Source organism: Vidua chalybeata, chromosome 5 (assembly GCF_026979565.1).
Source record: "Vidua chalybeata isolate OUT-0048 chromosome 5, bVidCha1 merged haplotype, whole genome shotgun sequence".
Lineage (NCBI taxonomy): Eukaryota > Metazoa > Chordata > Aves > Passeriformes > Viduidae > Vidua > Vidua chalybeata.
This window is the reverse complement of record NC_071534.1, coordinates 51,230,937-51,303,025: the sequence shown is the minus strand read 5'-3', so window position 1 is coordinate 51,303,025 and position 72,089 is coordinate 51,230,937. Positions and strand designations below refer to the sequence as shown.

General features: G+C 38.8%; 2 protein-coding genes across 4 annotated transcripts; both read right to left on the bottom strand.

Moving 5' to 3' along the window:
* Window positions 1-25,633: 25,633 nt before the first annotated feature.
* LOC128788102 (ADP-ribosylation factor-like protein 8B) lies at window positions 25,634-47,511 on the bottom strand. Of its 2 annotated transcripts, none has more exons than XM_053942891.1 (7): window positions 47,178-47,511; window positions 42,440-42,520; window positions 33,853-33,926; window positions 33,360-33,453; window positions 30,873-30,940; window positions 27,661-27,731; window positions 25,634-26,333 (listed from the first exon to the last, which is right to left on the bottom strand). In XM_053942891.1, exons 1-7 carry the CDS (start codon window positions 47,364-47,366, stop codon window positions 26,284-26,286), a joined length of 627 nt encoding a protein of 208 aa, XP_053798866.1. In that variant the 5' UTR covers window positions 47,367-47,511; the 3' UTR covers window positions 25,634-26,283. The 2 variants fall into 2 exon arrangements, with proteins under 2 accessions (XP_053798866.1, XP_053798867.1); XM_053942892.1 differs by lacking the exon at window positions 47,178-47,511 and adding an exon at window positions 46,862-47,014.
* A 7,981-nt stretch (window positions 47,512-55,492) lies between these two features.
* On the bottom strand, window positions 55,493-61,048 carry SPAM1 (sperm adhesion molecule 1). Of its 2 annotated transcripts, XM_053943205.1 has the most exons (4): window positions 60,953-61,048; window positions 59,861-60,654; window positions 58,270-58,359; window positions 55,493-56,463 (listed from the first exon to the last, which is right to left on the bottom strand). In XM_053943205.1, the coding sequence occupies exons 2-4, from the start codon at window positions 60,617-60,619 to the stop codon at window positions 55,759-55,761; spliced, it is 1,554 nt and encodes a 517-aa protein (XP_053799180.1). In that variant the 5' UTR covers window positions 60,620-60,654; window positions 60,953-61,048; the 3' UTR covers window positions 55,493-55,758. The 2 variants fall into 2 exon arrangements, with proteins under 2 accessions (XP_053799180.1, XP_053799179.1); XM_053943204.1 differs by lacking the exon at window positions 60,953-61,048 and having other exon boundaries at window positions 59,861-60,867.
* Window positions 61,049-72,089: the final 11,041 nt, after the last annotated feature.

Below are 72,089 nucleotides of genomic sequence, written 5' to 3'. Positions count from 1 at the left end.
CCATATTAAACAAATCTACCTTCTTCATTCTTTGCCCACAAATTTTGTTTTCCTCATTTTTATGATGTTTGGCTCTAAAATTTTATCTATGTTGTCCATGTTTGTCTTGACATACAATACCCTCATGGACATGATATTTCCTTAGAGGTGCTATTTACTACTGACTATAAGAAAAGAAATGCTAAATAGGATCTACCCTGCTTCTTATTTATGCATCTTATTAAAATCTTTGATTCTTGTCCTGTCTTGATTTTGTGCCATTGATTATTCCTATGCACAAATAATATTTCCCCTTATGGCAGCCTGGGGTCCCAGGGGTCCGTCCAGCCCCCCAGGCAGCCGCTGCCGTGGGTGTCCCGGATAGAGCTGTGCTGATCAGACTCAGCCTTGCTGGATCCCTCAGGCTAGCTCCCAGCCACAGGCAACTTAGCGAGCAACTCTGGAGTGATTTCAGCTCTGTGAATTCAGCTCATAAGTGATTTTGCGCTGTGCTCACAAGTGCCTCAGCAGAGGCAGGGATGGAGAGAGGAGAAGTCTGTGTGGAGTTCTGCAGCGGTGTCTTTATTGGCAGCTCCTGCGAAGGTTTCTAGTGACAGCTCTTCTGCCGAACTGGGCAGAAATGGGGTTTTATATAGGATTCTGGGGTGTTGGAAATTGTCCAATGGCCAGGGTTGAGGAAAATACGACCTATAGCCTTGCAGAGAGATAACAAGGGTATAAAGCAAAGAGGGGCTGCTTTGGTCCAGTCATTGTGACTCTGCATTTCTTATCTTAGGCGAGTGACCACCAGGGAGGCCTTGCAGGGCCTCTGCCTGCTACATTCCACTTCTTCTTGTTTAGCAGCTACTACTTTTCAAGAACATATTCTGAATTTATTGATATCATGTGGAATTCTAGACCTCTACTCAAAAGTAGAGGACCTTCTCAGCCTGAATTCCTCTGGAGATTTAATAGAAAACTCCAATTCCCACTTCCAGGACTTTAAAATATTGAATGGACTCATGACAAAGCTTCATAGAACTCTACTCTGTGTGAAACTTGCCAGTCTGACAGTTAAGTATTGATAGCTGCTCTCTGATGACCTAAATAATTTTATTTTAGACAAATTATCAGAGTCTGGGCATTGTAGGAAGAATTATTAAGCAAATGCATTGAGGAAGATGCTAGCCCAAAATTTTGAAAGCTATAGGAAGAAAGTTTTAACAAGGAACATGAGATTTTACTTATAATGTTCTGTAATTCTCATTTTACCTCCCTAAGGTATATTATTTGCATTACAGTTAATACATAGCATTTTGAAATACAATGTCCGAAATGCCATTATGTAATCATAAATTTTATGCATTTGTGCATATGATAACTAGATATTTTTTACTATTGGCCTTTTCTTTGGTGGGTGCAAATTTGCTGAGAACAATGGCCAGTGGCTCTCCTGTTAGTGTCCTCTCTGTCACACGTGTCCCCTGCACCCCAGCCTGCAGCTCTGACTGGTCATTTGGAAGGCTGCAATAAGTTATGCAGTAGGAATGTAACATTTTGTAGAGAGTGATTTCTACATAGCCACAATCCTTAGCTGGCTCTCTAACGCATATGGGAATCTCTCTGCCTTGTTACAGTTTGACAAATTGAAGGATGCAAAATGAATGGACCCAAAAATGGTGGACATAAAAAAAGCATGAGTGAAAGTCTTTCAGTGCCAGTTGAGAACATTCAGCCACAGGTTCCAAAGTAGAGTGCTCAGTACCCCTCTCCTCCCCAGTATAACAGCCCACTCAGAGCATCAGAACTTTGAATCTCAAAACTTTATGCTCAGAAAAGGCCCACAGGGAAATGCAACTCAGATAAATGTGGGGTTTTGAGAATGTATTATACTTCCGTGAGGTTTTTGTTCCCCCTAGGAGAGAGTATGGCTGAACAAAGTTGACCAGGATTCAGGTTAATCTATTACAAATCCTATCCAACTGCTCCTTCCTTTCCTTCATATGGCTTCCTTTGCTGCAGCATCTGACAACCAGATATCCTTTTTTAAGTCTATCTGTCTGACACTACTCCTCCCAGACAAGTACTGTTGCTCCCTCTAAGAACTGAGATAGCTATCTGGAAATGGGCTTACGCACTGCAATGCTGAATGTTCCGAAGTTCTTGCAAGGTGCCTGAATCTCAGACAGGAATTTTGCTCCCCAGAAATGCCTGAGCATTGTGTGGGGAAGTCAAGCATCTCCAAACAGGATTGACAATAGTACATTACACTGAACAGTGTATCTTAGGAGCTACCTAAGATAGCTATTAGGAAATGCTAAAAGAAAGGTTTAGATAAACTCCATCTCCAACTTTCTTTCTCCAGGCTCATGGTAAGGACACAAAGTCCCTCCAAAATAAAGTATCTATGTCAGAAAAGCATTTTGCATCTGGAGTTTCAAGAGACAATCTCGTGGATAAGACAAGGGAGACATGGATTTTATATCCTCCTCAACAAAGGGACTTCAGTGTGTTTGGGATGAGTGCCTGCTAGAGGAGCACTGGACTGCAGTAGCTTGGGAAACTTAGCAACTGAAATCTGAACTTCTGAGTGCCTACCTAAAAGTTTTGTGGCTCACACCCTTAGACTAATATTAGTGCTTCTGGATGTATGTGAGTTTCACAATGCTACACAGCACAACCAGAATGGATTGAAGTGGGTGTTGTAAGGCCAGCAATAGTCCACCACGCTGGCTGACATCTGTTATACCAGATAGCTTTTTCTGGGCAGATTGTAAGAGCAGTGGCACATCCAGCACCTGCCATGTCAGCACCGAAACAGGCAGGGGTCCCAGGCTGTGTGGCACCAAGCTGTGCGCCAGAGATGGAGAGAATGAGGAATTTTCACAGGTCTCATTTAATAAGATTGCTCTCTGTTAATGGGGTTGGTTTGTTTCCAGATGCTTTTGAATATAAAACTAATTAACTAAATAACAAAAGGTGCATACATGAAACATAAAGGTGAATAATATCAGTACAGTTCATGCAGCACCAATTAATGTGAAACAGCATCCACAACGCATGGCTTAACACTGGCTGAAGATAGGCACACCTCTGAAAACTCATGTTGGGTGTTCTATCTCCAGGTAATTCCCCTCCTTAATTATCAATATAAAGTACAGTGAGATATATGAAAGTACTTCTCATGTCCAAATAGGTTCTTGGTGGCTAGGTGAAGGTTAAAACTCCTGTTGGCTAATTGCCTCAATTTAATACTGTTAGCAGATGCATTTATAGTTTTAAAACGCCTTTTATGATGTCTAAGTAATTGCATGAATTTGGCAACCATCTACTTAATTTTACACAGCTTTAACAGAATGCCTACAGTTGAAAACAATTCTTGTCAATGCTTACATAAATTGGCTCATTTAAACTGCTTTTTTTTTTTTTTTTTTGTATAAAGGGGCAATTTGAACAATTACTCTGCATGGAAAACAGCTTTTGTCACTGCTAAATTGAGCCACTTGAACTGTTATTTACATGTGTTATAAAATTTTATTTACTGCCAAAGAAATTTTCCTGCAATTGAATTTTCATTGTGATTCTTAGATTTTGTTTAGACTGAAATGGTTAATTTATTGACTTCAATTATGCACTCATAGTTATCAAAAAAGTGATCAAAACCTGATTTATTAAAGTACAATTAGTCTCCATCTAGCATTACTCAGGTTTAAAAAAAAATTTAAAAAAAACACCCTTTATTCACTTCCAGTATTAAAAGGACTTTTATTGAAAGATAAGAGAGTCAATGATTGAGTTTTCATCATCTTCCATGTCAAAGCTCAGCTTCTCTCAGAATTTTGTAGCTGCTTGTACTACACAGCATATCCTTATATGCCAAAATAGCTGTAGATGCAGCAACTAACCCCAGAAAAAGTGCAAAATGTCCACTGCTGATTAGCAGCTAGCTGGTCCATGAGAAAAGAGCCCTGGCACTACTGACATCAGTTGTGTCACTGATATCTCCCAGTTTCATGAATTCAAGCGGTTGTCAGAAGTGCCAGCTTAGGTGAGCTTAGGCTTATTTGACCAGATAAAGATGTGACACAAGCTGTGTTTCCTGCTCTGCCCTTTCAGCCTGCTTTTTGGGTCGGTAGAGAGCTCACCTGAGATGAATGATTTGTCCTCTGACCACTTGCAATGACCTCTGACAGAAGGAATCAGCTCATGTAACTCACAGGGGGGCTGTACACATGGGCTTGTCCACATTAGGAATGGACATTTGTCTGATGAGCAATTATTTTTGCCTGACCTCAGGGCTGCTGATGAATTGATAATTCACAAAGTGAAAGGTCTTAATGAAGAGAGGGACTGCAGTGGCTGTTTGACATTTTAAAATACCAACTAGTCTCCACTACAGCAATGCAAAATGATCATACTTGGTTCAGTGGAGTTGGGATTTCCTGGGAATTTCAGCAACCTCACCCCCACTATAACAAGGATTTTGTTGCTTTTTCTGGATGATGATGGGACAAAAGTTTGGTGTGCTTTGGGCTAGTGAGTGAATTTAGTGGGACATCTCTATTTCCCCTTCAATCTGATGTTCTCTGATGATTTTTCAGATTATATTCTACCTCCATCCTCTGTATCACACCCTGTCTCTTTCAACTTTTCCTCAGTTCTAGGAGTGCATTACCCACTTTGCCCTGGGTGTGCTGAAAGCCCACCCAACACACACGTACTCCACCTCCTCTGCTTCTGGTTGGCAGTTCCTCGGTTTGTTTCTTGCAGACCTGCGGGCTATCTCATTGGTTTTCTGATCACACACCCAATGTTTTCACTCATATTATAGGTGCAGCTGGTTGGGAAGTATTGTCAAGGTCTTTTGTCCTCATCTTCTTGAGGCTGCTGTCTCAGGATTCCACTGCAAATTAACTACAGATCTCTGTTTGTTTTCCTGGTATGAATGATTCTCTTGTGCTAATGGCAGAACTGCCACAGGCCGAAGAATCTTTTGTGGTTACTCAACAGCAGTGGTAGCAAACAGCTATTATTCTGGACAATTTTGCATTTCTTTAATGCCATTATTTCTTTTGCTTCCAGAATCCCAAATGGTTTTTTATTTTGGTACCGAGAACATCTTGACCTTCTTTTGACTTCTTTTTTTGTTGTTGATTTTGCAGCTATGGCATCAGGAAAGTCAGATGCCATCTCTTCCTTTCAGTTTAAATGGCTACACGTTTTTCCCCAGCACATGCCTATGCACACTCACTAGTAGGCATTTAGAGACAGGTGGTTATATATACAACAATCTAATGACTTGCTTGGCACATCTGGGCATTTTCAAATTAATCGGAATTATATAAGTGAGTTGTTTTTTTTTTGTTAAATCTCTGTTTACTAACAGATCAGACCTTGGTCTTTAGCTGTATTGCTCATTAAAAAAAAAATGTTCTCTTTATAGTCATCCTCTACACCAAAGAGGGAAGGAAGCTATTCAAAATGGTAAACCAATGCATTAATTCTGAGTCCTTAAAATGTTTTGCAGTTTTAGACTTCTTCCTAATTTGCTTAAATTCTGATGGATATTTGGGGATCCTTCCTATACATCAAATCTGCTGTCCATCTGCATATATTGTTCAGATTTCCAGTGCAGAATACATACAGATCCTCTAAAAATAGGATCTTGTCCTGTAATTCAAAGACTGAACCATATCCCTGAGCAAGCGAGGGATGTATGGGTACTCTTGACATTAGCCACTTTGGAGTGCTTAGTTTTGTAGCTTAATACTATCAGAGTATTTCTTTTATGTAGATAGTATTTCTTTTATGTAGATAGTATGTCTTTTATGATTAGATCTAATGTAGATAAGACTCTTGAGGTGTTTTTATTATGAGATGCTGTGGTTATTTAAAATCTTTAAATCTTTTGTGGCTTACATATTTGTAGCAGGTGCACCATTTTCAATCTTGGCAACTGAGCATGGAGCCCTTGTCAGAGTCATGAGGCTGCATTTCAAAAACTATAGATAGCTGAGAGATGGGAAATGAAGGACTTTGATTATTGAATGGTTTCTCTGCAAGCATTTAGCTTTGGAGCATCTATATTCAAAAGCCACTTTAGTCAAACAGGTAATCTAAGAATATATTCAAAATTCAGATAGACATTGAAAAGCCCAAAGTACAGGGCAAAAAAAGTTACAGGAATAGAAGTCCTCTCTATGTGCTTTCCATGGTATCCTAAAATGGTAAATGTTTTTACATCTGCATGAATGGATTTTAATTAAATGTATTCATAAATAGAATACTGAGATGACACATTTTGTTGGAAATACAATCTGTCAACAAACAGCATCTGGGAGAGATGGTGCTCTGTCAGCTAAAGCAGATAAAGGACCATGAGCCCACCTCTGTTCTCTGAAGATGATCCTCGTGGACCCTTATTTCTCAGAGTTACAATGCAGGATTGATCTCTGATCATACAGTCACCCTCACTGTTTCCAGTAACAAATTTATGACACTCACCCCATGTTCAAAAACTGCTCCAAGAGACCATCCATCTATAAGCATCCAACAGCAGAGGTAGGAAGCCTATTCTTCCTTCATTGCCCACTAGAAACATCTTCATGGCAAATAAAAGAGTATGCAGATCTATGCCAACAAAAAAACCAATGCAGGCATCTGTTGTGGGCCTACTTGCATTTTAACATCATGGGCACCTGTTAAAGCATAGGATAATTTTGAATAATTTGAACAAATGAAAGAGTGGCACAAAAGAAGGACGGGCTGTGTGCCAGTACCATCACCGACTGCCATACTGTGCACACACAGCCACCTGCCATGTATGATGGGCTTGTTTTAAGCTGTGCCAAAAGCAACTTGTTTTCAGTATTTTTTAAAATATTCTTTCATGCAATAATTTCCTTTTACTGACTGCTTTAAATTATCACCAAAATATAGAGCCAAGGACTGAGGGTCATTAATTCTGAAGCACAAATACTTCAGTGTGATTTTTCCTCAGTTTACATATCTGAGACAAAGTCAGTTCACATATCAGTGGCTGTAGATTCTCACCTTGGTGCCTGGTGTGATCAAAAGTGCACATTATCACAAGTCTTGCAAACTGAGGTCTCTGAAGCCTAGTGCCCTGCAATAATAGCACACCACATATGCATGAGTATGGGAGAAGGGAAGAAAAGCATAAAGATGGATCCAGCTGGAATCTGGCTGGGTTTTGTCACAGATACTAAGAAACTGCTAGCGACATAAGGGTTTCAGAGTTTACTTTGGTAACAAAATAACTGCAGCTTTTGGTAGGTATACTTAATTAGCACAAGGTGACACAAGCAACAGGAGACATCTAGGCACACCAACTGTTATACTACCAACAGTTTCACATTACACTAAATCTGAGACAAAGTTGTCTAGACTCAGTGTTGCACTCCTGCATTAAGAAAAAACAAAGCCCTTTTTGAAATCTGACTACTTTTCAGCAGTTCCTTTCTTCCCAACACAGTGAGTTTGTTGCTCTCTCCTAAACCCTTTCAGATTTTATTCAGCTGCCCAGCTTTTTGGAATTGGTTTCTTAACAAAAAAAAGGAGTAACAAAAATTAATTTTTGCAAACTCAAATACACCATACATCCAGACCTTGAAAAGATTGCCATATGTTTTTGAAAACATACATAGACTAATAAAAGCCAAAGCCAAATACTTAGAGAAGGGATGGGAGATTCCATGTTGTTGTCAGTGTCAGGAGAGATGAAACATAATCCCTAAGATTGTCATGTATTTTAATGAAGAGCAGTTCTTAACACATAATGCTTGACTCCTAGTCCTTTATTAGTCTTTTGTTATCCACCTGGAGTGCTAATTACTTGTAACATTACCTTGTTTCTTAAATAATTCCAGCTTCTCTGTCTCAAAACATATTCTTAAACAAAAAGAAGCAGAAAAAAGCAAAACTGGGGACACTGAGAACACTAGGAACACGGGAGAGTGGCTATGTGTGGTAATGTTGTCTCCATCCTTGAAGTCTGGCACAGTGCAACTTAATGCTAGAGTAAAATGCAAGAGTATGTGTTGTAACTTTGATATGCATCACTGCTTAGGCACTGCATTGCAGAGCTACTGACCACATGAAAATGCTGAACTCAGCTACAAATCCAGTATTTATGAAAACTCAGCTACAGAATGCATTCTTATTCCTAGATATCTAGGCATATCCTTGGGGAAATGGTATTTTTTTATATCCTTTGTTCATCTGGTGAGCTGCCAATTAAGCTTCTGGTTCCTATTAGCAATTGCTAAGTGGCATATGTGATGTTTCTCATGGAAAAGATTGCAGCAAATACAGCCTGAACAGAGTGGTTCCTTCCCTCAAATTTTACATTCTGCTAGAAGCCACAGATTTGCAATCATATATTTCTGTTGTCTTTCATTAAAGGCACAAAAAAGACATCGTGGAACAAAACTTTTTTGGGCATTAACAGAAGGGTACAGCAAAGACAAGCTGAAGGGTTTGAAGGGGTTCAGTCAGTGTTGGCACCAGCATTATCAGAAGCACATCAGTTTCTTAATGCTTACGAAACTACACAACTTCCATGCAGAGGGTTGTCATTTCCATTTCAGAGATGGAGAACACCCACACAGTGAACCTTAGCTGGATTCCACCCCACCCCGAGCGTATGTCCAAACTAAGCTCATCTTAAAGTCAGGCAACTGTCCTTTTATATGTAGTGCAAGCTGTGCAGGAAACATGCCCAACTGCTTTAAATGCACAACAGACAGGACAAGACAGCTCTGAACACCTCCAGAGAGCAATTTAGAGAGCCTAAATTAGGAGTTTGCATCTCTCAACTTCTCAGTGTATGCAGAGACTCAAAGGGCCACTTGTCCCTGCACAGCTGAGCAGGCAGCCAGCTTGAGCCAATCAATAGCCAGCACTTAGCACAGGCTCTCAGCCCGCTCTTGCCATCTGAAACACAGCAGTGCTGCTGCCTGTCTTCCTGCACAGCACTCTACTCTCCAGGGACCCCTGCTAAGCAAGAGCGAGCCCTGAATCTGGGCTGTCCACAGCCTGCAATGGTTGCTGCTCCCAAGCTCCCTGGTCCAGGAAGGGTACCCATGCATCAGAAGAGAAAGAATTCATGTGGGAACACTCCTCCATTTCCCTGCTCAGTCCAGACCACTATAAAGCTGGGGAACATAAGATTTGTACTGGGAGAATGATAGCTGGAGAAAATCAGATTTTTACCTAGACGATTATGCTCTTATTAGAAGATGGCAAAGTCATGCAATATCTTAGGGTTATTTCTACTTTTGTCAGACAGGCATCAGATGCATAAAACGTCCTATGGGTGGGTAGGACTGAGTGGCAAGCAGAAGCATCAAGAACCCTTTCTTGTTCAACCCCTTTGTTGTTTCTGCCTGATAGTTTGATAATATTCCTCAACATGCAACATGACTTATTAGGTGTATATTTGCAGTATCTGGGACTCTGTGTCTAAATAAGTTCTTTGTCTCTGCTGTGGTACAGCAAGACCAATAAGGGCAAACAAATCTGAGGACAATTGAGAAACTTGGCTTTACAATCAACAGTAGATGAGATAAAGGCCCCCTCTTGCAGGACTCTAGATTTTACTATATCCACAGGTATTATAAAAGTAGTGAGTGGAGACATGCTTTTCCTATTCTGAAAATTGTGGTTCTACTACTGATGCGATTATCCCAATAAATGGACACAAAAAGGAAACCAATACTTTTCCCCAGACTTCCACAGCATTGTGTTCTTCCCTTCACTATAGAGTAGAAAGCAATTCAGCTCTTTCAGAGGCCACATTGGCTTTGTTTTCTTTTTTACACTCTGCCACAGAAAAACATCAAGTTTTAGCAGAAGATGCTCTCTGCTTAACTTGTAGCTATAATGTTTCTCTGGAAATATTTCCTGAATGCAATAGAGCATTTGACTTGGCTTTTTAGAAGCTCCACTGAAGATGGAATTGAAAAGAAAGTCACTTTGATTAAGCAAACAGTTTCTTTCTTATGATTACTGCTGTTAAAGAGAAAAAAAAATCCAACTGTGATTATCACAGAGGAGCACAGCCATTGCTTAAAAAGCAAAGATACAAAATAAAATTTTCTGGGCAAATCTTCAGCATCAGGTGAAAAGGAATCTGGTTGCTTTTCACAGGAAAATCAGTGTATTTTAATTTGAGGGGATTATATCTATATCTATTGATCGATCAATAGATAGATAGATAGATATTTAGAAGTCTACAGAATGGCAAAAACCTACCAGAGAACCTGACTAACTTATTTAATGATATAAAAATGCATTTATAACTTTAATAACTACTTTATTATTATAATAAGACTGGAGAACTTAATTTATCCTTGTAGTTCTGTATGGTATTAGTTTACATAATTAATGGAAAACCTGTGAACTTTGGTGTATATGTTTTTGAAATCAGATTTATCCCTTTTTGTAACATTAACTTAGTGTTGCTGACTCCTTAAAGAAGGCAGAAAAGTTACTTACTCACAGGACTTTAAAATATACTATCATGTCTGTTGCATTGCATTAACTGGCATTGCCAGTTAATCTCAGCCAAAATTAACAGTGGTATATACTGTATTTTGTGTATTGGAGCTCAAGTTTTTGGAAACCTGGAAGGCTCAAGTCCTATCTTCTAACCTTAATTGTTCTATAAAATATTAGATTATATGAATTAATTGTAAAGAGCAGCTCAATACCTGCAGACTGATGTACAGATTAAAGAAAAAGGGGTCATGGTGATAGTTCAATAAAAGTCAAAATTCCAGCAGTATTTCTGACAATGACAGACTAGCTGATTTTATATCATAGTCTGAGTACAGGATATACCCACCAGGAGAATTGTTTTTCCTTCTTTGTTAATTAGCTGTAGAAGTCAGGAAACATATTTTTATATACATGGAAGACTAACTGAAGATGTTTCCCAGATGGAAGCTTCTCAAATTCCCTGAAGTCTCTTAGTTACTGGCAACTTGTCAATTTTCCATTTTAGAACAATTTCATGTCTTCCCACTCAGAGCAAAGAACTGATCTCATTTTGACACAGATTATTAAAGACGTTGTGGATGAAATCCTGGCTTTATTGAAGTCAGAAGACATTTTGCCAGTGATTTAAGCAGAGTCAGGATACTACCTGGCTGTCTATAATGCCTGGAGCTTTACAATAAAATGAAAAGTTGTTCATTTCTCCCACTAGAGATACATCTGCTGCCCCACTCAACAGTATAGGCCTTTGAACCATACAGTAGCTGTTGAGATAAAGCCTCCCATGACAGGAGAGAGACCTACATGTTTTTAAGGGCCCTCACACACATACCATAAGTTTGTGGAACTTAACCTTATAAGGCTTTGCTGAACTTAAAGAAATCACTGAAAATTAAAGAGTTAGTTAAAACATAATAATTTCAGTTAGATATGAAAAGGTTGGAAGATTCTAAGTTTTCAGGTTGTGGATTACAAATATTTTCAAGGGTTATTTGATCACAATATAATGCTATGATTATGATATGGTTCCCATTATTATTCCTAAAAATATATTTTTGACTCCTACCCTGATTAAAGCATAAGGAGATAGAAAAGCTCTTGGTCTGTAGGGGAAATCATCAAGTAGGACAATAGAAAATGGTTGACTAAAGCAACAAAAGAAATTACTCCGAAGACAGCTGGGATCTCATCACAGTCTACAACTTCCTCATGAGGGGAAGAGAAGGAGCAGGCACTGATCTCTTCTCTGTGGTGATCAGTGGCAGGACCTGAGGGAATGGCCTGAAGTTCTGTCAGGGAGATAGCTAGGTTGGATATTAGAAAAAGATTCTTCACCCAGAGGGTGTTTGGGCACTGGAACAGCTCCTCAGGACAGTGGTCACAGCACCAGCCTGACAGAGTTCAAAAAGCATTTGGACAATGCTCTCAGGCACAGGGTGTGACTATTTGCAATGGTGCTGTGCAGGACAGGAGTTGGACCGGATGATCCTTGTGGGGCCCTTTCACTCAACATATTCTGTTCTTTTGTGATTCTTCAGTCTCTTAATGAGACTTAATATCTCCAGCAAGATCTCTAAGAAAAAACTTGCTGAGACACTGAGACCAGGCTCCTATGACCAAGTAACTTTCAAGAATGAATATAAGCTATCCCTCTATCTTGTTAATACCTGCGAACCTGGCTCAGGGTGCCTATTATGCTCAACCTCATATAGGCAGATAACAGAGTGCTAACGTCATCTGTCAGTATAAGGATGAAAGCCTGCTTGAAATGGTCACAGGACGCATTTATCAGTACTGGAACGGCTGTTCAGCCCAGCTAGCATCTTACATGTTCCATGGCCATAGTGACTGTGCTGTGTCTCAGAAGCTGCTGCTGCTGCACATGAACAGATAAATCACCCTGTTCACTCCATCTGTGCAGGCAGACAGTTGTTGCTGTGCCATATGTTCAAAGACTCTGGCTGGATTTTACTGTGCATGTCATCTAACCAGCCTGTGCACATATAGTACCTCTCTGGGATGATGGAGACCTCTCCAGAAGTACTGCCCCTATGTCCTCCAAGATCCTGAATTTAGTCTATTCAGAGAATTTGCAGCTTTTTGGGGTAGAAAGCTGAATTTTTAAAAAGCAATGGAATTTAACGAAAAAAGGAATCTTTGCCCAATTTCTTATATAGTTTTACCATGATACAATTAAGCAGAAGGAAGGTTGTAGCTCGAATAAAACAGTGATTGTAGTCTACAAAATAGCAATAAACAAGATACCCAACACTTTTATTTGCATTTACCCAAAATGTGCTAGAGATATCTAAATTACAGCTTTGTCTGAAATGGCATGAGCAGAGACAGTACTGATCCATCCTAAACCTGTGGGGTCTTTCTGTTGCACCTGAAATGCCAGAAGATCTGGTACTTACTCTGTGAAGTCTGTCTCACAATCACTGACATACTACACCGAACTTCTGTGTCTCTGTCACACTGCAAACAAAGTCACTCTGTTGAAAGCTGTTCCCTTTCTTTGGGTAGTGCATGATCCTTGTTCATGTTGCAAGGCATAACTTCATTTTATAAAGGTATTAGCTAAAAGCCACCATTCTAATATTATGTATTAAAAAAAAAATATCTAGTGTTTTCAAGGAACAGTGACAAACTAAGAAAGTCCCTCCTTTCCCTGCATTTATCCAATTCAGTTAAGATAGGAACAGAATTTCCATGGAGTAAACAGGATTCAACTATTTCTCAGTAGCTCCCAAACTATGGAGTGATGGTTGCTGTTCTCAGTGAAGAGGCAGCATTTCAGCAAACTCTGCTATGACCAGTAATGAACATAGCATTCACTCTAACCCACAGCCAAGCAGGTTCCAGGAAAGCCTACAGGAAAAGAAAAAAGAAATAAAGAAAGCAGCCCCAAATCTTATCAGTGATTTATGTTGGTTTAAATAGATTTATCTTGTTGCAATCCCTTGAATTCAGCTCAGGGTCTGTCACACACACAAAGACAATAGAAAATATCACTATTACTCTCAGGGGAGAATGATGAAGGTACATCAGCTGGTGGCAAGCAGGACATGTGAATGATTCTGGATAACCAATATATCTTTCTGTCACTTAACCCTCCTAGCCCGCAAATATATAGCTGTAGTATCCATCCTGAATGCTTACTCCATTATCAAAAGCAGGATGAAGTTTGCTTTGAGCAACTACTTTATTCTGACATCAATATGTATATATCCCAAAATACCTTAGTTTATTTTTCCTCTCCTGAAAAGAGAATGGGGAGCACATTGCATTGCTTATTGTTTTTGGCATAGTGCATTTCTGAGGGAATTTCTTCAAATTAAGTTTTACATTATAATTCTTAAATATTCAGCTTGAAAAAGAGATTAGAAAAGAAAAACAATCAATCAAATTAGCAGTGTGCTTCATTTCTCTGTAACTGCAAAAGAATATACATTGAGTTTTCTTTAATTCACTGTCTCTACAGGTAACCTCAGCTAAAGCAAACTAGTGGTAATAAAATATTTTTGGTACATACATATCCCCCTGTCACCCGAAAGCTATCTATTTCAGCACCATCTAGGCCAGCAGTTTAATAAACACAGCAGGACACAAATGTCTGCAGGTGGCAAAGAAAAGAAATTTCTCCCAGAGACAGAAGGGAGCTCTTGGCTATATCAACTCCAAGTTATATGTATGTTAAAAGGATCATCACTTGTTGCAAAAGAGATTGAATCAAGATTAGCAACCTGTGCAGCTAACATAAAAAACAGACCATCACACTTAAACCCTTCCCAACCAAGAACAATGCTCTAGGGAGTCAAGGAGCTGTTAGGTTTCCCAATGTCCTGTTTCAAAAGAAGACAATGTAAGAAGGAAAGGGATGCCTTGACATCTGAAAGTGACTTTAAAAATAGCTTCATATCATAAGATAAAAATCTTTAAAAATAGCTTTATTTTATAATATGATCTCATATCTTAATATGAAAGCAAAAAAAATGCTTATTTCCTAAACACAAAGCAGAAGACAAATTTGCAAAATATAAAGCCACAAATGTGCAGAAATGGAAGTAAATGAGCATTTATCTGTAATAGTTTTCCCATACTTGAGTAAGGAATTTAGCAAGTTATCTAATGCTGATTGATTTTTGCCAAAACAGCCCTTCACATTGTGCTGTGAAAAGCTCAAACTTCAGACCAAGCTCATTAACACATTCTATCATATATTTAAATAAAAAGTGCATCAGCTATCAGCTATAGGCATGTGTACATGTGTGTGTGTGTGTACTTACACATGTATCTTGTACATATATTCTGCTATTTTTGATTGAGAGCAGATACAACAGTGAACCAGCTACTTTACAACAACATTCAGGGTGATCTATTCCTGGCTTTGAAGAACAAGGAGGCAACCAAGTGGTTCTCCTCAGTTCTCCTCTCTTTCCCTCCATTCTGTTCATATACAGACTCTGCTCAATACCACTATCTTCAGAGAAACCCACCATGCATCTCACTTCATCAAGAAGGCTACCTCTTGCCAACTGCCTCTCTTTCAGGAGGTAGCTGATAGTTCCATTCCCAGAAGGAAGGAAAAAGACCTAGGATTAATTACTCTCCAGCTAAGTGCAGAAACCAGATTTTCCATTACACATTTATCATATCACAACATTCCAAAAAGTCTAACATCTTGCACTTTAAATGGAAAGCCGGGGACTTTGTTCCAAGAAGCCAGAATTTAATTTCAGATGCATCAGAGCAGAGACAGTAGGGAGGGACTGTATGAAGGAAGATGGAAATAGAGAAAGGTAACTGCATTGTTTCTCAGCTGAGTTTAGGTGCAATACAGTAGGACAGAAATGAGAGCTTTACTCATGTTTTGCTCAAGTGGATCTCCTAACTCTTTGTAAAAGTCACAGCAGAATTGAGTCTTGTGGGTAATCTAAAGCCAGTGTACTATTTTAATTGAAATTAGTAGGAATCTTCCTGCTGATCTGCATGGGCTTGGGCTGCTGCCTCAGCAGCCCAGCTCTGCCTCACTGCTTCTGTCAGGTTGAAGCCTGGCAGGCAGAGGTTAACCAAGGAGGTAATAAACCAGCTCACTCCTAGCTCAGCAACTCACAAATTGCTAACTAACACATCACCAAGGCTGTGACCTGCCGCAGCTGCAGTGCAGGGCTGCAGCCCATCCCAGCACCTGCACTGTGAGGAGATCAACTCTGGCAGAGAAGTGGCATGAAGAGATGGGCTAAGGCACTTCCTCAGCTGCAACACCTTGACTGCCATCAAAAACACCTCAGTGGATGAGAGGCCAGGAAGATGCAGACCCATGTACTCCAGTAGTAATAGAGTGGCATGGGAGGAAAGGGAGGCAGCAGTAAGTGAAGCAGACAAATGAGCATCATTAGGGAGCAGCACAAAAAAAGGAAGCCAGATTAAAGGGATGCGGGAAACAGCCACATAAATCTTCACCCCCTTTGTGTATCATATTAATTTGCATGGTTGTTATTTTTGTGAGGAGATTTTTTTTTTTCCTGAGGAGTAATCTGTCAGTTTTCATTAGCCCCTGGACCAGCAAGCCTCAGTCAGCAATGATGACCTCCAACTCTCCTTCCCAAAAGATGCCATTCCCACTCCAGGTTGCACACAGCATGTTTTGCTTTTTGCAGTGTTTGATAGTGCAGATTGGCTGCACTTGATGTAAAATAAGGGACTTGAGCCTCAGTGTATCTGTGACTCCACTGACTTCACTGATTTATACCAGCTCAGCATCAGGCATTAAAGTTTATTGCACTGAAAACTAATGGCAAAAATTTTACAGTGCCCATTAAAATCCTCTGTTTAAGACTTAAAGTACAGCAATTAAATGTCATTAAAAATATCCACAAAAATTATTAATACCTTTTGTTCTGTGCAATGTGAAAATATCCCTTGCTGTTCCCTCATCTTTCATCTCATTTTAAAGACATTGATTTATTAGTTTACAGCTCAAGTAAATTGAGAAATTCTGATGCTCAGATTTCTTACATGTGACTTTGAAGTCTCCTTTCTCAAATGTATCGCACAGTTATTTTGACAGTTATGCCAGATTTAATTAGCAATCAGTTTCCCAACAGTTTGACTACTGCAGCATTATTTTGTTTGTGTTTTACTCTTTTATGCTTAGTTCAACATAGACTGAACTACAACTTTGAACTTTGTTTTGGTAAGGCAGTGTGGCAGCTTGACTTTCTTTTCAATGAAAATCAATTAATACACACGAGTCAGAAAATTAGTAGAAAAACAAAGTTCTTATGAATGATAATCTCTCTCTTCAATAAAACCTGCCTTGTTTCTCAATTCTTTCAATTTGTTGTTTTTTGTTTATAGAAGTCTATAAACCCACTCATAAAATATTTCTGGATGATCATATAAACATAAAGGAAAAAAGGAGCTTCAGGATACTTCAGCTTCAGCTATAGTATACTTACTATAATGTGATTTCAAGGAAATACTCCAAGTAATGAAATTGCAAATTTGCATGGGATTAATTGCTAATCTCTTTAGCAATATCTTTAAAATATAAGTCATAAGTGTATTCCATTCTCTTTCTGCATTCCTACATTTCCAAAGCACAGAATTTTCAAAGAGAATGGTTGATGCTAGCATGGTAGATCTTTCTGAGTAGTCTTTATTAAATATTGCTTTCTTGAAGCGCTAAAGGTATTATTCTACCCCCACTTACAGGCCATTCAGCTCTGAGTTTTGTGTAATTGATGCAAATGAAGCATGTAATAGTGTTTTGTCAAATACATGAAAAACTAGGACTTCCTAGTTATCGGAGAAATGAGAATGAAGAGAATCCAAGAAGTTAAAGAAGATTAAGAACACATTAGATGATTTCATTTTTCCACTGATCAAAATGCCTTCCAATTCAAATTCTGCCTGCAAACTTGAATGGGTCCTGCACCTGGGAAAGAATAAACCGAGGTTACCCATACTGGCTGGGAACAACCTGCTGGAAAGCAACTTTGCAGAGAGGGATCTGGACGTTCTGTTGGACAACAAACTGTCAATGCCACAGCAACATGTCCTTGTGGCCAAGGTGGCCAATGGAACCCCAGGGTGTATTAGAAAGAGCATTGACAGATACCAAGGGAGGCAATCCTGCCTCTTTACTCAGCCCTGGTGAGACCACAGTGTTCAAGCCTGGGTTTCTCAGGACAAGAGAAATGGAGCCCCTGGAGTGGGTCCAGCAGAGAACAACAAAGATAATTAAGGGACTGGGGCATGTCTATTGAGAGGAAGGGCTGAGGGAGCTGGGCCTGTTCAGCCTCTAGAAGAGATAGCTGAGAGGTGACCTCATCAAATGCCTGTAAATATCAGAAGGGAGGGTGCCAAGAGAATGGAGCCAGGCTCTTCTCAGTAATGCTGAGCAACAGGATAAGAGGCAACGGGCAGAAACTGATGCACAGAAAGTTCCATTTGAATATGAGCAAGAACTTTACTGTGTGGATGACCAAACACCAGAACAGGTTGCCCAGAGAGGCTGTGGAGTCTACCTCACTGGAAATATTCAAGTGTCCAAACACCAATCTCATGCAATGTGGTCTGGGATGACCCTGCTTGAGATTGGACTAGATGATCCACTCTGGTCCCTTCCAACATGACCCATGCTGTGTGATATGTTAACTTAACTTTTCACAGATAAAATACCTCTACTTTCAAGACCATGCAGCAAACAGACCAAGGAGATTAGCAGCAATATGAATGGTATGTAGAATAAGTCATGTGTATTTGCTGATGGTCATGGGCAAAACATAAAGCACTTCTGGATGCTAGGCACTTATTAAGTCATCACTATATTAACTAAAATAGTATCTTCAAACAGAGGTATTTTATGTTCTATCCATTTTATGTCACTCAGTGCATTTACAAAAGAGATAGCTGCTAACCCAGAAGGTTGAAACTCACAACTAATAACATTTCAGAAGTTCAATACAGGTTGGGTCATAAACACTGAAAAAAATCTCAGAATGCAGAGAAGACTGTGCAGAGTCAAAGAAATAGGGTCTGAGGTGATAAAAAAGTTAAAAGGCTCACTGCCTGGAATATCTGGCTTCCTCACAAGCAAAACTAACAAAATCAAACTCTCAAGTTAAGAAGACAGCCCTCCTGAGAATTTTATATGAAGAGCATATTCTCTTCCATTTCATTTCATGGGAGACTTGCTTTACAGTGACTGTAATTCATCTTTCTCAAAGATGATGCAATTTTTCAAGACAAATGAAACTTTTGACCAACCCATTTCTCCACACCTCAGGAGGTCCTCAAGAAAAGCAGTGAAGTTTTCTGTATATCACAAGGGGATAAATCATCTGATAAATAGGTGCATGATAAAAATTGTTTCCTTCACTCAGCATGGAAGCTGAGGTTGTAGAAATATGAAAGTTGTCTTAATGTGGCAGTTGTCAGATTAGCAGTCAGACCTAGAGTGCTCAGGGCATTTTCCAGCTGCTGCATACCAAGAAAATGGGCAGAGTGATAGTTTGGGAGCTGAACTCTGGGGTGCTGAGGAATGATCCAAGATGGCAAGTACTGAAGACTGTCAGATGTGGAGTGGTATTACAGGCTTTTAATTCATCTGATCTGAAAGCTGAATTAAGTGGCACAGTGTATAATAAATATCAAAATTAACATGGACTATCTTGATACATTCTTTCTGGAGCACGTAAAGACCTCCATGCACCATAAATACACAAAAAATGCTTACAGATAATACACATTAATTTCTACACAAGAGAGGCCATGTAGGGCTTTTTCTTCCTTGTGACTGATGACCTCTCCTTCCAAATATCTGGTTAATTTTGACCTTAATCAAGTAGGCAGGTAGCCAGCTACCCATCTGCATGTACAACTACACGTAAAGTACATGGATGTACACTTTTATATCCCATGAAAGTTGCTGCATATGTGTTTGGGGTTGCAAATGGATCAAGACCTAGGGTGAGGGTTTAGATTAAAGGTTTAAAAATAAAGCTAAGACCTAAGCCTTCAAAATACAATTTACAGCTTTCTAGGGACTGAAAAGAAGTGACTGTTTTCCTAAAAGTCTAATTTTCACTATTCTTTGAAGAATACACTTACATATTATCCAACAGATGTCAAGAAATCCTTCTTGTCTATGTCTGATATGCATTCAACCACTTCATGCACTAATACATACATACATACATATATATATTTACACATTTCTATACTGTGTTCTGAACTATAGAGGCATCAGATCACCTCTTTCTTAGCCAGAAAGTTGCATTTCTGGATACAGAAGCAGCAGTTTACTCTGTGAGATCTACTCATCCATAGAGTTTCTGTGTCCATATGTCAGCAGAAAGGGGAAGCTGACACACTGTATCTCACCACTAGACTTCACCACACCTGCCAAAAATAAAGAAAAAAATACAGCTATTTGGGTGTTTTAAAACACTCTATTCAAGACCTACTGCTATAAACTTTGGGAAGAAAAAAAAAAAAAAAGATGAAGGAAGGTACAAGATGCTGCATAAATGGTCTTGACTGCTTTAGGATCTACTCCAGTCTCTTTTTCAGACTAGAGGACAACTTCTCCATAGCATATAAGGAGGATAATCTTACTTAGATAATGCTATCAACATTACAAGGAACAGGCTGTTTGAAAATATGGGAGATCCTTTATTCTTGGATCTTTGCAACACAGTTCTTGGTCCAATGTGGCTGTACCATGTTACCTGCAAATCAAGTGACATGCCGCAAACTTGGATTTCTTGTCCTTTAATTGGTAAATAACTTTAAATACCAGCAGTGCACATGCCTGATTTTACATTGAGGGATGGATTAGGGAAATATATTGACTTGCTTTCCACTAGAGTGAAAATACTTTCCCTGAAATCTATAGATAACGATGAGCAAAGAGTCAGACAATGCTGCTTAAGAAATCCACTTACTTCCAAGTGCACTTATCTGTAAATAACTTACCCTGACAAAATATACTGCCTATATAGATGCATAATAGTGCTTCAGTTTTTGAAACTCAAAGGTAGACAAGCTACCCTCCTTGGGGATCATTTTGCAAAATTATATGCACTAGGTGCAATCTGGTCCAACTCAGACAAAAAACAAAAGCATTTTCTAAATGACTACCTTTGAGTCCCAGGAACAAATTGCCTCTATTACCAAGGATTAGGTGTTCAAAGATTACAGAGAAATCACTTGCTTATTTCTTCAACTCAGTGGAGCATTGACTCCATCACAGGATGTGCTGGAAACATGAAAAGCCCATGAAAAGTAGACCCATCTAGTGCAGCAGTTCTCAAACCAAAATATTAAAAGGGTGGACACTTTGTCTACACTATCATGGCCCTGGAGAGATATTGGGAAAATCTATACAGAGATGGCTAACCCTTCTCTATGTTTTATTTCAGTGCAAATCCAAATGCTTCTGCTGGCTGACAGTCATCTCCAGAAGGACCAAGGCCATCAGTACATCCCAGCAGCAGCTGGACAAAGTCTGCTCCATGGGATGTCACAGGACTGCCTGTCCACTATATTAAAATCTGTGCTTCTTCAAAATTTCTCAGACACAATAAATGATCCTGTCCTTCATCAGAATGAGTGCACTCCCAGGTGCAAGAAGGGAGGATTACCTAATCTTGTCACAAAGAGTCTGGCACCCAACAGGTCATGGAGAAACTGTACAGCAGGGCAGTAGTCTTCCTTATCCTGCTCCCTCCTTTTCAAGTAGAGAGCAGAGACTCACAGATGGCTGCCATGAGCTGCACATCTCCTGTCCTTTTCCATTTCCAAGCCATCAGGCCTGCAAGGCTCAGGAAGCATTGAGCCTTGAGGAGGGTGCTGGCCAACCCCCTTAGTTGCCACAGGATAATGGCAGCATCAGCTTTCTGCCCTTCCTCAGGAGTTGGTGAAGACCTGCTCAGCAGTCACACCTGAAAAGGCAAGAGAGGCAATATTGCCAGGGCCAGAAAAATATAACCACACAGGTAGAGAAAAGGTTGGGATAAATGAGGGGCTTGGACACTGTCCAAGCATGCAGCACTCAAGGGCTGCCATTGTCTTCTGCCTGGCTCTGTCCCAGCTCTTTGCAGAACTGGGGCCTGGTGAAAGGACTATCCCTGATGGTAGCACACCATAAACTCACGTTTTCTCACATTGCCCATACAAGTTGGACTGTATTTCCTCTTCAGCTTTTCTTGTTAGTCCAGTTCCAGATTTTCTTTTCTTCTTGGGGTCCTGTATGTGATGCTGCAATGAAGACAGTGTCCTCAAGAAATGGGATATGATGCTTTCTTTCAAGATGATTTTAGCACTGAGAAGACTCTTTGGATTATGACCATTTTACCAGGAAGCAAAGTATAGAGAGACTGGAAATAAACAGCAGCTCCTGAAAAGGGTTAAAGCCAGGATGGACTGCCAGGTCACTTGTCTGAGTTGCAGGAGAAAATGCCTGTTGTGGCAAGGGGCCAACCGAGAAAGGCAGAGCTCACTGCTTTTGAGGGTAACGCCATTGCCAGTATGTTACAAGTAATCTGCAAGGGCTTCTGCTTAAAGCATCCAGTCTGCAATCGATCATGGAGTCCTTGTATCTGCTGAGGGAGCAGAGTATGACTCCTCCCATTTCTTCTGCAGTGGAGGAAAACAAAAGTAGTTTACCCTGCCCCTGAGGCTTTTAGATGACCATTTCTGCTGAGAGCCTGTGTTCTTTTAGTTTACTAGTGATGGGTAGTCCATGATGACATGAATCATTTGATTTGCATAGTGCAACATCATCTCTTGCCAGGGATAAAATTTGATCATATCATATTTGATGTTACCTGATGATTGTTCTTATTCATTGCCCCACAGATCTTAAATCCATCCTTCTCCAGAAGTAAGGAGGGTGTAAGGACCCCTCATACTTACTTGATTTCAATACCTTGTCTTCCACCAACCACTCTGTGCTGTTGACCTCTAGATCTAGACTGGATTCACAAGCACTCCCCATAAAAGAGTATGTCTGTTTCTTAGATCCCAAGCATAAATAGATAATGAAGACACACTAAGGCTCCGGCCAGTCTACCCTGGGATCTTTAAAGGGAAATGTACAAACGTGTCCTGCTCTTTGAAGGCATTTGAGTAAGACAAATCTATAGGAATAAATGCTGCACAGGCGGACTGTATAGATGGATACTAAATGACTCCAAGGCATGAACTGGCTTGGAAACCGCAGTGCAGAAAACAGCCAGAAGCCAGCCCTTCTCCCAAGCCCCACTCCCTTACAGGCTTCCAGGTGATGATATTGTGGTCTGAGTCAGGCAGTTTGCTATGCTGGCCCTTGCAGGATCACAGTGTGCGTGACACTGACCAGGCTGGGGCACAGCCAGAGGCAAAAGAGGCGTGCTGGAGACATGAGCCAAAAGAACAGTCTGTTCTGTTTCACAAACCTTAAAATTTTGGGGTCACTATACACAATTCTTGTATATGTTTAATCACTTGCTTGAAAGTCTTGTGACAGCTGCTACGTACACCCTGTCCTAAAGCACAGAACAAAGGCATTCCATTTAACATGCTGCTCAGGTGACTGAAGAAACAGCATCTTACAAAATAGCTTATTCAGGAACAAATTATGTATGTGTCACTGCTCTCTGCAATAAATGTAGAAGTTTTATAGTGCATTTTTTAAAAACTTGACTTTGAGGTTTTTTTAAATATCATTTAACTAAAATTTTATGTTCATGATTGTCTCCTACAATATACAATGCAAATGGAGAAGAAATATGAGGGGAATTACATTGCTAGCAGGAAAAAACTCATAAATAAAATGTGCTGGAAGTAAAACAGATGGTTGGCACCTGGTGGTCCTTTATAACCCTGGGTGACAGTTAGAACTGTTCCTACACTTGGAGAAGGAACTAAAGGAAGTGAAACTTATCTGTATCACTGTTACACTGGCGCTGCTTTAGGGTTCTTGACATTGTAGGGTGTGGGATTTCTAGCTGTGCCTAAACTGAAGGTCAGTCCTAGCTCCTCAGCTGTCCACAATCCCCAACACTGCTCTTTTCCCAGAGCCTGGAGGGTGTTGTGCATATAGATCAGACTACCAGCACCACACATGCTGGGTGAGCACAGGAGGGTACTCACCACCTCCCAAGCACAGCCAGAGCACAACAGCAGCCTCTGCTGCTCTGTCTTGCAGTCACCTTCTCAGAATGCTGAGAAGCAGAAAGCAGTGGGGTCACTTCTTGTCTCTGCATGCCCTCCCTGCTTCTGAAACACCGAGTGTGGAACCATGCAAGGCACTGCATTATGTATTGCTGCCTGAGCAAGTGGACGCTCCCTGCACAGAGGTTCCCTGGCTGGCATATTTGTGACCTCTCCAAACAATTTTGGTGCAATGATGGCTTTAGTGGTCTACATCTCTGTAACCCTTCCTAGCAATATAGTCTCAGAAATAAAATGTCATAGTCATCAGTCATCAACAATTCATCTTTCCCACAAAGCTATTGGATGTGACAGTAAACAATCACCTTCAGCTAAGTCCATTCTGAAAAATTACTTGAAGGCAAATTGTTGAAAAACAGACAGACTTGCAAACGGGAAGAGTGAAACCAGTGTCTGTGCTAATTTGCCTTAGGTATGGATACAAGGTCACACAGTAGGAGAATAGTAGGAGGAAAAACATCAGCATATGGTGCATAATGGGATAATTTTAATAACAAAATTGCTAATTTTCACCTCTTATTCCCAAAGATTCATTTGGCCTATCTGGAACCCACCTCCTCCCTCCATGGGTTGTTCTTAGGTTGCACTGGTAACTTGATGATACCTCACACAAGAAGGTTTCTTCACTGGTCACCTCCCAAAGAAATACCACACTGAGCAAAGCAAGGGAAGGATAGAAGCCAGCACTGCTCTTCTTACCAACTGCATAAACTTGCAAAAAAGTTGTGCCCACTCCCACAAACCTTCTGCAGCAAGGGGTGAGAGAAGGGGTTCAGATTAAGGAGTGATTCAGTGAGGTGGAGCTCTTATGCCAGAAGCATGACTTTCCATGCCAGGATGATAGTTCTGAAGGATGAGGCTCTACTACCAAAAAAGCATGACAACAGGGAAGATATTGAGACCACTGGTGCAGAAGTAGCTCTTCTCATGTATTGTATGTATAGTGAGTACAATTCCAGTGTATTTTACAATGGCTCTATACAAATTGTCACTAGATGGATTAAATGTCAGGTTTTGGAAGGTTATATGCATCATCCCCTTTCAGAAGCATCCACCACTTATTTATTCACTGAGCACTCAGCACTTTGTCAAATTATTTTCATGTTACCACAGAACAATGAGCCCCTGTAGCCACACTTCTGCAGGTGAGACTGCAAATATTATCAGCAAGTGCTATAACGTTTACCATGTCTGCAGTAGCGTTCCTATAACACTCAAGAAAGATTTTATCAATTCTGTGCCGTATGCTCTTAGCAGCTTATCAGAGCCACTACCCTAAAAGCATTCTCAAATAGAAGTGACAAAAAAGTTCCTATTTTTATAGTTCATGTACTTAAGTGCAAGAACTAGCATACATGACTTATAGCCCTTTCAATACTATAGCAATCAATTTACAGCATCTTTAGAACACCAAGCCTGAACTTCTCCTTCTGAGATCAGCAAGTGTCCTTGAAACACTTGGCCACTGAGTGTCTGTCTACTGTTTCTTGATATGAACTTTCCATATGTAATAGAATTTCCATACTCATAGAAAAATTGCCATCAGAGAGCTTTTTAAGTGAAGCACTTGGAAGAAGGTACCTGTAAGATGTTAGCAAAGCATCAAAATTTAAAAAGTTGCTTCTTTAATCTGTTTCCAAAGGACTAATCCTACTTCAGATCCCAGCTATTTTATGTTGTATACTTGAAAATTCTAAAGGTTCAGGAATGCACAGAGTAGTCCACAAACACCATTTCATTTACAGTAACAATGCTTAGGAAATCCATGAATTTGGGGGTTAATAACATCAGAAAAGATGCACATGATCTCACCTGCTCTCTATTTCACGCTCTGCTTAAGAAAGAAAAATACCCACTGCAATTCCAGACTCTTTCCTTTCCCAATAAAGAAGGACAAGATTGTCTAGAATATTTTATTTTTAAATTGTCTAGAATATTTTATTTTTCAATTCCAAAAGAATATTCATATGAATAATTCACATTAGGGACTGGAAAAACTAACTACAGATACATAACTTCGTAAATAACTTTTCTCCAGAATATGTGAAAGTGTTCTGAATATCAGCATTTTGTTCAAATAAAAAGCTCTTAATTATAGTTTTAATTGATTAATTGATTTAATTGACTGAATGTACTTAACTACATGTGTTCAGAGGGAAGACAATCTGTGTGAATAATTATATGCTACATTCAAAAAAAACAGTCATTTGTTTCCACTGCACAATTTATTCAGTTTCAAATTAGAAAAAAAGTACTATGTATTTGACAATTTGCATGCATAAACTCAAAACACTTCAGCTCAAAAAATTATTGTTTTCTTCCAGTCTTGTGTTAAGGCGTTCAGGAATTTCACCTAGGCAGACAAATATCAGGATTCAAAAAAAAAAAAAAAAAAAGAATCAAAACAGACAGAGACATTACAAGTCAGATTTACTTCTGTTAACAAATATGACCACAGTGAGTCCTGGTAATAGACAGTTGCATTCCTTATCTTTTCAGTGTGTATAGCTGATAGGAGTCAAAGTGATTGGGGAAGAGTTATCTTCAGCAAAAGTTTCTTCAACAGTTTCTTGATTTGGAGTGCTGAATAAGCCATTGTAATGTTATGTCTGCCAGGATAGATAAAGCAAAATGAAAACTCAACAGCCTGTTTGCAGACTGTAGAAGCACAACAGAACACCAGCAAGTTAATACAAATACAAAAACCCCAACCAAACAAAACCCAGAAACCACAGGTTCTTATTCACACATAATTAAAGTTCATTAATGTCAACCTCCAGGTGCCACTTTCCTAGCTATGTTTGTATGTTTATAAATCATGTGCATTTTGTATTTTTGAAGTATAATGACTGACATCAAGTTCTCTAAGCCATAGATAAGGAACTGTTGAAAAAGCAAAGATTTAAGATGACCATAAAACAAACTGTAAAATCCAGACTAGAATGAAATGCTGAGTGAGAACAAAGGCAAATACACAAACAGAAGGAATGAGAAGGGCAAAAATCTGACAACACATTAAGAAGCTATTTAGGTAGGTTGTAGGAGTCCAAGGTCTCTGAAAGATAGGCAACATTGGACTAAAATTTGATAGCTGAAATTGGCACCCCTCCTGATGCAATCCAATGCACTGAGCCGAAAACTGCAGCAGTTCACAAACTGATTCATGAGCAGTTTAGATTTTTTTGCCTCAAGGCAGTAACATCTGTCAGGAAGGCAGGAAGGATATCGGGGGCAGCAGCAGCTCTAGCCCTCAAATTGAAATTTGTTGCCATATTTGTCTTAAGTTCAAGACAGCACTCCATGAATATCCTTGCAGACCAGCTTAGGCTTTGAGACTGCAGTAAAAAGCAACCCACTGCACTTATATCAAAGCTATTAACTATATAATTATCTTCCACAGTCTCTCAGGACACAGTAACTGGCAGCCTTACACCTACACCTCCTGACGAGACCAGTTAGCTAGGCTGCAGATCACACTGAAAAACCAGTATCATCTCATTCAACTGCACTGACATCAGTCAAAAGCACAGAGGAAGAAGACAGCTGCCAGTCTTCTCTTTAAAAGACTAGTAGTTTCATTTCTTTAATAAGCTAGCATAAGAGTCTTTCTTTATAAATGGTACTTTCCAGCCCTTTAGTCTCCCTAGCTTCTCGCCCAACCTCTTTTCTCAAGGTCTTCCTCAAAATATGGCACATGGTGCTCCAACAATGCCCACAGTCCCTGTCAAATTAACTTCTCATGGAACTAAATATTTCTACAAGTTTCTTTTTTAATTACACATAACTATGTGTTGAAACAAATACAGTGGCATTCAATATTTGCAAAGTATCTTTCAATGTACATTGAGATCTTCAATAATATAGTGGAGGTAGATGTTCAAACCTGATGTGATCTGAAGTACAAACCACACACTGATGACACTAGAAGAAGCTTACCTATGTTATCCTTCTCTTTACAGGAAATAGAATAGCAACAGATTTCTCTGTCTTGAATAGCTGAAAGGTTTCTACAGAAACAAAACCAATAAGTACTGTTATAACCCCATAAACACTGAGAACAGAAATTTCCATTAAATTATATGTTTTCTGCTTTTTACTCAGTGGGTTCAATTCTATTCCCAGATATTAAATTCTTAAAATATGCCACTGCACACAGAAAATCACACATTTCTTAAACTATAAGGATTAAAAGGTTATAAAGTCATTTCACAAAAATTTGAATTTCTCATTAGGTCAATATAATAGTGAGAAATAAAATCACAGAAATCCATAAGCTAAAAATAACGTCTTGTGGTAGCAACCAAGTATTACTCGTGTCTTATCATTCACCTTTTACTCTTTTCACTTAGAATTCTGAGGTTTTTTCTCCAGTAAATCATAGTAAAATATCAGTGCTCAAATGACCACACCATTTATCTTCAGGATGTTTACTATATCATACTTAATAGATCACATCTGACTCCTACTGAAAGGATGCCTCTACATTTAGGAAGAAATTGATTCTTAATCAACTTCTTTCTGGGAATTCTCCAACCCCCTTCAGAGCTTCTGAACACTTTTTTTCCCCCATTTATTTATCCTCACACAAGTGACACAGACATGCACAAAATTTTTTCCTGAAGCAGGTGGGAAGTGAAGGACTGAGAAGTCTGAAGACCATATAAGTCTGAAGAAGAGAACTAAATATGGACCTCCCTGGACTTCAGGAGAGCAGACCTGGCCTCTTCAGGGATCTGCTTGGAAAAGTCCCATGTAGTTAGGCCCTGTAGCAAAGAAGGGCTGCAGAAAATCAGTTAATATTCAAAATTTTTGTCCAAATTTAAGAATAACATATCCTAACTAGCCTGGAAAAAAGCCAAAAGACATTAAGTGGATGAACAGTAAGCCCTTGGCAAAACCCAATAATTAAAAGGAAGCATACAGGTTGAAGCAGAGACAGGTAACCTGGGAGGAATAAAGAAACATTGTCCAAGAATGCAGAGACACCTGTAGATCAGCCAAAGCCCAGATTAGCTTTCAGAAACACCAGGCCCCAGAGAGATCACAAGTAAGAGCAAAGAAGTTGTACCCTTGATGGATCTGATCAGGGAATAAAAAAACAAACTTGACATGGAGAAGTCCATCAGCCCTGGTGGGATGCACCTACAAGTGATAAAGGAACTAGCTGATGTCATTGTGAGGCCACTTTGAGCAACCATGTCAACTGGGAGAGGTGCCTAAGAGTAGAGGAAGGCAAAAGTCATTCTTCAGAAAAAGGAGGACCCTGGGAAGTACATGACAGTCAGCCCCACCTTGATTCCTGTGAACGTGATGATGCAACTAATCCTATCAGGCAACTAATCCATGTCAGGCATGTGACAGACAAGAAGGTGACCAGGAGCAGTCAGCACGGATTCACACAAGGGAAATAATGTTTGACCAACTCAATAACCTTCTACAATGAAATCTACAGTTTGGTAGATGATGGGAGAGAAACAGATATTGTGCACCTTGACTTGATTAAGGCATTGACAATGCCTTCCATTATATCCCCACAGACAAGCTGAGGAAGTATGGGTTGGATGCACAGATGGCGAGGTGGACTGAAGACTGGCCGAACACTGGGTGATCAGTGGCACAAAGGCAAGCTGAACCCAATGACCACCAGTGTACACCAGAACCAATACTGGTCCAATCCTGTTCTACATCTTCATTTGTTGCAAATGATGGGGAAAAGCACAAATTTGCTGATGACAGAAAACTGAGAGGAGTGGCTGATACACCAGAGGGTCATGCTGCCACCCAGAGGGACCACCACAAGCTGGAGAAAAGAGCTGGCAGGGAACCTCATGCAGTTCAACAAAGGAAAGTGCAAAGTCCTGCACCTGGGGAGAAACAACCCCAGGCACCAAGAGATGTCAGATGCCAACTGTCTGGAAAAACAGCTTTGCAGGAAAGGACCTGCAAGTCTTGGCGGGTCACCAGGTTGAACACAATCACGCAGTGTGGTAAAAATGCTAATGGTATTCTGGGGTGCACTAGGAGTGCTGCCAGCAGGCTGAAGGAGGTGATCTTTCCCTTTTACTCAGCACCAGTAAGGCTGTACCTGACCAGCTGTGGACCATCAGTACAAGAGGGATATGAATCTATGGAATAGGGCCCAATAAAGGACAACTAAAATAATGAGCAACTCCCATACTGAGAAAGGCTGAAGAGTAGGGACTGTTTAGCCTAGAGAAGAAAAGGCTTAGGGAACTTCTTATTAATGTGTACAAAAATCTGAAGAGAGCCTGTAAAGAAGATGGAGCCCAATGATGGGAAAAGAGGCAATGGCCATGAATTGAAACACAGGAAGCTCTCTGAATACACAGAAACACTTTTTACCTCTGAGAGTGACCAAGCACTGGCAAAGGCTGCCCAGAGAGGTTGCAAAGTCTCCATCCTTGGAGATGTTCAAAAGCTGACTGGACATGGTCCAGAGCAACCAGCTCCAAGGGGCAAAAGTCTCTGCTTGAGCAGGTAGATGACCTCAAGGTTTCTTCCAACCTCAGCCATTCTGTGAGCCCCACTTCAGTAGCCCCGTCTTTGGACCACCCTTACTATAGCAAAACTTCACTTCACTTTCTACTAATTAAAGTTATGTGACTTGTGAATCCCATTTTACAAAATTAGTGCTATACTGGTCATTTTTAAAAAATTGTATATTTTTTTATAATTACATTTACTATGCATCAATTTGTTAGTTTCAGTAATCCCTAAGTTATGCTTTGGATATATGGCAAAATTTTGCTTAAATTTACCAACAATTTGCTTAAATTTACCAACACTAGATTGATATGGTTTGTTCTAATGCCATTCAAGCATTAAACTGACACTGCATTGTACTGCAGGAAGTCAAAATGACCCTTTCACTATCCATAGCAGTTCTATCCTCATTGATGGGAAAACAGGATTATCTGAAATAACTTCACACAACCAACAATCAAGAGAGATTCAAATCTACTGCAGTCAGTTATCAGTTATCTACATCAGGCAGAGCTTGAAGTGGAATATCTGAGAATGCAAAATAACATTTTTTATAGCCAGTTATTGCCACAGACTACCAATAATTTTGACTTACATATCAAACTTCACAGTGTCTCAGCTTTTTACAAAAGCCAGCTACTTACAATTTCTCAATTAACTGCTTCTCATCCAGTGCACCTGGGAGGTCTCGTTTATTTCCAAGAACTAACACCTGAAAGAAATAATTCATATGCCTATTAAATCCAGGAGCAACAAAAGTTTATTCTTTATATTATTATTATTATTCTGGATCTTGCAGCTATTTAGAAAGTAACAGAGGACATATTCAAAATGACCAATGACTGTGGGAACATCATGGAAATCCTGCTTCTAGTCAGGACCAGATGCTGGATGTATACCCTCTGAAAACTGGATCAAATTATTTCTGGGTATGTTAGTATTAGAAGTCTCCTCTAGAAGTGAATCTCTCCATTCTGGATGGCATTACAGGATGGTGCCAGATTAAATGCAAAGAAATGTGGAAGAGAGCACGCATCAGGTGCACTCAAGCCACCGAAGGATATTCAATTCAGAGGACCACTGATGTTAATCAAAAGTAGGACCCCAGCAGCAGAGGCTGGTCCTAAAGACCCAGACAAAATTCTCTCTACATTTTTTTGCTCCCTTGCTTCTTAACACTGATGCACTGAACAGCTCAGCCTCTGAACCAAGTATCACCTAAGCACCAGCCACCTCTCTCTCCAATTTGAGCATCCATGGTAGAAATCTGAAAGGCAGCCATTAGGAATTTAGTCCAAGAAATGCAGAACATTTACTGAATAGATGCTGGAACTTCAGACTTCCTATTTAAGGCTTCAAGTATAAATGAAGGTCAATGGGTTGAGCACATTCTAAGATAAAGTAAGCAATGGAAGGTTTTTCTAGTTATGATTGCATTATTGTTTCCCAGATGTGCTACAATTCTGTGTCAAGACTGTCCCATTATATCCCATGAATCTGGAACATATTAAACTCATTACTTGCAGTAATTTAGAGTCCAGATTAATAAAGTTGCTCTAAAATCTATAGTGCCAAATCCTGAGCACAATAAATTGAAGGAAGTTCAATACTAATTACTACATATGAAATAAAAGTAAGTAAAAAATATGTCACTGCACCTTGGAAATTACTGTGTGGGTTAGCCTGGGCATTTGGAATCTGATATTATAACATATAAGAGGCAAGGAACTTAATTAAATACTACTGAAGATATGAGAGACCAATCATTTCAGTAAGGAAAAGTGAGAAGCAAAAAAGCATGTGAAGAGAGTGCAAAGGACAGGCAATGTCACTCCCCATGAACAGCATAACTGTCGACTTCTGTAGGATTTGTTCAATAGATAATTAACATATAAAATCATAACAAAAATAGCAAACCTTATAAAAAAAGATGGTGAATCAATTGAAAAACTCTCCTTTGAGAATAGTGGGAGGAAAGGAGGGAGAGAAAGAGGAAGATGACTGCATACTGGAGGTACCATTTTTACACAGACCAAGTCCCAGGTATCCATGGGGTGTAGATGCCATTCCCATAACCGGTGACATGTGTACAAGCACTTCCTTTCCCACAGTTTGCCATAGTGGCAATGTCCAGACGCCTAGCATGTCCAGATGTTGACTAAACCTTCAGCTCCATTAGGCCTGGAATTATCTCCTGTCTACTGTGGCATCTGTGCTTATCTCAAGTTCTTGATGTGGTGGCTTATCTTATGGGAAGTTCCTTCTATGGCTTTGACAGTGTTTTGACACACTTCAATTGTGTTCTTTAAGTCCTTACATTGTCCACTCACCCTCACGTAACTTCAATTACTTGCAGAGGCCAAGTGTCCAAATTACTGCTTACAAAAAAGGGGCCAAGGAAGAGCCATCAAGTTGTGAGTAACTTCTTCCTCATTTGTATTTAGGACTGTTTTCTTTCTTATAGTCAAGATATGAACTCTTGTTTGGTGGCGTCAATAGAAAGACCAATGACAACCTGATGGATTCCTAAATTGGCAGATTACATTTAAATAAACAACATTAGTCTCCACCTTCATATTCCTCGTTATAATTTTAGCTGAATACACCATTCTTTGACACTTCCAACTGGAGAACAGATGCATATTTGCATTTTTTCCACACAATTTAGTTTGAAATACTAAGTCAAGAAAAAGTCAGGACAAATAAAAAAAGTTTCTACACAATCTCTGGAGGCAGAGAACACTACTTGATGTTACTGTCTGCCAATCTGCAGAAATACTGATCTCACATGCCATAAGATAACTGCCAGAAACATGCCTGGGTCACTGGCTGAAACCCAGCCAACAAGGGATTGACTGGAAGTAATTACTGTCTGATAATGCCACATGTGAAAACACAGATTTTCAAAATCTATTCTGACCTATAGACAAGAAAATGTACAAACACAAAGCAGTGCTCCTAAGTTGCTGACTACTATGAAAAAAAATCACAGTAATTTTTCTAAGAGTGCTCAATGTATCAAGGCTGCATCATATATAACCTAGTATTTTTAAGAGACCAGAGAAACCAACTCAGGAGGATTTAGGCCACACTATCAACATTCAGGTAAGAATAATAATGAAAATACTTACTGGAATTCCATGCAATTGTGGCTTATCTATCAAACTGTGAAGCTCATTCTTTGAAGCTTCTACTTTTTCTAGGTCTGCTGCATCCACCATGTAACTGCAACAAAGAATAATCTTTTATGGTATTGACCATTAGCTGTAGAAATTTGCATTAAAACATCTGAAATGTGACAAACATGTTGATATTGACAAGAGCATTAGAAAAATCCAAAGTTGTAGAAGCCCTGCATTTATTGATATAGGAAGATAACAGATTTAGGCTGTTAAATACAGCCCGTGGGGAAAAAATGGCCTGGAATATGCAATTACTTACATGTCTGAGTTGCTGCATGTGCAAAACACACTACTTTTATTGTATTGGGTCTTCTTATGTGATGGAGGTGGACAGAAGAAAAAAAAATTTATTTTCTTTATGTATAATATAATATAATACCTAATTTTATAGTAATAAATATTACAAAGTACATTTTCTATGGACATACAAAAGAAAACTTACACAACTGCATTGACTCCTCTGCAATAACGCTCCCACATGCTTCGAAACCTTGGCTGTCCTCCAATATCCCACACCTGAAAAGGTAAGAATACTACAACCTCTTAATGTTAAAATACTTTTTAACTACATAGCCCTAACCCAACAGAATAAATTAACTCTTACATGCAGCACACAGGTTGTACTGCCAATTCCAAAATTTTATTCAAAGGTCTTCTTGGCCCCTTCTAGCTAATGGACAGGGACATGCACATTCACAGAGTATGTCAGGCCTGTTACACTAAAAGCTCCAAATGTTCTTTTGGAGAATGTTACCCTTTCCCACTCACTGAAAGAAAAGTCTTACTCAGATACTGAAGTGAATTATTGCAAATGCACAGTCTCAAAACAAAAAAGAGTATCATAATTGTATGAAACAGTTATGCAGGTTAATATTTAATGTGGCTAGGGAGACCTGAGTTAAGAAGGTATCAGATTTTCAACCAGATAAAGACAGATAGTAAATAAACAAAGAGTTGGTCAGAGAGCAGACTGAATCTACATAAGGGATGATACTACCCACTCCAAGGAGCTCCAATACCTCCACAGTTCTCCCACTAGTTCAACAAATGTGCTTTAAAAGACACATGGATAAATTAATCAGAACCAGAAAGGAAACAGTAGTATAGGTAGGCCTGAAGTGATCAAAGCAATGTTTCTTGAAGAAATAAAGCTCAAATCCTATAAATACTTACACATGCTATTAGTGACCAGCAACCCCATGGAATTCTTAAATTTGTTAGAACATCAACACATTATTTTTCTGTACAGGAGTTCTGTAGTCTGCTTTACTTCCAAAAAAATTTGGTATATTTGGTATATTGTATCTTGTAAACAGTATCTTGTTTCCAAACTGTTTCTCAGATCAAAGTACCAGGTAACATCTATACATCATGCAGGTCAGGGCTGCATGACAATGTATCTGTTACAGCTACATCCAAAGACAGTTGTGTTACAAGTGACACACAGATTAAGACAGTGATGAATACTGACAAATAAAAGTAACGGAATTGTCCTCTGCCAAGGACAAAGAGAAGTAATTTTTTCTTATTTTAAGCAGATTTAGCTATAAAAACAATATATACTGTATACCAGATCTAGGAGGCATATGTGTAACAGAAGAAACTAAATTTGGATGTAATATATACAGAAATAATTTTTTTTAAGACTTGTCCTCACATTTACACTATAAATCCAAATTAAGCCTTCTGTGGCAACAAAGCTTTGCACAAAAGAGCAAGACTTCACAGACCCATGGGATAAGGCCTTTTTCAATTAATATCCACTATTTTTTTAATTTCATGGCCTGTAAATCATTTTTACATATCAATTTTATATAATTTTCAATATCTTATATTCATATATTAGAAAGAAGTATTTCCCAATTCACCATTAAAATCATTGCCTGATTGATATCTTAACACTCCTTCCAACATAAAACTATTTTATCACCTAAATGTAGAGTACCTTTTGATCCCCTGAATAAGATCAAAAATTTTACACATGAAAGAGCTTCTGACCATGAAGTGGGTATCAGTTAATGTCTGTACTGACATTTGAAGCATTGTATCAAAGGTCTTAGTAAAATAAACTTTTATAATTTAAAAGCTTTAACTTAAGAAGTATTCAGCATTATGGTTAAGTGACAAAACTTACACCAACACTAATTACTCCAATAACTCATCAAGACCTTGAAACTATCCAAAGCCATCTGGTGCACATCTGTGTGTCTTGAAAAAGAAACTAAATTATTTTCTTGGTAGACCAGAGGGGAAAAAAAAAAAAAAGGGAAAGATGATAGGGCAGGCTAGTAGTCAGATTAGATTTTTGGAATGATGATAGCAATGAAAATCTAAAAGATGATGTAGCCTGGACTAATCACAAAATAAATAATACAAGATAAAAAATACTGCGTTTGTCCTTCCTTGATGATATACTATATCTTGCAGTATTAAATTGCACTGCAGAACAAGATTACTCTCATTAGGAGAAAAAGTCACCTTGAAACAATGGAAAGATAAGTCATTTCCAGTCAGTTTCCCTAATCAAGCTTACAGCTATTCATTAAAGTACAACACAAAGGACACAATATAGACTAGGTGTTTTTAACAGTGCTTTAGAACCAAGTTTATATCAATATAGTAATAATTATATGAAATATGAAAAAAAATAAATGCATGAAATGCAAAAAAATCCTCACCTCTTTCCCTCCAAAATCAAAATGGTTTTAATAGTAACTTTCTAATACTCTTTATTATATTGAATAGCCAATGAAAGAGTTAACTACTTAATTCAAAACACAAATTGCTGCAACAAACCATTTTCACAGAACACAACTGAACAGACAGAACTGTGAGAATACAAGAGGTACCCATGAAGGAAAGGGTGTTAAAGAAGTTTTCTTGCATGAGCCTTGCATGTTTTGTATATCAACTATTTTTGCATCCCAGTATTTCATACACAGGTAAAAAGTATGTTATGGGTATGAATGGGGATAGGCAGGAGACTAAACCTTTACAGCTGAACATATAGCTAGCTATAAAAAGAAGTTTACTTTGTCTGGCTGTTTTTAAAAAGAGGCTGGTCTTCAAATTTCTCCCATAGCTTTTACTGGCCTTTCAGGAATAAAAGTTTCATAATATTTAAAAGGTAATTTTATCCCAATTGATAAAATTGTGATGTTAAGAATCAGGAAAAGATTACAGAATGACCAAACTGAGAGAAAGTTTCTTTGATACCCAGTACCACTGTCTCACAGGAGATTAAAATCTCAAGGATTTGATGTTCAGGCTCAATCTCAAAGGCACACATCTTGTTAGTACTGCATTTTAAACTGTTTTATTCATTCCTATCTACTTCTATAGTGTAGTAATTCTTATTGTGCTTGCAGGTCTACACTGTCATTAATTAGTGCAATGTTTTAATCTGTAAACTAGATCACCATGTACTTACTTGAGATATATCAAATTCTTCTAAAAGTGGAAACTTTGGATTCATCTTTTTCCAATTTTTTTCATGAGGACCTAAGGCTCCATCTTAAGACCATAACTATTAACTGTGTTTAAGGAGCAGGTCCTTTTCTTTTGCACTCTTTTCTTTTGAGCTCTATCATGAGAGTTGAGCAAAAATGCACATTAATAGGTTCAAAGAATTTTTAAAAGTTTTCAGTTACAGGAAGGTTCATTAACACTCTAGCTGTGTTTCTTCAAATTAGTTCATATTGTGGGAAGGCTTGATGGTTCATGAGAAAGTTGCAGGAAAAGCGCTTTCTAGATGTCATGTTACATGGCTTTTTTCAGACATGCTGAAGATTTCTTGTGGACAGAGATTACAATGACAAATTTCTATCTTGATGTCAGTGTGTGGGCTCAACAATCTCACAGTAGTCAGCAAAGTCTAGACAGCCTTTCAGCTGATCAGATATAACATCTTCTTTAGGATGATAGAATTATGCTCTAGACTTGACAGTACTGACTACAGCTCCTCTGACTATTATTACAAGAGCTTAAGCCTCACTGCAGACATAACTGTTTACATGTAGATATCTTAACCTGCAAGATGAATCCAACACTACAAATATTTGAACTCAACAAAGAGTTGAGGAATTTGTTAAGCAGAGAGGAATATTTGGACAGAATAAGGCAGCACCAGTAACATCCACCATCACAGTATACACAGAAGCCTAAGATGTGACCAATGAGTTTGCACATACATAGCAGTCATTGCACTCATAGCCAACTCAGTGTGTAATATGGGGCAACTGAAAAGCATGGAACAACTTCAAACATCTAAAATTTATGAATTTAATCCAGGTGACCAAAATTTCTCTTTGTCTACTGAAGTGCTCAGATGGCACCAACAGCAGAAAATTGTTCTGTTTGTTTCAACCACCTTGCCTACCCACCTTGCATTCTTGCAAAGTACCCACTGCTCCCCAGCAAGTTCAGACAACTGGCTCAGGCTGTTACTTACCAGCTGGCTAAGCTCACAAGGCACAAATCCTGAACAATCACCTATTCTAGACTGAAATCTTCAACCAAAAATAACCATTTTTTTTACCGAATAAACAGAAGAATAAAAAACCTAATAACCTTAAACTTTTTAATAAATTTCCCTGTATATCCAAATCTACACAGCCTAACCTACCAGCCATGTAACTTATTATGGAAGTTAGAATAACTTACTACTTTAGAATACTTACTACTTATTATCCTATATATTGGAAATGCCTTCATAGCTGCTCTTAGAGTCAAAAAAAGTGTGCAATGTGGTTACACATGATTTTCTGCAGGCAGCATTTCCCAGAACAGTATGTTCTTTGAAATCAGTCTTGGCCCTTTAAAGAACTCTGCTCTCCCTCCTCACTCGTGATAAAGTCCAACTTTTAAACATAGCATTTAGGCATTTTAATCACATCAGATAAAAGAAAAAAGCTATATGTGCATTTCAATGTTCACAATTTAATCATAATACTTTCACCAAAGAACTGGAAATAGGATTGCAACAGAAAAGTTCACAAAGTATCTTCAACTCTTGACAACAAGCACAGAGGCATTTTAATGGGAGGGAGTATTTCTAAGTGACCAGAGGCTATCTGCCATTTTATCAGAAACACAAAATACAGTGCTGGAAGGATCAACAGGTGGATTTTAAACAGGACACAAAACCAAAGTCCTCGTACTTCCTTAACTTCCTAAGGGTCCTACCAATCCATTTCTCTAGCCTGTCAAGGTCCTTCTGAACGGCAGCAGAACCCTCTGCTGCACCAGCCACTCTTCCCAGTTTTGTACTACCAGCAAACTTGTTGAAGTTGCATCCTGTCCCACCACCCAGGTCACTAATGAACACACCAAACACACTGATCTCTGGGATTTAGGACTAGTAATTGGGCTTCCTGCTGTGGATCACAGCCCTTCTGAACCACCAGTACAGCTATTCCTTACAGACAACTATCATTAAACACTGGGACATTCAGCAAAAATTCTTTTTTTTACAGAAATAACCACTTTGACTTGAAATCAGGCCAGACACAGCACAGCTTCTCCAGAGTGATCCAAGTCATACAGAATAGTCATTCAGTATGTGCTGAAACACTGCTGGAGCTACACTCAAGAGTACACACACAGGCTTGTATTACTGCATGACATTTGAAATGACAATATGACAGGTAAGATAACCTCAATAGTAGGAGGAAGCATTACAAAGCTGAAAGATTCTGCTTCTATAAGGATGTGTAGAGACCTGAAAACACCACTGTCCAGAGCAGGAGTGCTGCAACAATGGAAGCTGGCAGAGGAATGCACAGAGCTGGTATCCTCCTGCCTCCATGCCACATCAGAGCAAAGTGTAAGCAGCAAGAAGCTCAGCTTTGCTCTCCTGCAGCCAGGCTGTGCAGGGTGTGGTGGAGGGACACCGGCATCTAGCGGTGACAGCTGGGGTGACCACAGGCCACTCTGCCAGCTCCAGTCCCCCAAGCACCTGCTCTCCACTCCCTGTGGACCACTATGGCTGGGAAGTGCAGAATCTATGCTATTTTAATAAAAACAAATGCAAGAGCAAGGGAGATGAATCTGTGGCATTATCTGTGTGTACACATCTGTGGTGCTCTATTTCCTTTTAAATGGGACTGTTCTAAGACCATCACTGCAAGAACCAAAGGTTGCTTAGCTGGAGGTTCCCAGTCACTTTAAATAGCAGTTCACGATTCAAGTCTTCTGAGGTTCTTGAAACTTGGCTTGTTAAAAGTAAATTTTATTAACTGCAGTCTAGCTTGTTGAACAGTAAATCTGACCTAAGCAAAAGGACAGCTAATATTAAGCAAATACAACAAATGGAAAACCCGTCAAAATCAAATCACTCACCAAACAGTAAAACGTGTTTGGAATTAAAATCTCAAAGCAATTCAGTCATTTATTTTTGTCAGGGGAAAAAAAAAAGATCAGTTTTGTAATGAACATCAGTTTTGTAATGAACTTCAATAGAATCATTCTAGCAGATCCCTACATTGTAGTACATAAAATACTTTGATGCTAGAAATCATCCTGCACTTCAATACCTCATCCACAACCTCAAAATGTAAAGCTCCCTGCTTAGATTTCAAACACTGTGTGGTAAAATCCTTCCTTTATTGACTTCTCTTCTTGGAAATAACAGGTGACAGGTTATTAAACATATTGATAAGTCAAAATTTGACAGTTCATGGTTAAAGCTGACAGCCTTACATTTCTAAACAGGTTTAGCTTCAATTCAAGAACATCTGAAACTGGCATCTTCCTACGAAATGTTTCGGCTTGAGTAAATAATCAGTGTTTTTCTTTTAGTGTGGTTTGGATAAATACGCATATACACACACATGCCAATGACCATACATTTATACATTAAGATTAGAGATTAAAAATGAGAATAAATCTACCAGCCTTTGGAAATGACTGCCAAAATCAGAAGAAAGGAAAGAAGACCATGGGTGTCAGTTCTTTCTGCCTTCTGGAATTATATGGAATCTGCAGATGGAACTGAAGTAAAGGATCCAGGCAGTGACACTGCACTAACATAGTACTTCCCACTTAGTGGCCTACCTCAAAATAGAGCAAAAAACAGATAAAGGATTAGTATCACCTAATTGCTTTTTTTTATAAACAAGTAAGTTTGCAACTTACTTGTCCAAAAGTGATCAATCTTACTACTTCTAGAATGCCAATTTTTCACTTGATGACTTTTTGACCCAGATGACTTTTCAACCTCAACTTTATAGTAAGTTTAATTGATTCTGTTTTATAGTGTCCCCTGAAACCTTCGAAAAAGGTCAGACACAATGTCAGGTCTTTGCTTAGCATAAACATCACTCCTGTCATGTTTAAAGAACTTAACGGGTTTAGTACAATAACACTTTATCCATTAATTTTAGTAGCTGACAATTGAATATAATAGTATTTCTATGATAATGGTTATCTATTTTGTTGGGATAAAAAGGCCAAAGAAAGAAAATTTTACTGTGGGTTCTTGTTACTTGGCTGCAAATAGTTCATAAAAGGATTCTAGCAAGAGGCACCTCATCATTCTTGAGTCATCAACTTATCAAAAGATTATGTCATTTTCCTCAAAGTAAAAAAATTCTGGAAACCTTATCTAGCAATAACCTGTAAGATTTTAACCTAGATGCAGGAATAGTGACATACAAGTAGTTTATCCTGACTCTTAAGAAAATAAGCATCTATGCCTAAGAGTCATATTCCCCTACACCCTTTCCTTGCACTGAATGCTGTTGTAGCAGAGAGACTGTGAGAATGAGTCAAGATTTCTTCCTATGCAGGCTGGCTTCCAAATTAAGTATGGTTTTTGAAACTAATAAACATATAAATTATGTTAGCATTATCTCCTTATTCTTAAAAATTCCATTATAGCAACTATATATAAAATTACTTTTGAGATCAAAGAGTAAAACAAGGTACAGTTCCACAGAAACATACCCACACGCACACTGCACAACTTAACCTTGCAACATCATTTGCTTAGACAACCCTGGTATAAACTATTATTCAGTTCCTTCTTAAATTATCCTGTCTCAAAAAATACTTTATCTTGACTACTGCTTACTAGTAAAAGGTTTTTGTCTAGTTTAATGAACCATCAACAACTTTTCTGTTTTCTTCTACATCTGACAATTCTGCAGCAGCATCAGTACACCCCTCCAACCACGCCTGTGTTTTCTCTCTATCAATCATGGCCTCATTGCTTCTGTGCAAAATACAAAAAACAATGGAAATTCCTATTCCTGTGGATTATTTATCAGCTATGGTTGAATGTAGTAACTTTTTTATTGACTGTGGCACCTCTGGAATTTGATCAGTGGTTTAGGAGTCATACCAAACCAGACGAAGAGTAACTATAGAACTGAGGGAGAAAAGAACTCACAAATTATGGAAAAGGAGGGAAAAGACAAGGTAAAGACAAAAATCTAGATTCTCTTGATCTAATTTTATCTGGAAGTTGTGAATTTCATTGAGACTAATCAAACAGGCTCCCTTCATAATCGAACAACAGACAGTGCCCTAATGCTACCAGAGTGATTCATCCCTATTTTGATGTGTATGTGTCTCTATTAGCTGTAAGAGATGGTTCTTTGATTTAAGCTAGATGTTCTATTTCAGCATAGCTAACGTGTGAGCTAAACCACACTCTCCACTGAGATACCTAAGTCAGGAGTTAAGTTGCTCCAGATTTCACTCACAGTTGGGAGGGGGGGGGGAACGAGAAGAGAGAAGATAGATACACCCCCATGAGTCAACTCAGCTACCTTAGTATCTCCACATTTTATGACCTTCCTAAATCAAAAGTGCAACAAAGCTTGTGCCTGGCACGAAATAAAATGAAATGAAACAGATTAATGTAACAGAGAAATATATTACTATTGCTTTAAAAAAAGTTAGTCTGGAGCTAGAAAAACAGATAAGGGACCCTATAATCTTAAAAGAAATTTCCTGTCTTCCATATTTCCAGTTGAAATTACTCTATTATTTATTCACTTTGTATTAATTCAAACATGTACACCTACCTTTATGGTAACATTTCCTTTTGTTATTTTTCTCATATTGAAGCCTACTGTAGGAATCATATCTTCTGTGAACTGCCCCGACTAGAATATAAAACCAAAATTATATTGATTATAAAACAGTTGATACATACAAGAAAGGTTTTCATTTGCAATCTAAAAAACTTTATTTTACAATACTGTAAAATATCACATTAATTTTCAGCAAGAGCACTGGCCAGCACTTCAATTACTGCATTGTCACATCACGGAAGACTGTTCATTTCAGTCCCTTTAAATGATCTTTTATTCTCTTCAGCAACAAAGATCACCCCAGAAACCACGAGACTTCAGAAAATTCTTTATCTGATCCTTTGGCAGCACAGCCAAATTATAGAATTGTAGGATGATTTGAGTTGAAAGAAACCTTCAAAGGTGACCTAGTCCTACCCCCCCATGACAAAAATATTATAAAACTGGCTACACTATGATTTTTCCTGTAGTTTCTCACTACTGTTACCAGTAGTTTAACTCCAAATATAAAAACAGTGAAAGACTACCCATGCAGAAAATACTGTGTTCAGACTTGTTCCTTCTGTGCAGGGGACAGCAGAGGAATCCTGCTTCAGAGCTATGAGAATGCCATTAAGACAGAAAAGTACAAGGTACTAACTTAGTGTACCTTAAACCCCAAACATAAACCCCCAGCACAAAAATGCTGCCTCCTCCCCCAGTTCAGAGAAATATTTTCACAATAGAGACTTCTCATCAAACCAAAGGGAATCTTACAGATTTCAACACACTACAGAAGACACCTTTTGAGGATAAAGACAGAACTGAGATCGGAGTAGGTAACTCATCACTCATTCTTCCTTTTGAAAATGCATCATTAACAAGCTGTTGTGTCTCCCGGACACAATACAGTAAGATAGGCAGTTCGTTACTTATGTCCACACAGAGGCCCAGATGCTCTCTGCAACAGACACAGCAATCCTGGTATTCCAATCATCCAGCAAGGAAAGCAGCACCTTCTGGGCCTGCCACCACTGTTCTGCATCTATCTGCCCATATTTACCTATCACCTCTTGTGCCCTGGGTTGTTGATTTTTTCTTTTTGGAAGAAAATTTGGGTATATATGGACAAGGCAGGATGCAGTCATGTTCCATCAGTTCCCTTTCACCTGAGAAGTGGAGGATCAGAGCTTGAGGGTGCACTGGAACAACGTGTATCGCGGTCTACCCCTCCAGGGCTACTCCTGGGCTCTATACAATTTCTGAAACTTTTCTCTTTTCTGTTTGTGGTGGAGTGAGAATACACTCTGCCTCCAGTTTGCATTTACAATTAAAGGTTAACCATTTTTAATCTGGGGCTTTCAAAGCTGTACAACTTTTGACAGTTACATGATTGTCTCACAAGGACTTGGCATTAGATCCCTCAGGAAAGAAACAACTTCCATCAATCCTTTTTTCAACCTTACTTATGTGAATCTTCTTGTTAAATGCTGTACTATATATTGTCACCATCTTTTGTCTCTTTTTTTCCCTCTTCTTCCCTGCTTCAGTAACTTGTCAACAGCAGAACTAAACACAGAGTGAAAACAAAAGCCCCCACAGTTTTATACAGACACACATACCCAGCACTGACAGAAGTTTTTAACTGGATGTAGTAAGACAAAGCCAACCAGTAAATCCTCCTGTGTATTGGGTACTGGTCCACCCAGGAAAATGGTGGAGTCACCATCCCTGGAGGCATTCAAGAATGGACTGGATGTGGCACTTTGTGCTATGTCTTAGTTGACAGGGTGGTGTTCGGTCAAATGTTGGACTTAATGATGTTTGGGTTCTTTTCCAATCTTAATGATTCTATAATTATATGAATTTTTTAAAATAGGTAGTACCTATATTTGTGGAGGACTGATGTATAAACACATATTCCCCATATGAATACATAAACACTGAAAATGTAGCATCATTTCTCAAGGACAGGAATGCTGGGAAAACCAGACAGTTAACTCAGGAAGCCGGAGAAAATCAGAATTTTACTTCTGTCAGTAAATTATACATCACGTGTAATACGCTAAACTGGAAGATAAAAATAAATAAAGAAACCAAACCACCATAAGTCTTCTAATATTGGGGACAGAATGTAAAGAATTAGCATCCTCTTCATTGGTCTTCAGTCTCTTCCTCTAAAAATTCCCCATTCTGGTTGAATGGAATCAGACACAAAGAAAGTATTATGTCTATAGCTTTTTATTTTCCAACACAGTGAAGAAAAGAAAGGAATAGGTTCAATTGTTTGCTCACATTAGTCCAAGAGCTGTTTACTGTGTTGTAATGACCTGATCACCATAAAGTAAAAAGTCTATACGACAGTGCTTGGTAAGGAAGGTTTACATTACAAATTGCCTATTCTTGGGAATATTTAAGAAGTACAAAAAATTTTATTCTCATATGTCAATAAAAACCAGATTACCTCCCAACACAAATGAAAAATAACTGGTGCTAAGAAGTTTGTAATGTCCTCTAAAAGTTTCAGAATATTGAATTAATAATGAACACTGTCATTACCCCGTACCATATCAACAACCATGGACCAGATTCTTCTCTATTATCAATGCACATCCACAGCACAAGGCAGTGACTTTATCCAAAGTTTCCACTGGTAATAAAGGACTAAATATGGCTCAAACTCTGAAGAGTTTGAGGTAATAAAGGACTAAATATGGTAATAGTTTTGAGGTAATAAAGGACTAAATATGGCTCAAACTCTGAAGAGTTTGAGGCTCTGAAGAGCAGAGACTGTCTCAAAGGGTGTATATTCAGTCTTAGCACGATAGGATCTCTGAGTGCTCTTGCAAAGTGAAAAAAATTGTAATTTCCAATGTTTTTTCTCAATCCACTGCAGCTTATATTTTAAGTAGCCACTATTTTGCAACAGCTATTTTCATCGTCACACTCTAGCCATGTATTCACAAACATACAGAGAGTTCCCAAACTGTTTGCCCTTCACATATCAACGGCATTCAAGAGAAAACTATTATTGATATTCTAAAATGAATATTAGTTTATAGTTATTAAATATATAGTTATTACATACAATATTAGTTAGCCTTATCCTAATTTTTTTTCAAAATTCTCCAACCACTTTTCTTCAGGGATTACCATGGCATGTCATCTCCAGACTGGAAGATCCAAAATCTACAAAACCTGCAATATGTGACCCTCCCTAAGTCACAAAACATGAATGCCTTGTAGAACACTCTTAAGAAATAACATTTACAGGGAAAATCAGACCTGCAGTAACAGGAGTGCTCTGGTGTTGACGGTAACATCCCAGAGACAAACAGCTACAACACCATTCCATTGGTGGTACAGTACAAGGGAGTGGACAAAGAGTTACACACACAAAGTCTGGCACCACACACTACTGAGGTCTCTGAGCCACTGTGCTCTTCTTTGCTCTGTTGATGAGAACAATCCAAAAAGCAATTAAATCTGTCATGCCTTTTCCCCATTCCACAGCAAGGCCCTCCCTTGGGAAATGAACACTTCCAATGGGCGTAAGAAGCACCAAGGCCTATCTCAGCAAGATTACCTGAGTGCCTGACAAACCAACTAAAATACCAGCAACAAGTATATTCCGTTGATTGCTGATGTCACCCAAAACAGACTTTTTGGGCACCTTTTTCTCCCGCTCTCTCTCCACTTCTTCATTCACACTAATGCATAATCTCTTCTTTTTCCCTTAATCCATAGTCATATACAAAAGCAAGTAACAAATATCATATACTCAGGTCTTCATTGCCTCAATCCCTCTGACTTTAACCCATACACCTCCCAGTACGGTTTTTAGCTTTTCACATTAAGGACTGAAGAACATCTAGAAATTTTATTCTTCTAGCAGCTGAAGCTGCAATACAGCTCACAAGAGATACCACCTTGCAGAAAAGCTTCACTAAGCTTCATGATTAGTAGTAAATAAATATAACATATATACATGTTTATTTCCATCCCCTGATGGAAAGCAAATCTTTGGGATGGACCCAAATGCAGTTTGGAGGGCACAACAAACAAAGATGAGAAATGTATTTCAGCATGGTGACAAAAGAGAAAATGTCATGGTAGGTGTCAGCATTAGAGAGGCTGCAAGGCCATCACCAGAGGGGGAACGGAATGCTAGAATCAGATTTGAATGCTCGGGAAGAGCTATGGAGGATTTGTGGGAGGCATTAGTATTGCTGCAACTGCTGGGAGGAAAGAATTCAGTAACAGACAATTCACGGCCTTGAGGGATGCACAGTGTATTATTCTGGGATACACTAACATGGAAAGCTGAACCACGGCAAGAGCCCACGCCCACGAATCTGCTCCAAGATGGGCACAATTAGCAGCCAGACCCAGAAGACATCTTCCTCCTCCCTCTGAAAACACCTTCATACACACCTTAGCCTCCCGCTGTGAAATTCTCGAGGTTGCAAACGATGCAAAAGCTGCCTCATGCTCTCTCCCACCTGGCCGCCCCCTCCTCATCCCTCTGCATCCCACCGCATCGCCGCAGGACCTCACAGCAGGCGGTGGCATCACCGCAGCAGCAAAGCCCGCACTTGTTGCCGGGGGAAAGGCCGCGGGGCGGCGGCCCCGGGCGGGCGGGCGGCCCCTCCAGCCCCGCCGGCCGGCCGCGCCCGCCGCACCCCCGCGGCCCTGCCCCGCCGGTGGGCTCCGCACCGCACCGCCCTGCCCCGGGCCGGGGGCCGCGTACCGCCAGCACGGTGAGCAGCGTGGTCTTGCCCGAGTACTGCAGCCCCACCAGCGTGAGCTCCATCTCCTCCTTCCAGAACAGCGAGCGCAGCCACTCCAGCAGCCTCGCCACCAGCGACAGCATCCCTCCCAGCGCCCCCGACCTGCGGCAGGCGCCCAGCCCCAGCGGCACCGCTTCGCTGCTGGGCATGGGAGCGCCGGAGGAGCCGAGCCGAGGCGAGGAGAGGCGGCGGCGGGGCTCGGGCCGGGCTGGCGGCGGCGGGGCTGTGCGGAGAGCCGAGCGCCAGGCAGGGCCTCACGTGACGGCGCCGCCGCCCTTCTCCCGCCTCCACCCGCTGCAGACAGGGGAGGGGGCCGGGCCGGGCCGGGCCGGGCCGGGCTCGGCTCGGCCGGGCCGGGCGGGGAGCGGCGGCAGCGGCCTGCGAGGGGCCGGCGCTGGCAGGGGGCGGGCGGCCCTGAGCGCCCAGCGAGGGGATGCGGCCGCAGGGCAGCAGCGGCAGGGCGGCTCCGGACAGGGCGGGGATCCTGTGCGGGAACAGCTGGTCCCTGGGGTGAGGAAGGATGGGACGGCCCGGCACAGTCCTGCTGCCATGGGCACGCTTTACAGCATCCCACACCCAACAAAGGGGGGCCGAGGCCGTCATGGCAGCACTGCCTTACGAGAGTTGGTGGGCTAGGGCTGCTTGACAGCGTAGATTTTGTAGGTTCATCACATCTAGTGGTGGCAATTCTCACACCCCTAGCCTAGGACCTCCACTATTCCCAGGAAACTCTGCTTGAATTCTTCATTGCGTAGTGACGGGCTTCCAGATCCAGGACCTACCATGGTTTTATTTTGTTTCTCCCATGATGATTTTTGGAAAATCACCTGTAGAATGACTCCTTGCTTCAAGGGATGCTTGTGATGGTGCTTTTGTCTTGTGATCAATGATGAGGCACGCCATTTCACCAAGAATCTTCTGCCTGCACTGAATAAACGACATTCCGCATAGTCTTGCCATAGAGCATTAGGGAAAGGATTGTTTTACCCATACACACAGGGCTAGCTTTTCTGGATCCATCTGCCAGTCTCAGAGCTTGCAACTGAAATGTGATGCTCTGGAAAGGTTACAGTGCTGGTGGTATTGCTTGATGAAGGACATTCATAGAGGTATAAAGGCACATACACGTTTACTGCAGATACATTTTCTATTGAAATATGGCACAATCATCAAAGCAATTTGAAATTTGGTTTTTTTGGTTTTTTTAGAGACATAATTCAGCAATCTAGAGGATGCAGTTTGTGACAAAACTTCACTGGTTATGTCAGTTGGACCACAAAATCATGAAGCTCTCAAGAGCAGTTGGCTGTGGGCTAGCTGCTGTAGAGGTGAAAAACTTCATGGTTTTTCATGCCCTGGTTTTAGATACTGTCAAAATGACTTGTAGTGTAATTCTTAAAGTACTGAGTTATTACTCTTGTAAACTTAATTGCACATTTCCAAAATTAAACTGGGTACTGGAACTGGCCCTGCCACCCAATGGTAATGTTGGGGAATTATTTTTTCTTCCCCAGTAGCATCAGGTTTTGTCCTGGCTAAAGGTAGTCCATTTGTCCTAATGCTGTTCCCTAGCATTGGTATTTTGGGTGGAGTCAGAATTTTGAATGCCACTCTTAAAACTGTAACAGTGATAGTGTCTTCATCAGTTTCAAAGCATGATAGAGCTCTTGAAGGTGCTTGAAAATTGGTGGCAGAGTAAAAGGAACCAGGTCAGATCCTGCACGGAGGGAGAGCGTAGCAGAGCTCTGCTGTTTACTTGTCTCTGAGCAGCAGCCAGATAGCTGCTCCATATGTAGGTGCATCCTCACCAGCAGTCACAAATGTTTTGGCCAGTTCACCATTTACACTACAACTAAATGGGGAAATCACTGGGGGAATGGGTGGAAAAATTGATGAAGTGATTTATTCCAGTTGGAGATGTAAGAGGACTGGGAAATAATTCACAGGCAAATCACTAAACTTTCATTTTTCTGCTATGTATCTTGCAATTTTTAAAAACTTGTTTTGATCAAAGGAGTTACTGAATTTTGGGTGAATACGTAAAATGTTTCTGGCTGCCCTAAAATTGATAAATATAAGAATTTCCCTCATCTCCCCTCATCTGGTGACATGTAAAACAAAGACAGTCCATTTGTGAGAGTGATTCTAGAAATGAAGTGGTTCTGATTATGGCATGGGGGACAACACATAAAATTGAGCAGTCTCTATTTTGCAAGAAGTATTAAATTTTTAAGTAGTGCTTGAGTCTTAGAGTGCTGGAAGTTTACTTAACAATACATTGTAGATATAGTAAAACTCTGAAAAAATACATTTCAGGCATATCCTCATAACAGGCTGGCAGAAGATGCACAGATAAATTCTAAAACATTAATTCAGTTGTACGACTGAAGTATTTTATAGTGTCTCAGGTGTTTGTCCAAGTTTAAAGTTCTATTATATTGTTCTAAAATCTGTTATATCTTTTGCAAAACTGTTTGATTATAAAAGGCATTCTTTATTTTACGTACTGTTTGCTAATATAATATTGTATGTGAACATATTGCTGCCTTGCTACAATTAACAAATAACATTTGTTGTCATAGCTAAAAGCTATCCTGTTGTCCTGTGTGGCTGTAGACAGACAAGCCACTTAATCTTTCTGGGAAACATTTAACCACTGAAAAAGTATTTTACTTTTCTGTCTTTTCTACTGAGTTTTACACACTGCAGGACCAGTTTAGCAGTGTTACGGGACCATGCAGCGCCTAGCTTGTTGAGTCTTCCAAGTGCTCTGAAGGGATAGCAAAGCAGCTTACTCCTTTGCAGAGACTTATTTGTGCTATAAAAATTTATAAAAGTGTATCTTACGTTTCAGGTAACAATGCTGGGGATGCAATAAATACATGGTCAGCAAAATTACTTCAACCAGCACTTCATATCCAGATTTTTCACATTTGGGGAGAAGGTATTTGAGACTCAGATTTGTAGTTCAGAGCATTACCAAAGAGATTCAACCCCATTATTTGTATTTTAAGCACACATTGTAGTGACAGCTGAAGATCACAGAATGATTATGATTGGAAAAGACATCCAAGATCCAAGATTGAGTCCAACCTTTGAATGATCACCACATTGTAAACTAGACCATAGCACTAAGTGGCACATTTAGTTGTTTCTTGAATGTTTCCAGGGATGGTGATTCAGCCACCTCCCTGGGCAGATCTTAAGGAGAGGAAGCTTTCAGCTGAATGAAATCTGCAGAGAAGAGAGCAGGAGAAAAGGTAATATCTCACAGGTATATTCAGGTTTGTCCTGATATACCAGATGTTTGGGGAAAAAACCTGTAGAATCAGTAATTTCTGCTAGAGAGGCACTACCTTAGGGGATGACTAGTCATCTTTTCTGTTTGTAGGCCAGAGTCAAGCAGCTGCATTGCTGAAGGGAACAGAAAACCGTGTTGAACTTTTTAGTGAGATACCCTCCAGTGTCTGTATGTGTCATCTGTGCCCTCTGCTGGCTGCAGCCCCAGAGGCTCTAGTATGTGCCCTATATTCTTGTCATGCTCTGATGAGGGAAAAGGTGAAGAAGGATTTCTGTAAGGACTGTTAAAGTGGCAGATTAAGGTTGTTAACTCAAAAATGCTGTGATTTCGATATCTAAACTTGGTATATGCAGTTCATGCTGAAATAGTACATAGGATTTACAGGCCGCCTAAGTCTGTTATTAGTCCAGTGCCCTTAATTACTGGCTGCCCCAGCAACAAGGTACTTTGTACTCTGTTGTGACATTAACCATATTATTGTCGTGGGACTGCAGGGTGCCCTTAGCCTCCCTTTAAACGGGTGGTTGTTTTGTCCCTGCCTCAGGAAATCATCACTTGACACAGGCAAGCTGTCTCTTGTCTCAACCTGCTGGTAGCCTGAGGGAGCAGTGTGGTCCATGAGACTGCTAACATATGGTATATTTCTTCTGCAAGATCCTGAAGAGTTCTGTTGAATAAATCTATTTCCTGATATGAAAACAAAGGCAGAGACAGGTGATTGCATATTGTCTAGACCACACACCAGAGGGTGGTTCTTAACACCACCCTCTGGAATCGTGTGCACAGAGCCAAAATGTCAGTTGAATAAAATAATGATCCACATTAATTTTCATGTTGTCTGTTTGTGTCTGATTACTAATCAGTAAAATACCTTATCAGTTATAAATTAAGGCTTATACAAGTATACACTGAAAAATGTCATCTAATTATTACTGACCAAGGAGAACTGTAATCAATATACCATGATAGTGGTAACACATTAGTGAACATAATTAAATCCAAAGTTATTCCCTTAAGGATGCTAATATTGATAGGTGCCCCTTACCTTCTTTCTTATATAAAGGTGCCCTTTACTTTCTTATATATAACAAGGGGACAACAAATGTAGGAAGCTTTTGTAGGCCTGGGTGTCAGTGACAGTGAAGAGAGGCGTAGCTGCAAGAGTATTGGAACAGCTACATGAAAGAACTATTCTGTAAAGACCCTGATCCTTGACTGTATACACAAAAGCTTAGAATTTATCTTGAATACAGCATGTTTACATCATCATCATCATCATCATCTTGAAGAATACTGTGAAGCAGAATTAATGTTCAGTGAAGTACTTCCAGAAAAACAGGGAGGTCTGGAATAGCCGCACTTTGGGAATAATTTAGAAGTGGTAAGGGATGAAGTTAGACTAGTAAGCTTTTTGAATCTCTTCCCAGCCATATATACAATGGCTTTCAGTAGCACAGGAGAAAAATTTACAAGAGCTAACAACAAAAGGAAGTCTTTAGAAAAGATTAAATCATTAAATAAAGCAGTATTTTTTAAGACACACAATAAACTTTTTTTTTTTTTTGTATCAATGTTATTTTTTTGAAATGAAACTCATTACTCCAACTTGAAGTCTCAGGTCCTAATTTTGCTGGCTATCTGCCAGTGCAAAAAAGCTGGCACAAGCACAGTGTGAAAAAATCTTTCAAATAAGTTTTAGGTGCATAAAGGATGGAATTTAGTTGTCATCTTAAAAAGGTCATCAATGCTCCATAACTGAATGTGTTTTAAAATTATATAACTGTCTCTGCTGTCTTGTTGTTTGTACTGAAAAGTGATGGATAAGTACATGTAGAAATCTGTCTGGAAGTTGTCTAGAACATATTGCACAGGTCTGAAATCTTCCGTACAATTATTTGCTGATATATATATTTACAACAGGGTATTCCAGTGTGATGCAGAGAATAAAGCAAATTTTGCTGAACTCTTCAGGATTCTACTCATATCCTAGGCTGTTTACAAAGTGATCTTACTGGCCTCTCAAAACATCTCTCCATATTGTCATTTTTACAAAAAAAAAAAAAGAAAAACAAACCAAAAAAACCTATAAGGTGATGATGTGACTATGTTTTTATTCTGTTCAGATTCTTTAATTGCCAATTGCCCTCTCCCTTTGAAGTACGAATATCTTTGTATGTCCCAGAATAAGCAACACAAGAAACTAGATCCAGGTTATTTAGATAGAGAAGCAGAATTTCAATTAAAATTCTAGCATAATGTCAAAACATTGAAAGAGGGTATTTAACAGCTTTCACTTAAACAGACTCTTTCATCAAATCCACTTTGCATCTCCCTGTCCCTAAGTATTGCCAGACTGAGGTTTCTCTAGAAAGGAGAAATACAAAATAATGAATGGCAAGAAAAGTGAACTGTTCCTCTAGTGTTTAATCTTTTCAAAATTACAAGAATGCAAGAAATTAAAACTATAAGGCTACCTTATGATTACAGGCAATACAGTGAATAGAAGAAAATCTCATTGGACAGGGGTCCACTCTAGGAGAAAATAAATTTGGGTTTGAACATATGACAGTCACCAGCAATGCAAGGCATAGCACCCTTTTCCTTCTTTTTTTCCTTTTACTCTGTGGAGACTCACTGACTCCATGGTGACTATTTATCATAGAATATAGGTAAGACAAATATAATAAGAAAAAAAAAAGAATAATATATTTGGAAAATACTGTAATTTAACACATAGCAGACCTAAATCCTGAAGTCTAGGATTGAAAGCATGAATTCCAGATACATGTAGGTAACATAAATAATCCTGAATGAACATTTGAAAGGTGGTTGGCAAAGCATTGTACATCAGAGCACAAGGTAGATAGCTACTTACATATGCAGCTTAGGAAGGCACAGTTCATTGCAATAGACTACTTTCCTCTCATCTTCCTTTTACTTTTCTGGTCCTGGCTGTTCTCAAGAATAAAAAATTTGGAATTGGATGAATAAGTCTAATATATCAGTTAGTGTGTTCCTTTATCTTTACAGTGAGCCTTGAGGAAAGGTTGTCAATATTAAGTAACAGGTAGATAGAAATGTTGATTGGTAACCGAGACTGGTCTGTCCACATTCCCTACTGCTTCACTCTTTCATTTCTGCAGTTCACTTCCTCTGCATCCATTGGGAGGTCCTGGGTGCTCTGTTTCAACTCTTCTGTGATTTTATCTTCTCATTCCTCCTTTTTTGGTGAATTCCTGCTTGAATAATCAGAAATGTTCTGCTTGCTATTACCTGGCTGATAATCAAAAGTATTCATGGCAATACTTGCAGATATTTTGAACCTGCAAGCTGTCTTACCACAAAGTGCTGCACATCCAGTATCTTTCAGTTTAGCCATGTCAAAGTGTTGTGAAAAAAATAGAATTTCATATAAGTCGTACAAGTTTTGCTAAGGCATTACCAGTGATGTTTACAGTTTTTAGAAACCATTTGATAGTTACCACAAATGCAGTGTGAAGGGAGTTCAGGCACAGGAGTTATGATACCATGCCTTTACTTTGCCCAAGATGAAATAACCAATATCAAAGCTGCAGTGGAAAAAAAGCGTGTTTTTGCATGGGTGATCAAAACCAGATCAATTCCTTTGTGCTGAACAACCTGCTGCATATATATTTTTTTATTCATGATTCCACTTGGAACATTAATGGCAGAAACAGCTGTGACTCGTGGACTTATCACTGTAATTGGGATGAGAAAATTGTTACTTCCTCTTGATAATTTGTTGTTCAAAAGCCATAAAACATTATTTCTCCATGTTAGGTCTAAAGGCTTCATCTATTTTTCTGCATCTTTGTTATGACCAACAACCTGAAAATTCAAAGAAAATGGATATAATAATATGTGTTTTCTGCTAGATTAAGGAATGAACTTTTTATAAGTAAATGGCCACTATATTGAAGTCCTGGTTATTTTCATTAGTGAGGCAGGCTATATCTGTGAGAGGTGGTGAATTATTTATGCAGATCATGCCTGGCTCTAGGGAGATTTTTAATGTATCCATACCAGCAGCCACTCTTCACCCATCAGAAGGCCAACTGTCTATTAAGCATCTGACATAATAACTTGAAAAGGTTATTTTATCAAATAAACTGCAGCTAATTGCTTCTAAATGCTTAAACTGACAATATGTTAATCATAACTAGACTCCTAATATGATGCCAGGAGTAGTTTTCTTCTGAGGTATCTCTGCTACTTTTACGCTGCTTTTGGCAATTGAATAGTATTAAGGAAATACTTTCAGTTCTGTCAGCAAACTGAATGAGAAGGGTGGTCCTGAGATTGTCTCAGGTCCCCAGTGACACTTATCTTTCTGCCTCCACTGCTGGGTTTTTCTAAGGAGCAAAATGGTTTTCACCAAAGACTCCTTAGGAATAACAAGGCATACAGTCCCATGCACAGACTTTTGTCCAAAAGGCACATACAGCCCTATCCAGTTCCTAGGGATGGCTGGATGGAGGAACTAGGACTGGCGACCTGTGCTGGCAGGGAATACACAGGCAGAGCAGATGAGTTGTGAGTATTGGCAAGACAAAACAACTGGAAACCAAAAAAGGGACATCTGAAATAAGGAGGAGGGTTTGTGAGAAGATAGGATAAACTAATACAGCTCAAATTTTAAATAATGAAGCTGTAATATTCAAAGTCAATATTGACACTGAAATCAGAACTTTTTGAAGAGTTACAAATATATTTAATTAAAAGAAAAGCTACAGCATCCCTAAAGGTTTTGTGAAAAGTGGAGGAACATTACATTAATCAGATAAATTTTATGCTGCAAAGTTCCACAGATCTAAAGTTAAGCCAAATATTTTAAAAGATAATTCCATTCATATGGAATGAAATTAATTCTTGCATAGAGCATCAAACATGATGACTTATTTTATATATTATAAATTTAATAGTCTTAACTTGAAGTACACAAAAGAGCATTGTCAACCATTACTTTTTTCCAAATATAATGGTCAAAAATGTAAACTGTAAAAAATGTTTTTTATTCCAGATTATCCTCTCATATAGCATGGTCAGTATATACAGACCAATATATCTTTGGCACAGATAGTAGTTTATAGAACTAAACTGAAGAAATACATTCAAGCTGAAGTGGTACCTATGGATTAGAAAAGGTTACCTGATACAGATAAGACCATAAGCCTTTCAGGAATTATTTTGTTTGTTTTGTAAATAAAACCTTTAGAATTTCAAATATAGTCAGGGAAAAGGATATTCTCACTTTCATGGATCATTTGTATTAAGGTTCTCAAAAGGAGAATTAAGTGAAACAGATTAAACATCCTTATCTTACAGGATGAAGAACTACTGAAAGTACGAGTATCATTTTCTTCTAAATCATAGCTACTGGCAGCTGTAACAGTATTATATTCTGCAGTTGTTATATTAAGTATATTATTTCCAAAGGTAGATTGGAAATCTTCTACTTCAGGATGTGTAGATAATGTCGCCTTACTCTCAGAGGTAAATGAAAATGCAGTTCTGTTAGACAGGATCTTTTCTTCAGAGGCTTCTATGTTAGAAAGTGAATTTGAGGATATCTGAATGCAAATATCTTCTGAAATGCAAGCATGGAGGTAATGGATGTCATTTATATCAGCTCTAGGTTCACAGCTGTGCCCTGCATAACAATGGCAATCAAATTTTTCTACGAATGTTTGCAGATCCTGATATGATAGCTGCCCTTGTAAAGTGTATTTTCCATCCTTTGTCATTTGAATTGCAATATTCTCAGGGTTCAAGTGAAGATAGTCACTGGAATTCCATTTTTTCCGTGCACAAGCACCAGAGTCTTGGCATAGCACTTGGCTACATATTCTGGCTGCCATTGTGACGTTGATGAGGTATGGGGTCAAAGTCCTCCTAAGGTAGTTGTCCAGAGTTCTACAGGTGTTCTGTGAAAAGAGCATTATACTCCACAGTTAAGTATGGAAACCATTAAAATGCTGTCATTCTAATAACAGTACCACAGTATATATCTATAAATGTTTCCCCTGAGGATTTGATAATAGCTATAAGTTGTTGTTGGAAGCAAGTTTACCTGAGAAGCTGTTATAAAATTCAAGGATCTTAGCAAATTTATGTTGTGTAGTTGCTGGAGATGTTACAGAAAGCAGTTAGATCAGAAAGCAATTGTCTTTAAGCTTTCATTTTATCTCTATATTTCATGTAGCTTTTTGAAACAGATGCATTTAAACAAGTTTCATGAAGACTTGAAGTTCCTTTTTAAGTCTTAAATAGTTTGAATGGGTCTGGGAAAAAAACTCTCACTTCTTCAGTCTAAACAAATACTTTGTCTATCAAGTAGACTCTGAGACTTTTCAGCTTTCCCATGACCTGAATAGCTTGGCTACAGGGTAGGAACCTTTCATGGGATTTTTAAATGAAAAGAATTGTGGTTGGATGGTCAAATTGAACATATGCTAAGAGAATTGATCATTCTAACTAATCATGAAACTGACATACGTTCTGTGCATTCTTGGCACAGTTTAATATCCAAAAGGTTTGGGAGCTCTCTTTTTGTTTTTGACATTATGGGCATTTGCCCAATGCCACATGTAGATAGTCCAAGTATTTATATCCATGGGGATCACTTTGGTGAGTCTAAGATGCATGTAGTTTTTTTTGTTTTCTTTTAGGTATATATAAAAATGCTTCCAAGAGATTTTCGTTGATGCAGAAGTGAGGCTTACAGTAATATTTAATTGCTGAAATGCTAGTGGCTGTGAAAGCTGTAAAAAATCAGGTACAATTAGTGTACAAATACTTAGTCCAACTGAGCTATGGAGAATTTTTTTTTTCTCGCAAGAATCTCGAAATTAAGACAATAAATGTTGCTGATCATATATGATCTGATATTGAGATAATGGGCAGAAAAGTTCCAGGTGCTACTGATATCCTTTATCAAAGGCAGGCACATACAAAAAAAAGTCAAGGTGGGATGCTTTGGGGAATAACAACCTTACAGAGCTGTGGAGGTGTATTTGGCCATGCTTTCTGTGACAAGAGGTCTGGCAGGGATTAAGCATTTTGGTTCTTTGCACTCAGAAGACTTCACAAGAGTCTTCCCATACGATAGTTTGTTAAATCTAACTTGCCTGGTTATTGAATGAACTACCTGGAAAGAATAATGAGAACATCCTTGTAACAGTTTCTCAAACGATGTATTTCTCTTCCTAAAACAAACTAGAGTTTTTTTCTTCTGGCTCAGATGTTTCATAAAATGAAATTAATCAAAGTAGTATTTGCAACACACAGAACAGGCAAGGGCTAAACTTTTACAGACTGACTTCTCCTATTGTTGCCACGTTCACCACTCTAAAAAGCAGAAGGGTTTTCTAAAAATTGTTCTGGGCAAGCCCACATAATTTTTTCTTTATCTCCTGACTAAAAAAAAATGAAGATATAGGAATTCTTTCTTATACTAATTAAACAAGTGCTAACTTGCCTACGGTTATCATAGTAACTTGTCCAGTTACCCAGAGTCAACAGAACTGAGATATTTAAAGATTGAACTCTTGTTCTGCATAGAGCCAATGATGACTTTAATAAGCCTCAGATATGCTTGGGTTTTGACTACAAGAAACTGCTGGCAATATGGAATCATTCTAAAAGTAGAAAATGTAAGCGATCATAATGCTTTACATCCTTTTCACTTTATTTCTCCTTTAAAATTTCATATAATAATTGATTTAGCGTACCTTATTTTGTGTTAAATTCATATCACCCCAGATCACAATTCCAGAAGCACCCAGCGCAGCAGATTCTCCTATGGTATTTACCAGGTCATCCTGAAGGAAAATATGCAAAGAATCATACAAATGTAAGTAACCTACAACATAAGGGCAAATGAAAAAATGCATAGAGTAAATGACATATCCAAAATAACTACTTTGAATACAGCAAGCAATGATACACAATCCAAATGTCTTGCTCTCAGTTGCACAATTTTATCCTGGAATTGGATTGCACAGGTGATACCAGAAAACGTTGCCAACAATATCCAATTTATATATGTCATCTGGTTAAAAAAACAAGGCTGTAAAACTGAGCCAGTGCTTAGGCATATGACATACACTCCTGCAGCCATGTTAAGGCTTATTTTGCTGCATTGCCTCCTGGCTACTCCGAGTTGGTAGCAACTGGTTTCAGTAATGCTGTGGGATAAAGGTACTGGAAAGCACAGCTTTTTTTTTTTTTTTTTTTTTTTAATTTCTGTTACCAGAAAGTGCTAAAACAGAAAAGTAGCAAGAGAAAGAGTTTTCAACAGTAAGAATGTATCTGGTCTTTTACAGAGATTGATTTGGAAAATTTATTTCTGTCCAGTTCTCCTTTTAGGGTCAGCTATTAGCCCAGTCCTAGCAAAATGTTAAGGTCTATTTGGAATAGGAGAGGACTATAATAATGAAAAAACAATAAGGCAAGTTACTGTAGGGCACAACAAACACACACACAAAAAAAAAAAAAAAAAAAAAAAAAAAAAAAAAAAAAAAAAAAAAAAAAAAAAAAAAAAAAAATTAATGTAAAGATTATAGGATTTAAATTATTAATTAGGATCCCAGCAGGGCCCCTGACAGCACCCCTTGCTCCCTGAAAGTATCCACAGAGCTGGGGACAATACTTGCTAATGCTCTGTCCAGAGTGTGGGAGAACACCAGATAGAATGCCATCACCAGGACTCTAACTTCCCCTTCCTCATGGGCTGGAACAACAGCAAGAGATTCCCCAGAGTGGTGGTATCTCTGATAGGGTGGGTGTCTATAAAAATGTGAAGGGAAAAGTATGAACTGCAATATGATTGGATTTTAATCAGAGCCTAACTTTAACTAATGCATGACATGCTGAAATACCATTTTTATACTTGAGTAAAACTAAGGACAGATTTTTTTCGCTAGCTTTAAACATTTTTTAAGGAAAGAAAGACTCCATTTTACTGTATTTTTTTTCTTATAACCTAAAAAGCAGGTGAGCCCAGTATTACTACTTCTCTTTGCAAGACTCTACTTTCCTCTGACCAAGTGTGCTAAATATGTTTTCTAGTTTTGTGGTATTATGTTACATGTGAGGACAACTCAGAGAATAAAACACTATTTGATAAATATAATGAGAAAGGTTTGAAAATAGACCTCTTAGTGTTTCATTTGGTCAAATTTCTTTGATGGATTAATTTAATTTTTTAGAAAAAAACTGCACACTTCTTTCTGATGCAAGTTAGTATATTTGTTAAATAAGTGTCATCTGGTAATTTCTTGCCATTTAAATTTGAACTATTTAAAGTCTAGCTTCACTCACCTCAGAGAGATATTCCTCATAGACATCTGTGAATACTGGACGTGTATATACAAAAACTGGAAGGGGATGACTAGAGTTAGAGACATAGGAAGTTCTAATGGCTTCTTGAACTCTGTTGCGAACAAAGAGTTGAGCATTTCTGGAAGATTTTAAGGCTGTCTCTAGATAGATAGATGGATAAAGTGCTGTGCTTTTCTCCCACAACCAGTTAAGCTCATTATTTCTTTCTATTTCAATACCTAAACAGGCTCCTGTATAATTGTGGGGGTTTTGTTTGTAATCATAATTATAACAGTCTGGATAAAGGTAATATCCCCACAAGCGATTTGGTTTCATTTCTATGCCCAGCTTCAAAGTTTCCAACATAAATGATTTTGCTGCAAATTCAAATTCCGTTTTAGCTATAGTTCTGGATTCGGCTTCAGATAGACTGAGGTCTCTCTGCTGAACTAGGTCAATGGATTCCTGTCTATAAATATCTTTTGATCCCCAGTTCCTTATCCACACAGGTCTCCAGTTTTCCCAGTCAATGACAGCCAATCCAAGCTGTTCATCTGAAGGAATGTAGAACTGGATGTCCTCTTTGGCTTTTTTTAAATGATTCTCCAGCAGTGAGAGTTGAGGGAGTCCTCCATTGAATGCCTCTCCTGTGACTTCATTTTTGTAAGGGTAGTAGCCAAGCCTGTCTGGATAGAAGAGAGTGATGTTTTGCCCAACGGATGTCTTTAGTGTGCTTCCAATTAGAGGAAAAAAATTCATGTCCAGCTGCACTCCAGTCCTTTCAGTACAAAGTTCTGTAGGAGCATTCCAGATAGAAAGGAAAGGTGAATTAGAAACAAGTGGACGAGCTCTTATATTCAGAGATGAGCAGCAAGAAACTAGAAGAGTGGCAAACACCACACTAGATGCTACAGGATATGTACAGGTAACACAGATGCCAAAACTTTGCATTTGTCTTACAGTTTCCATTGTAGCATGTGCAGTGACATTAGGTGCTTCTGATCAGACTAAAATTAAATGCTCTCTGGGTGTTCAGAAGGTTGGTAGTCTGTCAAAAACTTTATCGTAAAATATATTTCTTCAGATTAATACCTATTAAGCAATATTCCTTGGGTGTAAAATAGGAGTGTCCTTTTTACAAGGCTCTCTGTCATTTCAGGCTGCAGGAAACTTTCCAATAACTTCTCAGACCTAATGCAGAAAAAGAAGCAAATGTGAAGTAAGAAATTATAAATATTTCATTTCTAACCTTGAAACAAGTACCATTTCTGATTTTGAATATATTGTAATGCTTGAATACAATTACCCTTTGAAGGAAAAGAACAATGTACAACCATAGAGAAATAAACTGTACTATTCCACTGTCAGTTTTATGCCTAAAACTTAGATTTAAAAAACCTAGATTTAAAACAGGCAGTGGAACAGTATTCAGTGGCTCGTAAATCAGAGTAAGTGTGCTCAGAAGTAGTCCAGACTGTGTCAGTTACTAATGTCTGTAAAAATGAGTAGTTTCACAGTCACTTCTCTTAATCAACAGCAATGTATATATAATGTCTCACCTACCTAAAAATAAAGTTCTGATCCTTCATTTGTTAATTTTACAGAGTCCTTAAGGGAAGATACAAAATAATATAAAACAAACCCGGGCTGTTTTACACTTGCAAAAAACCAGTTGATGGATATAACTCAGTGAGGTATCTGAAATATTGTAGGCACTCTATCTTCTGTCTAGGCCTCTTTTAAACAGGCTCAAACACCTGTGAATCACTTTGGTATATGGCTGGCTATATGTTATTTCAGGCCATTTGAGATGTACAGATTAAGTGGCCCTGAGTCAAAGTCTGCCCAGGGGTGCAGTTCATTAGGAAAACTGAGGCTGTCCATACACCCACAGTGTAATCACATTTAGTGGTGATAGCCTCAGTACAGGCATCAGCTTTTACATAGAATCTCACTAGCTAAAGCATTCTCTGTGCAGTAACTCCTAAATATACATTCCTTCTGATTTTGAAATGGTTCAAACCTGAATCTGTCACTTTCTGTAGAGGCCATGTGATGAGGCAATAGAGTACGTAAGGATTATATAAGAGTGTACACAAAATTATAGGGGTCACCATGAAGTTGGCCATGGAGCGGCTGGCAGTGTAAAATCCCTAAGGACAAATCCAAGAAAAAAAGCAAGTAATATTTTAGTTTGTATTTATTGAATTCAGCCAGGAGTGGAATCTACAAATTTTTGTATAGAATCAGCGTATGAACTGAAATCTAAACATTCATGCAGATATTTCATCATTCCACAGCTGCTGATGTGATAACTAAAGAAACTCTGCCAAGAGTCAGTTTTATAAACTAGACTTAGATCGTAGATCAAATTACCAGGAAAGAAGGTGTGCCTCTGTTAATTTAAATTGCTTCAAGAGCAGTACCTCATTTGCATGGCATCTACTTGATGAAACTTGTAGAAAAGCTGTCTGCATGCATTTCCCACAGCTGCCCAGAGGTGACAGCAGGAAAAAGCCATCTCTTCTCTGAGCTAAACAATTTTGGCTTTCTCATGTCTCCTCATACGACAAATGCTATAATCCCTTATTCGTCTTTGTAGCAATTTGCTAGATCTGCTCCAGTATACCCATTGCTTTGTTGTACTATGAAGCTCAGACTTCACAACACTCCATATGTGCCATCATCAGTGCTAAATAGAAGGAATAAACACATTGCTTGACCTGTTGGTGGTGTATACTCTTGTTAATGCCACCCAAAAGGCTTTTGCTCTTCATTGCTGCAAAGATTCATTACTCAATCCAATCAACTTTGTAGAGCCTACTCTACAATTCATTCCAGCCATTCAGCTCACAAGCCTGTACTGGTGCATGGAGTTATTCCTCTCCAGTTGTAGAGGTCGATGTTTTCAAATGTTGGACTTCATGACATTCCTGTCAGCCTCTTTGTCTGTGGAGGTCCCTCTAAATGGCAGCAGGATCCTGTGCCATATCAACCACTCCCAAGTCTGGATTATCTGTAAACTTGCCACAGGAACACTCTTCCATTGTTCAGATAATTAATCAGGATGTTATATAGTATTTGACCTAGTATGAAGCCTTAGTGTACATTACTAGAAACAGACTTCCAGCTGGACTTTGATGGGCCTCCAGCTGTATGTACATCCTGGACTGATCTCAACCCTTTGAACCTGACAGTTCTCAGTTTTCAGTTTCAGTGTCCAGTTATCTAGCTTGTACTTAATCAGTGAGAACGTTACAGGGGACTCCGTTGAAAGCCTTGCTAAAATCAAGATCAACAGTATCCAATGTCTCCCCTTGTCCACCAAGCCAGTCATCTCTTTAGAGAAGGCTGCCACATTGGGCAGGCCTAATTTTCTCTTTGTTACTCTATGCTGACTACTTGCAATCACATTCTTGTTCTTAATGTAAATGTTTTCCAGGATTATGTGCTCTCTCAGCCTCCCAGGGTTTGGGGTGAGGCTGGTCTGACCAACTTACAGTTCTTTGGATCTTCTTTTTTTAAACCTTTTTAAGAAAGGAGTTACATTTGCTTTCTTGCAGTCTTTGGAAACTCCCCCAATCACTGTGACTATTCAAAGATTATCAAGAGAGACCTTACAATGACATCAGCAGCTTTTCAGCACATACCCTCCTTGCAGGTACATACCATTGTGTCCCATAAACCTGTGTGTGTCCAGACTGCATAGATGTCCCTGACCCTGCTTGTCCTTTGCTACTGGATCTCCTGCCAGCCCCACTCAGCACTAGGCCCACATTTTCTCTTGTCTTCTGCTGCTGCTATACCTCTGGAAGCCCTTCACGTTGCCCTTCACACATCTTGCCAGATTCACCTCCAGGTGGGCTCTGGGTTTCTTAACAACATCCCAACAGCTCAAATAGTGTTTCTTGTTCACTTGTCCCTGCTAGTACCTCATGTGTGCTTCCTTTTTATGTCTGAGCTTTGCCAGGAGCTTGTCCTGCCATTTCTTGATTTCCTGAATGTGGAGATTTTTGAGCTTGGAAAAGATGATTCTTAAAAATCAGTCAGCTCCTGGGCCCTTCTTTCCAGGGCCATCTCCCAAGGAGTTCTTCCAAGCTGATGCCTCTAGAGCTCTAGATGCTGAAATGTGCTTTCCTGAAGGCAGTGGTTATGATCTTGCCATTTCCTTTGTTGCCTCTTTTCAAGATCTTGAACTCCACCATCTCATAATCACTACAGCCAAGACCCAGCCTTCACGTTTCCTGTTTGTAACTATAAGGTGCACCAGAGCATCTCTCTTCCTGGCTCCTGCATTACCCTAAGTGACACCTCCTAAGAGAATACAGAGGGAGACTTCCAGGACAAACTTAAAGAATTCCGTACTGAAATGCTGCAGAAATGCTTTTTCCATTTATGCAAATACAGCTTCTTCAAATTAAATAAATTTTCACACATAACCAGCTGATACACACCAGCATTTGCCAGGATGGTGATCTTTTATGTTATTGGTTTGATCATAAGAAAGTAGGAAGGCCTCAGAAAGAAGCTGTAGGAATAGTTTGGATTTACTGTTCCTCTGTTCCTCTTTTGATTACAAGATATTTCTTGCCCCCTTTGAAGTCAGAAAACTACAGAACATAAATTTTATTATTTTTCCTATAAGGTTTTTCCAATGAGTGGATTTCAGTAATAGGCTGACTTGATGTAAAGAGGAAAACATTGTTTGGAATGTTACATTTACTGGTTTTGCTAGAATTCATTTATTATTGGCTAATCTTGCAAAGTTAAATTTAAGGGGTTGTTGGGAAATGGTTTTCTTGCAAATCTTGCTGTGATGTACTCTACTGGTTATGAGTTAACAGATTATTTTATGTGATAGTTTCCAGTTAAAAGGATTGCCTTCCTCCCAGCCTAACAATGACAGCTCTGATAAATGTTACTCTCTTCAGTCTCCTTGATGGGAGTCTAAGTGAGCTGAGTCAGAAAGCTGCCCTTCTTCTTGTCAAAAAGTCAATTACTTTATAATATTAACACTAATTGTTCATGGGATACCTGACTGGAAGTACATATTGAAGGAGCCTTTTGTCAAGGGAAAAAGCTTTGACTTAAGATTTTCCCAAATCTGGCATTTGTAAAGGTTAAGCATTACAGGAAATCATATTAATTTTCTTGGCTTAATTATTGCATCATTTTTCACAGCATAAACTGGTCTGCAGAAATACACATGGTTGAAAGTGCAAGTGTGCTCTTGTGTTTTGGTAACTACACAGTCATAGATTCGGGCCATGCCACATGTCCCTGAAAAGGTGGACTCTGAAAAGGTTCCACTAGACCAAAGACAGTCTTAAAACAAAAAGGGAAAAAAGTGTTGTAGATACCCCTGAACTTCATACAAATCCATGTTCACTGCCCCACAAGTGGATGGTGTATTGCATCAAAAAGCATTGGTCATACTGTTTGGCTTATGTTCACAACTTGCCCCTAAACATTAGAGGAATTCAGCTTTGAGGCTTTCTATGAAAATTAGACATGAGAGTCCACATTCAGCCTTGATATAATTGGACATTGCTTAAAGTCAGATCTGCTAGTATTAAACTTAAGCCAATAAACAAAAAGAGTATCTGATATTCTTATGTTAATAGTGTTAGTTACACTTACTGAATTTCAAGCAAAAGTCTGCAAAATCTTGCACTTTCACTGTTTTAGTTTGAACTCACGAAAGCAGGCGTGCTCTTTGTGACTTCTAAGGCAGAAGGTGAGTGTCACTGAACTGTGCTATCTTCTTGAACAACAGCATTTAAAAACACTTGTAGTGCCACAATCATCTGTGTAGTTATCATTTTAGATTACAGCTTGCATACTTCTTACATGTTTATTAACTGTTTTTTTCATCACCAGCAGTATGATATTGCCTATTAATTAATGGCATAATAACAAAAAAAACCCTACAGATGTGAAAATTGTCTGGTCTTTTCCCTATGCCAAAGAAAATATAGATATAGAAGTTGGCATGTAGAACTGCAGTTTTTTTATAGGACAGAAGAATCTAGCTCTTTAAATCTTTGCATTTAAGTCTTTAAATGCCTGAGGCTGTGATGTAAGGTATATGGTCAAGTATGCAGACAGGACCAGAATATTTAAGGATTTATTCCTTATTCTTTTGTTTTCATATAAACACTAGCTACTTCAGTGTAGAAATAACTCTTGATGTTACAGACAAAATAAAGTATTAGACAGCATAACTTAAATTCTCAGGAAAAGTTGCTTTGTATTTTCCTTTATGTGAAGGTTACAAAATGTAAAGTTGTACAAATGTCTAAGGACTCGATTTTAGCTTCTGTGAAGATGTCAGCACTGATGTAGTCCTAAGGAGAGATAGAATACACTTCTGAGGAGCAGACTAAGTACATATTAAATGTTAACATATTTAAACTTGGCAGAAACCTGAAGGAGAATCCAAAGCACTTTTTAAAGTTACCAACAATACTGATACAGCCATACACAGTTTCTCTGAATAGGATCAAATCAGCCCACACTGCTGAGAAAGGGCTGTCTGAGGTCACACGTATTTTTTATAGATCAGTGGAAAACACTGTGTCTGGAATCTGTCCTGCTGTCCTTGGGTGCCCCAGTGGTGCTGCTGTGGGAAATGGCCCCATTCCATTCCATTCTGTTCTGGAGGGGTCTTTCTTCTGGATGAAGGGGACAGTATCACTGTTGCAACCTCAAATTAAACCCTCCTGCTCTTTTTAGAGATGCATGTTCTGGCTAGAGGCTGTTTGTTCATTACAAACAAGGATCAGGGTCATGAAACAGCCACAGAAGAAAGGGAAGAATAACACTGTAGTTGTACTGCATTCCCCATTTGTGTCATTTTGGCATTTCTTAAAGAAGAGGCAATGACATTCAGTTACCACAAACACACATGGGTGTTGTGATGATAACATGAACATTTCTGAGGAATAGAAAGCTCCACAGAAAGAAGGTCCACCTCTGGAAGTATGAACCATCTGTGCTACACAGCTGATGGCAAGTTTAAACTGTGAAGGGTGATATTTGCATAGAGGATGTGGCCTCATTGTTACATTAAGTGCATTAAGCTTCACATCTCTGTAAAGTCAGATTTTGGTAAGCACTCATCTTGACAGTGATTTTAAAACTCCACTCTCATTTCAGCAGATTCTTCTCAGCTGGGCTAAGGCAACTGTTAATGAGGCCATGTAATGAATTGTTGAGGTTGAAAATACCTCAGCTGATATAGAGGAGAGGAAGGGGTTTTTATAATTAGGTACATGAACCGGCAAAACTGGCTCGTTTAGTCAGCATGTCTGATTTAAGAGATGCTTGTCAAACTACACCCCAATGCTGTGGCTGTCCTTATCATCAAGAACTGCCAAATCATTTCTTTCATCATTACTTAGTCCCATTCCTGAGTACAGGGCAATGAGTACATGAGGACCTGAAAAAACCTCCTGAACATTTCTGCCAGGATTCCTGACTGTTGCCTGTGGAAAAAAATCAAAGCATGCCTGTGATGTAAAGGTCAGGAACTGAGCATCCACATTGTAGACAACCCTCCTTAAAAATACCTATGCAAAAGTAGTCAAACAACTTTTTAATTATTTAAATGGGTTAAATATATGGTTTTAGCTCATTTAAATTAGTTAAAATATAATTTTTTACTAAACTTACCCAATTATTTTCATACTCTTATGATGACTGCTGCAGTGTTCCAGGATTACTTTCATGTATTTAGTAAAATCTCTATACTTTTCATTCTCTTTTTTTCTCTTGCAAGTTCTAATTCTTAATTTTATAAAAATTCTTAATACCATAACAGCCTGATAATTGATGTTGTGATTTGATTTTTAGCAAGTTAGCCAAATAAACTATCTGAACACATTTCCAAGAGTACTTGGAAAAATTTCCTTTGCTGTATTCTGTATAAATAGATTTGGCAGAACTCAGATTTTATAACTACAGTTTTCATTGCAGAGGAATCAGGGACAAAATAAAAAGTCAATCATGTGTGGCTGTAAAGTATTCTATCTCACTAAGATTACCCTGCAAAATGTTAACTGCTGAATCTCTAGTATTTTGTAGCAAAACAAGCCCAAACATATTCTCTATAGCAAGAAAAATGCGTTATCAATCAATATAGAATTAAAAAATATAATTGTATATTTACCATGAATATAGATTATTAATATATAGCTAATTAAAGGCAAGAACAACCTGGAAGCATATTTGGATCAGTGTACTACACCACTGCTATCCTAACTTAGAATAAATACTGGGCAAATCACAGCCCAGTTTTTAAAACCATCTAGTGGTTTTACTTGGGTTTTTTTAGTCAAATATATTTTCACTATATTAGGCTGAAACCTCTTGAATAATTTTAATTAGAAGCCTTCAAAAAATAATCACAAACAAAAGGCCCAAACCCAATTTTCTTTGGGCTTGTATATTCAGCCTATTTGTTCTGACTACTTCTCAAAGTAGGAGGTCAAATTTTCATAATCATAGAATGGTTTGAGTTAGGAGGGACCTTTAAAGGTCACCTGGTCCAACACCCACTGGGGATATTACTTAAGATGCCCAGTGTCATATTTTCTGCAGCATCATGTATTCCAGCATAATTTTAAAATCTTTTGGACAGCAATATTTCCAAAGGGCTCTAATGTAGATCACTGAGCACACTGCAGTACAAGAACAGGCTTCCTAAGCACTTTACTAAATCTTCTCAGGGAGCTCTTCCAAACAAGACAGTGTTATACCTACAAGTGTATAGACAGTATCAAAGGGGGGCCATAATACAGAGGATTATAATCCACTATTAGTAAGCACTTAATGATCATAATCTCCCTTATGAGTACTATTTTGAAAATCAGAAGTCTGAACCAAACATAAAAATATATATTCTTGCCTTCTAAGCCAACATGCAGCACAGAAATAAGTGCAGTACATTTCTATACAAAGCTAATATCATTTCTCATCTGTGTTAAAAATATTATTTCCCCTTCAAGAAACTATTACCCTCATCTAGGATTTATGAAAGAAAAAAAAAATATCTACAGTGTACAAAAGTAACTGTGCCTTTAGAAAGGTGAGATTGCTCTGGAGAAGAGACCAGGACAGACAGCAGTCAATTCTGTATCTGAAACTGTTTGAGTCACAAAATTGTGCTGTCTTTCTTAGAAAAAAATAGAATCTTCAAGAAAGACGATAATGGTGTTCCCTTTCAAACATAAGAGAGCAGAAACACCCCTGGGGTAAATGAAACCTGCATGGATGCAATTTTTCCTGGATATTCAGTAGCCACACTCTATAGAGTGTGTTGCTAGAGCAACAGGAGGTGGGGGTAGCAGGGGAAGGGGTCCTCAAAGCTAATTATTTGTGGAATTAAATATGTATTAGTAACCTCTTATCAGTTTGTACATTAACATATGTCTTCACAGTATGACATTTCAAGTTCTCTTCTGCAATACCTGAATGCTCTTTCTTTTTAATCTTCCTCTCCTGGGACTGTAATTCATTCCATATTCCTTTCTCCCATGATTGCATATAAATAAATACAATCTCACAAAAATATGAAACTGCAGTAAAGAAATAAACCTTGCCTCAAGAGTAATTTCTCTTTCGTACTGTGTTCTTTTTCACCTGCTGTTCCTTCACAGCCCTCACATAGCCTTTTGTTATTTTGATAAACCTACTAATACCGAGAAGCCTGTCTAATTGCCACCCATCCCTGGAGATAAGTGGGAGAGATGGGTAAACAGATGTGAAAGTCTCAAAACAAAAGTGAGTACAAAGCTATGCAGAAAACCGGTGATTTATTAAGGAGGCATTAACATTTATCGAGCATTGTTCTGGGAAACGGGTATGCAGAGAATTAACAGTTCAACTGAAAAGAAGAAAGGAGCACAGTTGGGCCTGCCTGAGCAAGAACATTAACATAACCCTTGGAGAAAGCCTAAGGAAAGGATTTACAGCACAGGAACTGAAAACAAGGGCTTGTGGCTCTGAGCTGAGGAAATGAGTTCTTTTTGTTCGGGCCTGCCACTGGTTAGGGTGGCAAAGTTGGTGCTTTCTCTACCGACATACAACTGGGACACCTGACCCCACCATCTCATCTTCTTCTAACTGATACAACCTGCAAACCCTCACAAACTGACTAAACAGCAAAGCTGAGAAACACAGTGGTGTCTACTGGTTTTAAGAGACCTTAACATGTAACATGTTGAGAGAGTGTTTGGACCACTCACATGAGAACTGGGACTTGGACAGGGTTTGGCAGTCAGGCCTGGCTCTCACTCCCCACATCCTCGCTCCCTCTCAGATTTTCCATGCTGGGAGGCTTTAGTGGATACCCATGCCAGCCCTCACCTGTGTGAGATTACCCAGCACGTGCTCCATTGCTTACATATAACTCTAACTCAAACCTCTTGCCTCAGATATTTTGTGGATTGTCTTGTCTGCCTGTGGCTTCATGTAAAAAATAACTATTACACTGCACCATATCATTTACCTGAGTTGAAAGGCTGAAAACATGCAGATGTCTTTTCTTTCACCCCTGATTAGAAGCATTCACTAGGGAGAAGTAACTTCATATTGAATTTTCCCAGGTGTAAGTTTATACTGATAAACTTTAGATTCCTAAAGAAACAGAAATCCCTATTAACATACTCATACCTGTAAAGGAAGCATATCCCCACCTCCTAAGAAAAATTGCCTAGACTAAGGACTTAGCCTAAAAAGCTTGAAACAAGACTTATTTAAAATAAGGTTGTTTTAGCAATTCTGTTTGTCTGGAGACATAGATTTTACTCAATACCTCTGACAGCTATATATGTGCAGTTAATAATTTTTTTTGTGTGTAATAGTTCAGTGAATCACTGGCATTGAAAAAAGTTAAAGTACACTGAGAGAAAACCAGCTGATAGTGTCAGTTCAGCTGATAGATACAGTTCAGTGTGTGTAACACAGGTAAGTGGTTGTTCCACCTCACAACTCCTGACAATCTTTCTAGAAAGTCTTATAAAAATTTACCCTCCCTCTGTTAGATTTGAATTTAAAAATAGTAAAAATTTAAACAGCATAAAAATAATCAGAAATACTCACCTCAACGAGTCCACAGGTCAGCACTTGCTGAAATGAATGAACAGGTGAGTGGACAAAATTATTACTTGTGTCTAAAAAGGCAGGGCTCTGGCCCAGCCAATTGGAATTTATCATTTGGTGAAAGCCTTAGCATAATTATAGGGTAGTTGATGAAAGGTGTCTTCTGACACAGCTGATTGCAGTTGAGTAGTACAAAAACGCATTACTTGTCAGAGGTCTTGCACCATGTTCCCTAGTTTACTGAACAAATTCTTTTAAATAGTTCTTTTTTTTTTTTTTTCCCAAAATAAAGAAATACAGTTTGACTTAATTTTGCTTTTCAGTGTAGCAGGGATTTATCTAATGGAGATTAAAAAAAATGGGGTGGGGAGAGCAAAATTGTGTTCTGCTTTGCCAGAATCCAGAGTACCCCCAGGTGATGCATTCACACAGAGTGTGAAACAAGGTCACAGAAGAGATCCTGTGTTGGAGAGCAGATACCAAGATTGCCATGTGTGGAGATCACTGAGCTGAGTGCCACATTGCACTCTCTGATTGCTCTCACAGGGATTCTTGAGAGCTATAGGCAGGACCCTTGGAGCTATATAATTAAACAACAAACCATTCTCTGTCATTAAACTCCCAGCTCTGATTTTGCTCACATAGCACTTTGGGTTGGTTGAGGGCTTCCCACACCAAAGGGATGGCAGCTGGTGCCACACATTAGAGTAGTTTTGAGCTGTGGACCCTCTGCTATACTTTCAATATTGCAATTTAAAAACTATTTTTCATCTTCCCTGGTATAAAAACAATTTTGTCTTTGGAATCAATTTCAGTTTCAAGGCAGTCATTTCTATATTGCAAGGTTTTTGTCATTTTAGATGTCATACATTGTTTTCTTTGTATATTTTTTACTATATAAGTCTATATAATGATAAATCATCCAAATCAGAAAACAATCAGAATATTCAGCTATCTACTTTTTTATTTTAAAGGTCAACTGTAGAACAACAATTTTAAATAATTCTTTTGCAAAAAAATGGTTTAAAAATTAATTTATAAAATGATTTTAAAATTATGAGAAAATATATTCTAAAGCAGTCTGCTATGATGAAGAAAGAATATAGAATGGAACTTTTAAAATTAT

Excerpts from the sequence above, each read along its gene's own strand:
- SPAM1 (XM_053943204.1), bottom strand. The coding sequence starts at position 60,829 with ATGGAAACTGTAAGACAAATGCAAAGTTTTGGCATCTGTGTTACCTGT. Across the intron at positions 58,360-59,860 it reads ATGAGGAATATCTCTCTGAG|GATGACCTGGTAAATACCAT; the intron begins GTGAGTGAAGCT and ends ATTTTCCTTCAG. Across the intron at positions 56,464-58,269 it reads TGAATTTAACACAAAATAAG|AACACCTGTAGAACTCTGGA; the intron begins GTACGCTAAATC and ends CTCTTTTCACAG.
- LOC128788102 (XM_053942891.1), bottom strand. The coding sequence starts at position 47,366 with ATGCCCAGCAGCGAAGCGGTGCCGCTGGGGCTGGGCGCCTGCCGCAGG. Across the intron at positions 33,927-42,439 it reads AAGGAAATGTTACCATAAAG|GTGTGGGATATTGGAGGACA; the intron begins GTAGGTGTACAT and ends TTACCTTTTCAG. Across the intron at positions 30,941-33,359 it reads CACAATTGCATGGAATTCCA|GTGTTAGTTCTTGGAAATAA; the intron begins GTAAGTATTTTC and ends TATTTCTTTCAG.